The following is a 61249-nucleotide window of genomic DNA, read 5'->3' as shown; positions in this document are numbered from 1 at the left end:
ACCACTCAAAGAGTCAACATTCACACACATGCAATGATGGCAGAGGCTAATAGTTCTGAATGACGTGAGCTGGTGACTTTTCTATGATGGATGTTTCACGCTGCAAAAACATTGACAATATCTGGTAACTGGGGTTTCTTTGCATTGATGTGAAGAAAATGTTTCTTTTCTATTTGTTCTTTTCAATTTAATTTGTTTTAAGAAAATAAGTTCCAGATTTATTCACAGAAAAAATGACTGACACCAAAGTTAAGAGAGCTATTTAAAAAATAGGCCTCCCTTCAGTCCTATGAAAAGAAGTCACCAGAGCGGCTCCATTAGAGTGCCAATTCTGCGTTTTAACAGGCAGCAGAATTGTTAGATTAGATTTGATAAGTGTTTTCTGTACTTTATGGCCTCAAACCTGTCAGTTTCATATATTTTTTTTATCTCTGTCGTGTTTCTTTGTCTCTATTTCTTTGGCACCATTGCCTGTTATTTTACAGAAAATGAAGATTCTCAAGTACACCCGGTGGATCATGGTAATGTATCATACACTGCAAAATCATTTTTTAATTTATAACTTCCAAATGGTCCCACAGATAACAGGGTTTCAGCTTATGCATTTGCACGGTCATCTCCCTTGGCACCTGGTGCCAAATCTTATTAGCGCTGCTGTTCTCCTGCCTCTCCTGACAATTTGTCGTCCTAATTTCTAAGAAGAAGGGCTCACTTTTCACTACCTGTCAAATATATATTAATTTAAAAAACAAAACAGTTTCATATATTCAACAGTAAGATGCTGAGAACGTAGGTGTGTTTGGTTTGTTGGCTTGTGTTCAGCATGTAATGGATGTGTTATCTGGCAAAACAGCACCTTAGGTAAAAAAGAACAGTTAAATAAAAATGTGCAAGTGGGAACTCAGACTATAATGAGACAACGCTGCTTAAAATAAATGTGTGCTATGTTTTCTGTGTCTGCTGTTGTTCATGTGGTAAGTAGGCGGACTTGTAATTCTGTATGTCTGTTTTTGTGCAGAGATGGAAAAATATTGGCCAGTGCATTCCCAGTAAAAGATCTACAGAATAAGCAATGCCAGAACACACACGCTTTTGCAGTTCCGTATCATTGCTCGTGGGGAGAGCATATGTTTGAGCTTTGATTCTAACAAGAGGCTTCAGTGGTAAACAAATATATTTACTCTGACAACAGAAAATGTAAATGTACTTGTCTTCATACTTTAATATTTCAGTTCAGGACCTCTCTGAGTAAACTTTGCACAGTGTCCAATGAGGACACCTGTTGTTTTATTTGAGCTAGTTTAATATTTGACTGACATGCAACCGTGTGTTTTGTAGCAACAGTATCGCCCCACATTGTGAGAATTTATATGGAGCACCTCGAACAAGTGTGTATCACAAACAACATACGCTGTGTTGAAAATTGTATTTGAATATTAACACACTATCACAGATAATACCTTCTTTCAGGACTACATTTTATTCTCCTTTCACAAATAAGTTTAGATTCTGCAAACTGGACACACACTTTAATCAACCACATGCACATATGTTTACATTTTGGAAGTTTGGTAAGAGTAGCAGCACATATTCCAACAGGTATTTCTTTCAAAGGGAAAGCTGTTGTTTATGTGAAAATACACGCACGCGGCCCCTCAGATATTACTGTTGCGTATAGAAAAGAACACACCTTGGTCCCTACTACAGTGCACTGACAATGATAGAAGATGCTGCAGGTATACGCAACTGTTACTGGAAAACCTGTACAATACAATGCTATCCGATGCAATACCTTTGCAACGATGCTGCCTTTTAAAGCTTTTAAAGTTTATTTTTTCCCCCTAAGACTGCCAGTGTTGACTCCCAGTCTGTAGATAGTTAGGGGCAGCAACTATCAATTATTATAATCTTTAGTTTGTGCAAAAAATTAAAACCCAAAGATATTCAATTAGCAATTATATAAAGATTAAGCAAATCAGCAATTCCATCCCTTTGAGACACTTGAATGTAAGCAACTTTAATGAGCAATTATCAAAATGGTTGTTGATTAACTGTATGTTGATTGACTGGAACGGATTCATCGACTCATTGAAGCAATACATTGTATACAGGCATTGGCAATATAATTATATATGCTGCAAGACAATAAACCTTTGTCTATGATCATAGATTTTTAGCTAGCTGGATGGCTCTCAGGACGCCGTTGTTGGTTTCTTGATCAGTTGGTCCACTACTTTGGTCCAGACTGGATAATAGCAACAACTATTCAAAGGACTGCAATGCAATTCGAATGACAATGAATGAAACAACCACTTGATCAAGGCTCTGAATTGTTTCAGACCAATTTAACCTCTGCCTAAAGGCCTGCACTTTTGCTATCATTCTGTAGTGACAACCACAGCCTCTTTTCCTTTTAATCCCACTCTTTTCCTGGCATCACAAATCGTTAGTGTGTCTCCTAACGTGAAGCCGTGGAAGAAAGGGGCTCTATATTTAATGTGCTGTAAAAAGGGATCAGATGATCGGTGTCAGAGGATGAGAGGCCCCCGCACTGTCAAGCCTATTCTCACTTCATTTCAGCACAGCGATTTATCAAATTACAGCCTGTTTCTAAGAGCTGGCAAAGGAGATTACCACTACATGGAGAAGGAGAGGTGGGGGGTTTTTCAGCACAGCCCTTTGCTTTAGCCTATAATCAATGAAGCATCCTTTCAGCACACCTTTCCAAGCACTGTCTTACTCTGAGACATCTATTTCTTAAAGAGCTCAATACAAGTCTTGAGAGTGTACATCTGTGACACGCCTGTGTATAGGAGCGTGTCAGCATGTGCAACTGGAAGTGTTTTCTTGTGATTGTGTTTTGGGTGAGGCGAGATGTAATATGAAAGAGGCTCTGGCAGCTCCATTATTTGGGTGGTGTCAGCCTGTCTGCCTGTGCACACTTATTTTTTTTTGGGCCCCACTCTCCCATTCAAACATTTATTTGCTGCCCTGACATAACATGTCAAGCCCCCTCTGCCTCCCTGTCAGGGAGCTGGGCCTACTGTACTGCTAACTCTGCAGCTTCAAGGCAAGATGTGACCCCTTTTCTTATAGCACTATGAACATTTCCAAAACTTAAGTTGTTTTTTTTTGTTTCCCAACATGTAACACTTTCACAAACATGACAAGTTAATATCAAAGTAAAGAAATTTTCAGTTGAACTATTTTGTGTGTTTTTTCCACGGCACAGGTTTGGAAAAATGTAAAAAAAAAAGTAAGAGTAAGATTGTATAACGTGTATCTTATGTTGGTATTTTAATGTGAGTGGTTGTGGTTTTGAATGCAATAAGTGCCAGCTCTCTGTCCGAGGGCTACCTGACTTCCACAGTGACTCAGCATTTGATTAAGTCAGTAATTGAGGGCAAAGTGTAAATTGATTACCGTTTCAATTAACCCCATTACAGACACACAGTTCAGATCCCAGCCAGACGTTTAGCCTTCCCACTGAAAACTTCACAGACCTGCCGACAGCTTTGGATTACAAATGGATGACCGAACGGGAGCTTCGGCGGCGGAAGGGGGGGCAACCGCTTTCTGGAGCACATGGCGGCTCAATTAAAAGTGTTAAATGTTGAAATAATTCTGGGTGCCATTTTACCAACCGCCTGGGAGGAAGCGGCAGCAGAGAAATGTCATTTTACTTCTGCAGCAAATGAGAGCATGATTAAGAGGCTCTGGAGGCCCAAACAACCTGCTGTGTAGCCTGCAAAATGAATCAGGAGCCCAACAGTTGCCAGTTGTGGCTTTTAGATAAAGCACTTTTTCAACTTGGCAACATTTAGCAGCTTTCACTTGAAAACTAGTATTATGGATTGCCTGTATGGGTCTGGATACTAATTCCAGGAAAGGTCTTGCAGGCAATTACTGTATTTCCACCTTAAAATTCATACCAAGGCCACTGTGTTTGAGGGAAGTGCTCCAGCACAAAATTAAGCTGTGCTTCATACTGTAGCCTTTACTGAACAGCTTATCTGAATGTATAATGACAGAGTGGCTCTTGGTATAGTAATAATGTTGGTTGGTGATTCAGTGCACCACCAGACAGCTCTTATAACCATTAGCAGATCAAGGTTTTCATTTGTACAGTGAAATATTTTGACATTCACTACAAGGACTGGAACATCATTTTGTAAAGACATTCTTGGAAAATGTATCATAATGAATTAATTCCTTTGAGATTCTCAGATTTAAATTTCTTGACGTGTGTGTAGATGCATTGACTTTTCTCGATGTCTGGCAGACTGGTCCAAATTTGAATCCATCTCGTACCTTGGTTTATGATCAATTACCCGCAAAGCTAATGACAATATTTCCTCTCTTGCTAACTCGCTAAACATAGATAAAGAACATGGTAAACCATTCCTAATAAAGATCAGCATGTTAGCATTGTCATTGTGAGCATGTTAGCATGCTGACATTAGCATTTGGCTCAAAGCACCAGACAGAGCTGCTAGTGTGACTATGGACTCTTATCTTGTTGACTGTTAAACTCCGACATTTTGCAATTCATTTTTTTTTATCATATTTGATCATGGTAGATTTTATGTAAGTCAGATATGCTACATGCCTAACAACCAGCCTGACCTTCAGTCAGTCAGTGTGCTGCTATTTCCTGCTTTTCCGCTGAATTTTAGCACTGCACATCAATCATGTGCTATGGAAGGGTCCTATGTAAACATAATTCCTGACTGATATTGAATAATAGGGAACTGAAGAATACAATTATTGTGGATGACTAAAAAAATCTCCCATCGACAACAATTCAAGTGTGGTTGCTGTTTCTCCATTCTGTCTAAAACGCAGAAGATTTACCAAAACGACTGTGTGCTCTTAAAATCAAAGGATTTCTAACGGTGAGCTCTGGATTGAGAGAATAATCTCTTCACTTCCTTCTATTTCTAATCTCTTCACTTCCTTCTATTTCTCTCCCACCATCCTCCCTCCTCATTCATATCCCCCTACCTCCCTCAGTCTCTCTCCAGGCTCTAAAATAAATCTGCTTTAAACCATCTGTCTCCCAGCACAACGCATGCCTCCTCTAGTCACAAGAGAGAAGGAAAAGTGCATGTGGGGACACAATAGACCCTTAACAGGAGCAAATTGTCTCCCTTCTTCCTCTGCTCCTCCTCCTTCCTTCATCCATCCAGATGCCCAAGCTCCTCAAGTCGGGTTCTGTCAGAGTGAGTGGGATAAAGAGAACCAGCTGGTGGCTACTGAAGAGACATAATTGAAGATGTACCGTATTTTCCGCACTATAGGGCGCACTGGATTATAAGGCGCACTGTCAATGAATGGTCTATTTTCAATCTTTTTTCATATATAAGGCGCACCGGACTATAAGGCGCATTAAGCGAAACAAAACAGTCAGTCAGTCAAACTACATTACCCATGACCGTTAGCGGGTTGATGAGTTAATGATGTGGGACGGGGGAACGCGTGTTGTGTTTTCAGAGCGAATGCAGAGTGTGAAATAAAGCCGACGTTTATTTACTCCGTCCACAAAAAGCCTTTCTCAGCCCTTTTGTTTCCCACACTCCTACAATATATAAAATACTGATAGCCTTGAGTTTGAAGTCCGCGTCGTCAGCGTGTCTCTTGACAGGAGCCATGTTGGTCCTTATACACACACACTGTAGTATTATGGTGAAGCACAGTATGTATTACTCCGCCTGGGCACTCCTATACGCCCCATTGTACCGCTCCTGACTACGGTGGCCGTAATGCTGCTGCGGTGCGGCTTTGTAGTTTACTAAGTCTACTAAAACATGTTGACAGAGCGCCGTGTACCACACAAAATCGCTTCGAGGTCAGTAAGCACAACCAGAATTAATCCATATATAAGGCGCTCCGGATTATAAGGCGCACTGTCGTTTTTTGAGAAAATGAAAGGCTTTTAAGTGCGCCTTATAGTGCGGAAAATACGGTACTCAAGGAAACTAAATGGTATGGCACCAATAAGAAACATAAGCGGTGGTAATGTAAACTTAATTCATCAATTTGTAACGCAAAATATGTTACTTATAAGTTACTTTGGGTGTTGAATAGTAGTTTTACGCCCCACTTCTTCTGTAGTGTTTGTGCATACAGTACAATTTGTACATGTGTGTTGTATAAGTTACTTTGGGTGTTGAATGTGTTTTGTGTGTGTTTGTGTGTGAGTGTTTGTGTGTGTGTGTGTGTGTGTGTGTGTGTGTGTGTGTGTGTGTGTGTGTGTGTGTGTGGGCCCTCATTTGTTATTTCAGCAGTGTCTGCTCTCTCACCATGGCTCCTCTGCTTGGCTGGTGGAATTCAGAGCCCTAGACGAGCTGGTAGGAGATCTCAGCAGGATGTTTGGAGGACATCCAAGCCTGCGTGATACAGACAATGAGGCCTGCATGCATGAATACAGACTCCACAGAGAGCCGAGGAATGCATGTGTGTTTATATTGACTTTGTGATTGTTCTTGGGTAGGGGGTCCTCCTGGTTTTCATATTAAAAAAATTGAATACTCTGGTGGCTCCGATCGCCCTGCTGAGGGTCTGAGAACATCTCAGCAGAGGTCACTTTTACAGTGCTTCTTTATACAATTGATAAAAGAAAAATATGTATGAAAGAGTGATATACTCTTGGTGGGTGCTTCATGTGGGTTGAGGCTTCACACAAATAATTCAAACTGAACTGAACAGCTTTCAACCTTATTATCGTACAACTTAACAACAGGACTGTGCCAATTGATTGACACAACACACAATGAATAAGTGTGATGTTTATAGGAGAGTATTTTCCTACACACCTTGTGTCAAAGTGCAAGGACAACAGCCGTCTTCTGTAGCGATGCACTTATTGATGAATCGCCGGGATTCAATTGATTTTAAGCTTGATCAAGCAGGACTGGTCTCAGATATAGACAATTCTGTGCTGGTCAAATTTGCATGTATGCGTCGCACAATGGGTAATGTCGCACGCACATTTGCACAGACAGTTACTGACTATTGTCACAGCCACACACACAGTATCGCCAACATGGAAACTCTCCTGCTAGATTTGGTGAATTTTCAGACCCTCTTAGCAACTTTATTTAACTTTATAAAACTAGCGATATATTTAGCGACCTATTCAGACCATCAGGGAAAAGCGAGATATATATTCAAATATAATACAGTAAATTGTAATTTTATCCCATGCATACTGCTCAGAGTAATTGCTGTGACCGGCTCTTCTGCCAAAAGCACAATGTCTCTCCTATTCCGTGCGCCGTCAGTAGGTGTGAGGCGGTGTGAGGTGGGAGTTAATATAATATAATACACATACCTTTACATTCTTGCAAATAAATACTGATCCCTAAATAGTTTTGTATAAATAAAAACATATTTTTAGATAGATAGTTGACTCTCTATAATAGGTCTACACAAAGTGTAAAATAATATTTTCTCCGTTCTCTGACATGTAAAAATTATTTACATATCATGTTCATAATTAATGAACATTCCTTATAAAGACAAGTTACAAAAATGTCTGTGTGTCTCAAATCTTATGTTCTGTCCTTGGATTATGACTCAGAGGATATAAATCTGCTACAGAATGGCAATCATCCTGCAGTACTGCAAAACAGTGAAAACAGCCGGAAAGGTAGGAGCCAGTGCTGAATCACTCCCTGAATCACCCATGCTGAGATATAAAGCCACTATTCAAATAGTGATCATATAAAAGCCCTCTAACCAAAGCCATTAAGAAACGAGTTAAAAGGAGTATTCAATAAAAGTAATAAATGTTGATAATATGGAGGACTTAATGTAACGGGCCAAAAGAGTAACAACACTATTTTATATGGTCAAATCAAGGCTATGTCACCATGTTGAAAATAACAGCAAAAAAACGATGATCAAAGCAAAGGTTTAAGCAGAGTACCGTAGAAAACTAGCTAGGAAATGAGAGTAGAAAATAGAGAAAGTTGAGTGGAGTTAGCTGATGTCTGAAAAGGTCATTATGACATTTATTGCAGAAAAAAAAGCAAAAAGGTGTTACTAATCAGAAAAGTAATTACTGCTCTCAAGTAAATGCTTCAGTTCCAGCCCCCTGCTACAGTAAGTGCATGCTAACTCAAGTTCACATCATTATGTGAGGCATCCATTTTCATTTAGTTTCCAGGCAATATTGTACTATTAGGCACCAGATTGGATGTCTTGTTTCGCAGTAAGAATTACACCTTGGATTATGCCATGAGAGCTATTTAATTGGAAACTAGTATGACTGCAATATATCTTAAAAGTTGCATTTAGACACTTAGATCTAACAGAACAATTATTAAAGTTAAAAGATATAACTGTGCATTCCGGGTATAATAAGTCAAATTGCCATACCTGTAAAAAATAAAAAGCCCACCCACCAGAGTTCTGCTTTTGCTGCCCTCACCAGCATGGGAGCTCTCCAAGGTACCAATTTTCCAGTCACCAGCAATAATGGCTATCGAAAGTAAAGTGGTTACCAATGCATTGTTTCATTACTGTTAATTGTTAGGTCATTTGATGACAGTACTTGGTTTGTAAAATTTCACAGCATGCCATGCGGTCATGCACTGACACAGATAAACAAAAAAGGGCAGTGATTGATAAAATGCCCGTTGACTCAGGGGCTTCATTACTGAATCATCATTTAGGAGGCAGTCCTATTGTTTTGGCCCACCCCCCTTCCAGTTGCCTGTCTTTATCTGCACTTATGTTCTTACCGGAGTACTGTTGACAGAAATAAACTGCATGGTGGTTACAAGGCTATTTTCAAAAAGCTAGTTTCAGAAATACTGCTTACCATGGACAGATCAAAGTATATGTGGCAGTTATTTGTCAAATGCCTATCTTGATGTATAGAAGGCCTGAAATGTAACCGAAAATCTACATTACACATTTTTTGTGCCGGTAGATCATTTTGTAAATATTTAATGTTCAAGCTTATAAAAACTGTCTACAACTCAGCACTGGACAAATCACAAACAGCGCACACATTTCTTCACATATTAACCTCAGGCATCATAAAGTCCTGCAGCTGACGGGTACAGCCTGTGGATAACGCCCCAATTAATTTTATCGATGGAAACTTTGATATATTTATGAACTTATTAAGAAAAATACATACTTTATTATATTTCTGTTAGAAGTCAATACTTATTACTTCAAATTCAATCCCATTTGTACAATGTTGCCGTGTACAGACAAAAAAAAGAAACATCCTGTTGCTGCTGTTACAATGGTGGCTACCGAGCAACAATACAAATGCCCTAAAATGTCTATTTGAACTTTCAAAACAAGAGGAAGCTGATGATGAAAAAAACAGACTTTGTCATTTTGAGCAGACAGATTAATAAAAGGTTGTGCCAACTGGTAAGAAGCCCTTGTGTTCACTATACTGTAAAATTATTCTGTGAGAAAGAATAATATTAGCTGAAGGAAGAAATTTCAGGAAAGCTCAGATTGACTGCATTCCTCTGAAATAACTATTTAAATAATGTCCTCCTAGAAGGTTGTTTAATTTTTCATACAAAGTGGACTTGGACTAAAAGAACATGACAATAATGGAGAGTGGTCTTTAAAACGAGTTTAAAACGGCCCTGGACTATAATGAACATAAATCTGCTACTGCTGTGTTGCCTAAGTTTAAAGTCATCTGAGCACATTGATTTATTGATTTTAAGCTCAAAATGTTTTTTGTATACTTTAGAATGAGGTTTCGTTTTCATGAAATGTCATGTTTTGCTGCTGAGCAATCTTAGTCACATGTTTATAATATAGCTTTTAGAGGTCCTGCACACCCACACTGGTGAGTTTGTTCTTGTTTAAAGTAGGCAAAACTGTGCTAAAAACTACAAGAAGTAACCAAACTCAGCGTAGTAATTGGAAAAATGTCACAGGTGCATCAGGAGAGTGAGAGAGGTGTCAATCAACCAGAGCGTATTCATGCCCACACAATTCTGAGAAGAGATCTAGTGAGGCAAATAATTGAAAACACCTGTCTGTGTGTACGGATCAAAATATTAGATGATATGAAAATAAAAAGAAATTACAGCAAGCATACATGGTGTTTAGAATCAGTCATGGGTTAAGATTACAAGAAACTTGATTTGGAATTTCTGTATAAAGCATTTGAAGTTACAGAAAACGTGAAAGAAATCGGTCTGACTCAAAGGAGGAGGAATAACAGAACGGCATGGACAATTAGATACAAGAAATAAATCAAGAGAGGCCAAGGCAAAACCAAAACAACTTGGTATAGGTTGCTACAAACACACATTCATAGAACACAATGGAACATAGAAATAACAAAACCATAAATTGTGTGACGAGCATCCAACCAGAACTGAAAATACAACAGAGCAGCCTTCACCATGATCAACACAACAAGAAATGCAAAGTTTGTATGAGCTAAACTCTGACAGAGAATCCCGATCAATACACAACCTAACTGAAAATAAAACCCTTGAAAAGTGACAAAACAAGCTTTGTATTTCAATCTGTGTGTATGCAATGCAAAAAGAGTGTTTTCACTTTGAATAAATTTAGTAGAGGTTTTGTGGTATAAATTTTGCCTAATTTGTTTTACCTACAGAAGACCTTATAATGTTCAACACTTCTTCTCAGAAGTCGGGAGTTACCAACAGTATTTAGATTTAATCTATGTTCCCTTTTGGGATTATTATTTATTTTTTCCCCGAGTGATGAAACACTGCCAAAGTATTTTAAAGGCCAGAGGCTAAACTAAAACAATAACTTATACAATTTAGGTAAAGAAGCAAAGTCTGTGTTACTTTTAAAAGGGCTCGACAGTGACATTTTGTTCTTCATGTAGATATTGACTGAATGTACTTATTTGGTTCTGTACATTGTAACATCAAAACTCGAGATTTGTCCTGATGAGTTCACACCAATAAAAGGCATGCAAACAAAGTTTAAATTCAAACTTCAATTTGAGTGAATGGTGTGTGCCTCAACTTTCTTTGCTCCCAGGATGCCAGTAAGATGATTATTCACCTCTGGAAATGATTCAGCACTTATGAGTCATCTGCCACTGCACTCATTAATATTGCAGACAAATGGGAGTATTTTCAGGTTTGTTCCATATGAGGAACAACTGTGTCTCGTCAGACAAATCACTCTGATGTCACTGATTGAGAATAATGGTCACATGTAAAGAGATTTCCCAATGCAGAGGCACACAGTTACCTTTAGGGCATTTGGCGGACATTTTGATCCACAGTGAACGACTTGGAGAAACCTGGCAGGCTGGTGTGTAATCAAGACCCCTGCCTGTGTGACATGAAGCCCACCTCGTCCTTTGAAATCTGCATTAAATGTATGTTCGGCTCGACTCAATTATCACACAGCCATGGTGAATTAAAAGAGGTCTTTGCTGCAGAGAAATGATGCAGAGACTATGAAAAGGAGCAGCAATTAAAAGCAGACATTTTCTGTGTTCTCAACTGTTTGATCTCGATATGTGAACCTCGTATTTTCAGATAAAAATAAAAAAAAGCCAGTGTTGCCCAGTGAAAGAAGCAGAGCAGTTACATGACTAAAGTCAGCATGATTTTTAACATCCATCACAGAGACAAGCTGCTCCCACTTGTCATGTTTCATTATGATTCCCAGAGGATTAAAGAACAAACTGACACATCATGTGGGCTGAGCCTGTTACATTCTAGACTGTTTCATAGAAGAAGACTTGTATATCCTGGATACAACTTCTTTGTCTAATTATGTGCCAAACAAGGTCTGCAGCGACAGACCTTACTTCTGTTACAGTCAAGTTTTCGTAGAAAGCTACTCATCAACGTAATGGATGCCGGTTCATTGGATAACACATTTTTAGCTTGAATTAATTTGTCAGTTATACAGGAAAAGTTTCTGATATGTTATTCCTGTCTAAGCCATTAGACATCAGACTCTATATTAAATCAGGAAGTTTCAAAAACATTTTCTTGGTTGGTCTTTCTACCAAGTCAATTAGCTGAATAAGCTGAGCTCTTCCTGAGTAGACATGAGCAGATGGGGGGGAAGTCAAAAGTAGTCATATATGACTTTACATATAATAACACCTGCCAGGTACATTCATGGGCTTCTGATCAACAAACTGCAAGGGCTTAAAATACCTTCTATCTTTTTGAATTTAAAATGTTGTTTCTGAGGAGAAAGTTAATAGTGACAGCTGATGTTGTAGAGAGGCAATTTATACTTGTTTTGCTAATCAGAATGGATGTATGATAAGCACGTTTTAAAAAAGGCACAATCTGTGATTGAAATGTAAATAAAAGAGACAGAGATAAGAGGGAGCAAATTGATGCAACAACGTCTTCCTCTGTAGCCAAATCAACCTGAAACAATGGCGAATAAAGGAAACTATTCTGGAGCAATTTAACCACTATTCAGGCCTGAGGCGAGCAATACAAACAACTTATCAAACCAACGAACATTAGAGATGTAGACTCATGAATAAATGATCCTCAGATCTCCAATTTGACATCACAAAGATACACACTGGGCCCACCATCAAAGTCCCCACATCTCTGCCAGTGAGTCTTCACTGCAAAAGGTAATAACTATCCATTTCTCTCTCCGCCTCCCTCACCTTCTCTCTCTTTCTCTCTCTCTCTCTCTCTGTCTCTCTGTCTCCCGTTTCATTTTTCATGCAACTCAGTGTAATTGCATCTCCCTGCCACAGCATCCAGGGTGGTAACGTTTGATACTGACACACCAGGCCCCGAAGACGTCCTGTGGGTGTCAAGACATCAGACGGCTGTGGGAGTAAACCTCCTGCTGGGTGTACGTCGCTGCTGGATCAGCAAAACCAATCCTGCACGATTTCAGACGTGTGTAGCAATACTGACAATCAAAGTCCCATGTCTCCAAATGACACCGTCTTCCTTGTGATCCAAAAACCGCCGCGGACAGCGCACACATCACTCCTAGTGACAGGTGCACTGATGCAGATACTTCCAGATGGAAGCTTAGGGTGTATACGTTAGCTTCTAAATAAAATCTTAAACATTTTCCTTTGTTTTACCAACAAAAAACATGGAATTTTACAACTTTGTTATTTAATTTACTGCCATGAATTAATGCATGACATAGCATGAAAAGGGAGGGGCGTTAGCGTCGCATGATTTCTTGAATCAATGTTAAAAATCTCTTGATGCTCTTTTAACATTTTTCATATAAACACACAGAACCTGTAACAAGAGAATTAAAAACCATAATCCAACACCAATTTGTTATTAAAAAAAGGGTTTTCTTAAGGCATTTTTGAGCATTTTACTGGTGTTTCGGTATTAAGGGGGCATATTTTACCAACCCAAAATGTTACCAAACATAATGCTGATTGGAACCTGTGGGGAAATGGTAATATTTGTGTTTCAACCGTTACAGTACGTTTTTGTGCAAATATTGTTATTTGAGTGATAAAAATCATATATTTTGTAACAAACCACTTGCATGGATCTGTTAAACTGTTGAATTTACTGAGAGCAAGATTACGATATTGAAAAATCTGAAATACAGTGGTTAAGTTTAGAGATTATTGTGGTCAAGGCCCATTGAACTCGTTCCCCCATTGTGGCTGCGTTTTCCACATCCAGCACAGAACAGTTATCAGCATCCGGGTCAACCAGCATTTTGAGCGAGTTTCGACCCTTACAACCCACCCACTCTGAAAACAGGACCCACACGTGTTACACTGGTCCCTTTATTCTAAGGGTCACTGGGCCATGAGTAATTAACTGGCTGCATGACCACAGACCTGACAACAGCTTGATGTTGTGCCCGACTCTCAGCTCCGGTCCACATGTTGTGTAAATGGTTTGACACTGGGACACTCCGGGTCACTGGCTTTGGCGTAAAATAGACCCACATAGATCAGCCCTTTGATGGAAAATGAAATACATGCCCTGACTGTAAGCGTGTATTAGTCTCTCATATCACTGAATGCATGAACTCAACTGATGGAGCTGCAAACCACAGGTGGGGTCTGACACTCGCTGCTTTGGCCCAGCAGAGCTGCACTGCCAACCTCAAAGCAGCAGAAAAAATTAATTAATTAATCGAGACAACTGCTGCGGTAAACAGTCTAATGCTGATGTAGTATTATCTAAATAGAATCGCCTTCCCTTTCTTGGCCTGGATAAGGCAAGTTTAGCACCGTGGCACAATTAACACATCGGCCTGCAGCTGAATGTGGGAGAAAGTGAGAGACAGAGATAAAGCATGAGAGAAAAGAGAGGGACAGAGCAGCAATAAACCTACAAATCACCTTCATGCATTCATGCCTCCTGGATAGTAGCACACAACAAGTTCAGATGCATAACTCTTACATATGAATAAAATAAATTCCTTTTGGCCCAACAGTTAATTTCAGTCAGCTAACTTACAAAGAACAGATGCATTATGTGAAAACACAGTATAATAAACACAAGTGTAGGGAATATTTGGCATCCAGGATGAGGCTCTACTTCGTCACCTCCTACAAGTACACAACAAGCTCAGGACGATAGCAAACACATTAGTCACAGAGCCCAATACAAACTTTCATACTACAGTGTTTGAGACCAACCACTGTGTGCAAAGTCACCCGCTGAGCACCTCACACCACAAGGGGAGCATACTTTCTAGCGACTTGACATTGAGAAAATCTCAACCCAGCAATGTACCTGCACTGCAGCAGCAGCAGCAGCAGCAGGCCGAATCCCATCAGCTATGCAGCAGATCTTTATTAACAGCATACCACAAAGATGGAGCAATGTCTTCACGGGTATCATGAGCGGCAGGTAAAAACAGCATACATAGCAGAACAGGATATCAGCAGTTTATATCTAAATATGACAAACAAACACCATTGTTTTGAGTACTGTATAGTACTTAGCTATGAAGTGTGTGAAGACACTGTGAATGGGATAATCTATCATTTTGATAAACATGTTGAAATTCACATTTAGCTTATATTACATGGAAACAATTAAGCTGTGTGGATGGACTGCAACAGATAAACAAACACACAAAAAACAATAAACAAGGAGGAAGTATTCCATAAAACCTTTTCATCACAGACCTCAACACACATGGGCAACGTTTTAAAGCATAAAAACACATCAGCCAAATAAACAAAAACAGATAAAAAAAAAATCAGCTCATGCACTACAATAACTGGATTTATATTGAGCTACTAATACCATTGTGAGTACTTCACATAGGTAACTTCCATGATTGACAGCAGCATTTAAGAGCAAAAACTAGCAGCCAGCAAGCACAACACATCCCATAACAAGCACAGATGGTGACTTAGAGCAGCACCAGCCAGCACAGAGCAGAACAACTGAACAGAGCCAAGACGTCCTCCCATCAGATGTTAGTAAAAGCAGCAGGTCCTTACCTTGGTGATGTGAGCTGTCATCCCTTGGCGTGTTAGATTAGAGTTCTACAACACCCAAACATTCCACAAACGAAGACGACCAGAAGTTAAGGAGCACGGGAGTAACGTAGAGACAATCAAATATATATATATATATATATATATTAGATTTATTTATTTATTTTTCCTCTCTGGTACGCCTCTCTGAAGGCCTTTCTTTTACAGTACACTGGTGGCAGTCTTTACATCCATCTGAAGCCTGCAGGTGTCTGTTGTTTTGCAGTATCTGGACCAGACTTTTTGTCCCAGGTGTTATCGCAGTCAGGTGCTCACTGAAAAAAATGCATCAGGCGCGTCTATAATAAACTTTTCGGTCATTCCGTGGCCAGCCTCTTGGCGCACAGTGGCACACCTGAGCAAGGGGATGGGATGCAAAAGATTGCTAGATTAACATTCAGCATGCCATACAGAAAAAGTCCCAACACATAGTATGTCAAATTACAGTATGCCAAGTATACCAGGTTTTCCTTGGTCCCATTGTGCAGTATGCAAGCTAGCATGCTTTTCTGCCAGTGTGTTTTATTCACAATAGAGTGCTGCGGGAATGAGTCTTAAATAACGAAAATTGGGATTTTTGCACGTTTTGTATGTTTTTTTTAATAATTTTATTGGTTTTATGCCTGAAATAAGGTCTGTGGTAATACAAGTTTACGAGAATTTCACATTTTGTTTAACAGAATAAAATATGTCAGTGAATATCCTGAAATGTGAAGCTTTTACGTTAACATCAAGACGGTTGCTAAGAAGTGGCTAAGTGAAACTTCTATATCATCAGGCGGAGAGATAATTACTATGATTGCATTACACTTCAAAAAAAAAACGTACAGGTGGTGTTCATTTGTGAAGATTATCTTGCTGAACAAAACATGTGAGTATCTTAAATGTTTTATTTGCTACAGAGTTTATTTCCTGCAATAATCCAAAACCCAATGCAAATATCCCATTGTTTTTTTTTGTCAAATGAACCAGAGCGATAATAACTTCCTGGTTGGCCTACAAAATGCACCATCACTGTAACATTCTATTGCTTTATTCATAATGCATAACGCTTCCATCAGAATGGTCAAACAGCCAGCACGTCGGGTCTCTGTTTTCTGTAAGCATTAACTTTTTCATAATGAATCAATATCTTATATCATTTTTTTCATTTGGAGTCTAATTTTTCAATCAGAGATCTGTGGTAGTTATGTAAAAACTCTATCCATGAAATAAATCTGACTGTAAATTGCAATAAGACTGAAATAAATGAAAGGAGTTAAGTGACTCACATAATATGGCCTTTACATCTCCTGATCTCAACCCTATTACACACGTACAGTATGAGACAGCGCTCTTCATAACCATCATCAAAACACCATTAGAGGGATTGTTCTGGAGGAATTTGTTAGTTTTTACTAGAAGTCCAAAGACAGCTGCCAAGAAGCTTGAAGCTGTCCCAACACCTTACGAAGGCACCTAATGTTGGCTTTTTTCTTTAACTTGTCATCCATCTATTCGTAATCTGTCATATTTAAATTATCATTCTATTTTACAAAAATAAATCCTGTATGGAATTTTTATTTCAATCAGAAATTAACGGCAATTGAAGATCCCATAAAAACTCAAATCAAAATGAATCCTAAATCCTCTAGATTCCTGTAGTTTCACTAACGACACAGATATCCTGGAGAAAAACACAGTGTCAGCGAAATAAAACTTGAGGGGGAAACAAATATCAAGAGGATACAGTGAGAGTGGCAGGTGTGAGTGAAGGAGTGTAAAAATAGCAAGACAGGCAGTCTTTGTTTAAGGGCCATAGGCAAGATGAATGCAGCATGTGTATAAAGTGTGAAGTAAGTGGGGAATCAAGATGGGGGAAAGAAGGTAGAGAGACAGAGAGGCAAAAAAAATGAATGTGGTGGGGTGGATAATAGTCTAAATGGATATAAAGAACTGTCTGCTTTGTACAAGACAAGACCACATTCCAAAAACAAATGTAGATGAAACACTGACGTGTACTGTTGCTTCAAAATGTCTGTCAGCTAAAAAGGCGAAATATTTCAAACATCCGTCTGAGCTTCAAGAAACTCTGCCATACCAACTTTGCTCTCTGTCATATGGTTTCCTCATTGCTGCCGCGTGTGAAAGACCAGCTCAGTCTCCTTTACCTTCATCCCAAAACCCAGTCAGACACAGGCATACTCTCTGTGTGCGAGCATGAGTGTGTGTATATATTTCTCACACACACTCTGCTCTTCTGATCTGAAATGAGGCGGAAAAGTAACTGCGAAGCCAGACGGGAGCCTGCAGCTATCTCAGGGATGAATACAACTATTCCATTACAAACACCTTTAATGTCGCCATGGTGCGTCTCACTTGCCATGCAGTCACATCATTTCATTTTTCTTGAAGGTACCAACACTATTATTACCGGTAACAACTTTGCAGCATGCGACTCATTTAAAAAGGGCCAAACAGCAATCAAGCAATGTGTTTTTAATGAGAAGGCGTCACCAAGTCCTTTGTGGCTTTTCCAAACAGAGTTCAGTTTGTGTGCAACATATTAACAGCCAAAGTAAATAAATTCAGATTACAGAAGCAAGTTGCTGGAGGTGAAAGAAACTCTGCTGGGATGTGGGAAAGACTTGTGACAGCTGTGGAGGCAGCATTAGTATAAATGCAACACTCCGAGTTCCCGAAGACTATTTAAATCTGCCCGTCACAGCTGTGTAATCTAATGTCAAGTTTCTGGTAGATTTTTGTCATTCTTTTGTTGTTGTTGTTGTTGTTGTTGTTGTTGTTGTTGTTGTTGTTGTTGTTTTTTTGTAAGTTATATTCCTTTCAGGACTCAGATTTCCTTGTACGTTGTTTTTATAACAAAAACTTAACCCATTATTAGAATTGTATTTGCTGCAAGTGATTTTTGCACACAAATTATGATTTTGATAATAATATTGAGAAAAGTAATGAGAAACACTTCTCTATAAGAGAACTCGTGGCATCAACAAAGAACAACCTGTAAATTATGAGAGGTTTTTGTTCCTTAAATATTAAGGCATCACACTCTACTGACTAAATGTGCAAGCTATCATACAAGGAAATTAATGAATTAATGCCTTGTATGTTTAATAGACAACTATTTGATTGTTATACCATATTCTTAAACTGTTATCCGATTCTTCTTTTGTTTTTGGCTGTTTCAGACCTTTAAAAATTCTCTGTCATATGATAAATAAATTTATGTTCGATAATAAAAGCTTAACAGTTTCTTCTCGGTCAACCTGCTTCACATTCTACCCACAGAGACAGGAGGGTCCATACAAAATAAGCAGAAGGTCACTGTGCAGTTCTTTTTTTATTTCTTTTTTTTTATGGTTATTAATGTTGGCCCAACCTGAACAACTGACGGCCTTGTAGTTTGGTGTTTGTTTGCTTTGACTAAAACCCATCTCACTCTTTCTTTTGAAAATAGAAACCATTCATACTCTGTCGGAGCCTCCTTTTCTATAAACCATTTTGTCTCTCTATTGCACATAGCTTATTTGTGACACAATGCCTGGTGTTGAATGTGAGTGCACACATACGCTGCCATTTTGACCAATGCTATTTTTAGAGTACACCTTTGCACTTATATATATTATATACCTTAAATCTATGTGTTAACAAGCATTTTAGCTTTCACATATCTTCTACATTCATGGACTGTTGATAAATGTAACACCTTTGACATTGTTGTTTCAGTTAGAGGGGCCCTTTCTTTTAGCAATAATTGAAATGACATTCATGTTACACTCTACCATACTGTGCTACAGAATGTGTATATTTGTTCAGTTTTGTATATATTAGTGATCTTTTTAGTAGTGTATTTTGGAAGTCATTCCAACACGTTGGTCCAGAATAAAGTTCCTTGATAACTTTGATGGATTGCCATGAAATTGTCATAGTCTCCCTAAGGCTCATATTGGCAAAACCCCACAAGGATCTGGCTCGATATCTGTGGGGGAATCACAAAGTGCTTTAGCTCAATAGGTACTAGAGAAACCATTGTTTTCTGTACACAAAACTCTTTCTGAGGAGCAAGCAGTCATGCCTGTCTCTCTTTTCCTCCCATCCTCATCATCCCCTTCCATTTTGTAGGGTTCATTATAATTGCACACTTAATATGTGCTGTATATTGTCTCCTTACTCAAATAAACTAAAAACATAACAATTATTGTGACCACGCTCATTAACCTGTTGCCCGCACTGTGCTTCATCTGGTTTGGATTCCTCTGTTCCTTCTCCTGCTCCTACAATGCTGTGTTCTTCAATCTGTCTCATTAACACAAAGAACTTCTCCTTCTGCTTTTTGTCCTCTTTCTTCGCAAAATTATTGACATTAACTTCCCATGCACACTGAGCACTGACACTGTGCTGACAACCAATGACAGCGACGAGCGCAGCGGGAAGCAAGAGCTACTTTGTCTTAATGAGCTGCCAGTCTGAGCTCCCCTCCACCTGTGATATGAGAGTTACCTCTCTCATCTCCCGATTCATCTTCGGACTGACTTCTGTGTGTGCCTGTCTTCTTCTGTCTGTCTTTGTCAGCCTTATTTTTTTTTCTTATGTTCTCTTTTAAAAATGATGTTACAGTACTTTTTATATCCCTTCAGTGAAACTGTACAGCATGTAGGATCTGGCCAGAGTTTTAGTTTAAAACATTTAGAAATATTGTGAAGAGGTCACAGTGAACAGAATGTGAAGAGGTCACAGTGTTGCTGTCATGTATTGTGTTACGGAGATATCAACTGAAATGGGCTTGCTAAGCAGCTAGCCTCGGCCCTTCGTTTCCATTTAGAGGAAACAGTGAGTCACTGAAGATGTCGAGCTGCCCCAAAGGCTTGTCCATGACGTTATCAGGTACACGGTAAATGTATCAAAACACATCTATGGAACGTACAGTCCCCTGTTAGTGGCACAGTAAAGCAGTAAATAATTTTGACTGGCTCTTAGAGTTTAAGCAGTTTGGTCAGAATTTGCGTATTCTTGCCCTGTTGTTTGTTAGCATCTGGCTTTTTTTATTATTACTGTAAATTTAGATTGTCTTGCCCCAGAAGTCGAGGTGAAACGCTGACCCCTATTTCGTTGGAACATGTGGCCATGAATTACACATTGCCCCCTTTAAGCAGACCACAGAATAGATGTGGATAGCAACTCAACTACAGTACATTTTCCCAGGTGAGTTTTTCCATTTGCAGCTACACCTCCCCACAAACAACCGCCCCCATCTTTGACCATTTGAGTCCAACCTGTGTGAAAGCAGCCATGTGGGGGGAAAAAAAGCGACCTTGTCTCTTTTGGCCTACATTATCAGGAGTGTGTCATGGAGAGGGTCCACTAATGCACACTAATCCTCCAACACAATGACCCCAATCCCTTAAATCTGTCAATAGCGAAGCTGATGCTCCAGATTAGAGATCCTGCTGTAATGATACTGAGGGACTCTACTCCTGTCTTGTTGTTTGCAAGACAAACACACATGGTTTGTGATTTGCATAATTCATAAAAAGGAAAGTAGCCCTGACTATTACTGTTATGTCTGTGGAGCTGTATCTCCATTGATTATTGCAGAAATAATGTAACTGGAATTATATTTCATCATGCTGTGTCCCAACCACTCCAGACAAACTCTTACTGCAGCTTGCATGATGAGTATGATTAACTGAAGTGCCCTTCAAGAAATGTAATGAAGCCAAGTGCTTCAAATAGACAGCTTAGACTATTTCAATGGTTGGAGACCAAGGGACTCTGAGCTACAGAAATTGTATTTGTAAAAGTATTTTAGTGGAAAAGCACATTGAGACGTATCGTGTTGCTCCATTGCTGTCATACCAACTTACAAAGCTTTTATATCTTAATCATTACTGTGTCTGAACATTTAAGTTCTGAATTCCTGCGTTGATAATACGGCAGGTCCTCAATTTCAAGATTGCCGGGCCACAATGCACCGCAGAGACAGCTTTGAATCACTTCTTATCTCCAAGGCGAGTTTGTTTACTTTCCCTGGTGCTGCTGGACAGATAAATTAACTTAAATGCATTGATGGCTCATACGCATACAAAAAACAGCGGGCCTGTAGGTAGAGAATTTGTGAGCAAGTTCTTAAAATTGCTTTTATCAACCCTCCAAATCCACCCGATGCTGTTGTGCAGCAGGGAGTGATGGCGCTCGCTGTCATATCCACAGCTGCCAATTCCTGAGGTGCAGGGCATCAGATTATCTGGGCTTCTTTAAACTGGGGACGCTGTTTATGCATTACAGCTACCCAGAATGTAATTTTGAGAGGTTTAGCTGTGGTCACCTCAGAGACACAAGAAGAAGAATGGAGGAAAAAGAGACAAATGAGCCTCGAGTTATCATGCAAGAGCCTCCACCATTTATAAAATACCTGTAATTCTTTGGGGACAATGTCACAATACACTAAATGAGACCGACTTTCTATTTTCCCATCTTTCTCTTGCTCGCTATGTGACAGTTATTTCGTCCAACAGCATTATTGGCAGGCACATCAAATAGGTTGCTGTCAGTATGACATTTCGCTGAATGATGACATCAGCCTTAAATCACTTTCAATAGTGATTAAACATACTCAAATCCCAGTGATTCATAGAAGAGCTTTAGCCTTTAATCCAAACCAGTCACTGTGCTTTTTCCATGGATGACACTTTAACATTTTAAAAGGCTTTAAAAACAATGATTGAATTCAATTCAATTTCAATACAACACATGTATCCATTTGTTCTTTATTGAAAGGATCTCATAGGAAATACACATCACATTTTGGTTAAAAAATAAGAGGCTCTTACATACAAAAGGCATTGTCATTTTTCATTCACACATGAAAAATCTTACAGATGAATATGTATTGCTCAGGTGAGGGAGTTTAGACATTTTTACAGATTGTAGAAGCAGGCCCCCAGGAGAAGCATGAAGACCAAGGTGAGTTTGTTAAAAAATTCTGAAACAATGTCCACTTCAAACGCGGCACAGACTATATTTGCATAACATGCATTCGATTTGAATAAATATCCGGTGAAGACTGCAGTGACAGATTGCTCAAAATAACCTGATAAATGTTGCATATTCTCTGACAAATTGCACAGACTCTTCAGGTATTCTCTGGAGGAATCCGAGAAAAAAGGGTGGAAAAGAATAGAATTACAAGAAATAATCCCTACCAAACTGCATTCACCCTGACGAATAGCAATATCTGGAACAGTTTCTACAGGGCAACAGAATGGCACAAAAGGAGATGAAAATCCATTTTGTTCTGAGTTGGAAAAGTAGAAATAAGTTATAGTATAGATCTATTTATATTTACAACAACTGATCTGGAGAGCACATCTTTTTTTAAATACAACAATCTTTCATTTTGAGGATAAAATCAAGCTCTGAATCTTAAAAAAAACTACACAGTATCTCTTATGTTGCTCTTCATGGGTACACAGTTACGTAATGTATTTACAGGCTTTCACTGAGCACATCATTTAATATAAAAAGTCCTTTATCTAATCTCAATAAATATAACCTCTAAAGTGATTTATCAAAAATCAAAAACCAAAGCCAGCTTCTTTTCTTTTAGACATTCAACACCAGAACTTGCTGTGTACTTTTTTATTCTCTCTCCCTCTTACACACACACACACACACACACACACACACACACACACACACACACACACACACACACACACACACACACACACACACACACACACACACACACACACACACACCAACAAACTCACTGGGGCTCTCCTAGAGGTTTGACTACAGGCCATGGCATGTCAGGTAAAGGTGTCTGGGGCTCAGCAGGGGCCTGGAGTTGCTGCCTCTGCTGGTCGGCCCAGTTTAAGTCAACGCCATTCTTCTTCAACGCAGCCAAGTGCTTGATGTCCAGCGTGGTGAAGGTGGTGAACTGGACCTGGTTCCGCTTGCTGGTCGGGGAGTGAAGCGGCTCGCTGCGATGTGGCCTGGCCAGCAAGGTGGCAGAACGGTTCGCCATGGGGTCCAACGCCTTTCCCTGGAACTGCTGCTGCTGGGAGCTGTTCCTGCTGCGGCCCAGGGTGGCAGTTCTTTCGGGGACAGCGGGGGCGCTCACGGTGGGCAGGGTGCCCTCCATGCTGCGGTGGCCCATTGAGTCTAGGGAATGACGGGACTCCAGAGGGCGGAGAGCGTCGCGTTTTAGTGTGGACACCTGGGCCGGGGCACCTGGGGCAGGAGTGCTATCACTGCTGCTTCCCAGCCACACCCAGTCGTGCTTGTGGTCCTTCGGGTCCCCCATGGGTAACGGGCCTGCCTGTATGGGCACCTTTTGGTTCCGGAAACAGAGTTTATACGAAGCACAGTTGAGCAAAAAAGCCAAAATAGCTATACAGGAGACCCCAACTAAGGCATACATGCCGAGTTCCATGTCCGACATGGCTCTGAATGTCCTAATGAGGTCGCTCTCAATTACTTTGGGAGTTTTAGATTTAGGAGGCTCCTTCTTGGGTGTCACTTCTGCTTTAGGAATGTCTTTGTCGGAGGGTGAATTGGGGCTGTCAAGCATGTTTCCATAGCTTTTCTTCTGCCCCTCTCCTTTAGTAACCAAACCCACTGTGGCATCTATCGGCGTGGCAGTGCTCAGCGGTGTATTTAAGCTCGTTTTGCTCATAGTAGTAGTGGCAGTCGTGGGAATGGCAGTATATGTAGTACTTCTTGTAGCTCTGGTTGTGGTTCCAATCCAAACGACGTTAGGCCGCATAGGTTTTGTTGAAAACATGGTTTGGGTGGTAGTTTCTGCCAGGCTGGACTCTCGCCGGTCGGGTACTGTGCCTCTGAACAACCATTTATCCACATCTGTGACAGCCCGCCGTGTCGTCTTGGGCTCTCCTACCAATTCTAATGCACCGCCATCAAAGTCTTTATTTCCGTCAGCGCCAACCTCATTACCGCCAACCCCTACTGGTCTCTGGAAGTTTATCCTGAGGAGCCCCGTGCCTACTACCAACTTGCTCTTCCTCTTGGACTTCTGGCATTCCTCACAGATCCTCAGCTCCACTCTCACTAGCGCCCCCTGGCCTCCACCTTCACCCTGCGCCACTAAAAACGTGGACTGTGGGGTGCGGCGTACCGTGGCAATCCCCTCGTCTGGGGTAGAGACCGTCAGAGAGTAGATGCTGCGGTCGAACAGCTCCAGTGGAACAACTGCGCCATCGCTGAACTGAACCCAACAGCTGACCACTGCTTCCTGAAAGAAGAAAAGAAAGAACCTGGTAATCATGTAGAAAAGCAGGTCAGAACACAGCAAATCAGTATTCTCCCCTCTGCCTTCAGTAAGAGCTATATTCCCATGATTGTTAATAGCACTAAATTGCCTATGCTAATCTCTTTATGATTACACTCAGTAGGGTGCTATTGTTCCATAGATTATAGTCCTATGAAGTCAGGGTATGAAATATAATTTAACCAAACTGGATAAAGAGAGTATAATGGAAGTCCTTTAAACCAGCACAAAAAAAAGAGCAGCAACAAGGGTAGTGTTAAGAGCCAATACAATCACATTAATACACAATGACCTATTTCCTGTTGCTTATGTGAGCTACTGGGTCGCCACAGACGTAACCTATATTTTGGGTTTGAATACATTATGAATTGCCCGGAGCAGAGCATTAACAGCTTGCCATCACAGACATAATTGGCTGGTTATCTGCACTGGCATGGTTCCAGAGGTTTGTTATTGACAGGCGCAGACCAGCCGCAGCGCCAGTGTACTATAGGTAAAGTGAGCTGTCTGCCTCTGCCACTCTTTCACGCAGCATGGGAACCACAGATGAAGGTTAGGGCTGTGAACATATGGAGTTCACGCTCTTACACGCAAACAGAAAACTTATTGGGTATTGAGGTGATTGTTGTGTAAACTGCTCTGTGGTGGCCGTTCTTGTCATTCAAATCCTCTCTATAGAAGGCCATTATATCTTTGCAGGAACATTAACATTTAGGAGACCTGAATTGCACACTATTCATATAAGTCTAAAGTCCCGACTCAGAGAGGGTCTACAATTAAGTTGTTTTTATTTGTTGTGCATTTACTGCTTCTGCTCGCTGTGCAGGAACAATCTCACCAGAGAAATCTTAAGTGAGTGTGGAATACTGTGGTTGTTTCCTAAAATAGTATTTTTTTTTCCTTTCTGCTTTTGGTCCTTGAAATGTTGAAAACCATCTCGGGGCAAGAAACACTGATCCAACAGTGCTTTCATATTTAAATGTTTCAAAATGTAATGAAAAACACTGCAGCCGTAATGGCAAAGTTCCTCGACAGATCTTTAGATTTCCAAAAGAATATTCATGGGGTGCCAAACTTCATGGTAAATCATCCCCATGGTGTAGTGCACAGTTTCTCTTACTCCAACTATGAGATGCCCAAATTTGCCTCCAGTGACAGTTACAAACGTTTTATTTCTTCTTTTATTGAGTGTTACCACATTTCTCTCGCAAACATTTCTCTGCCCTGTCCGTTGTCCAGATATTATGTCCTGTCATCTACCAAATGTAAAGCTTTTGATTCTCTTCAATGATCTCTGTGAACAACAGGTGACAGACCCTTTCACTTCTCTATTCACAGCTTTTTGATTCCTTGCATGATCACTTTCTTTTACTGGTATAAACTGTACCCTGATAATATAATGTGTCACTGAATGTAGAAATTCTATCCCTACAGATGTCATGACTGCAAAACCAAAATCAATTAATCAGAGTTAACCACACCTGCAATTTAGGCAATTCCTTTGACTTCAGCCAGACTATGAATAAGTGCTTAATCCTAAATCCAAACACTAAGATCAATACTTAAGTCGTATGTACAAGGTTTGATTTGCATCTTTTTTTTTATCTGCTAACAGTGCAAGAAGCATGTTGGTCTTAAAACACAGGTCTATGGGGGTGTTGATGTAATTTATGCCGTTGCTTTATTATACATGCATCTGTGAAGGAAGAAGATTGTCAGTGGAAGACACTGACGAATGCCACGGGGCTTTCTTGTTAAATGTAAGAAAACAAGAAAAAGGAGATGTTTTGAGACTTAAGACAGGCAACAGCAAAGCTACAAAGGTTACTGTAGCAGCTCACTACAGGAGGGAAATAGCTTACTTAATAAAAAATAATAATAATTACACTAATACACATAATTACACTAATACACATTGTGGGCTCTCACCTTTTGATATTTAATCACAGCCTTTAGTGTATCAATCTAAATTCAGCCTTTGTGTTTCTGCTGTTATGTAAGCAAACCCCTCAGATGAAGCAATGTCTATGAATTTCAAAAGATGTGATTTACAAAGCGAGAGAGCTAGTGGTTTAAAGAAAGTGGGCGTTGTTCAGTGTATTTTCCATTGAAGGAAAATTAGGACTGTTAAATCTTTGAATACATTTAATGGCATGTTTTGATGTTATCTTCCCCCATGCTGCCTTCATCAAATCTACAGATTTAGAAATCTATTCTCAGTGTTTCAACATCTGAATAAAAGTGATGATTTACTCTAAATCAAAATGAATATTAATGCACTCTTTTATAATCTCACGTTAAAGTTCTTATTTATTGTTACATACATGACTCACTGCTTTTGTTTTTTTCTTGTGCCATCTGATTTTCACACTCTGTTGAACTGTCCTCCACATTTTATGTGGCGAGACTAAAAAATGAATAACTGTAAAACTGAAAAGCGACGCGCATCATCACCGACAGCTGAGCTCTGCCCCACAGTTTTATGCTTTGTGTGTTACAATTTTCCAGTTACTTACCTGTTTGAGCTGCGTGATCGTCTCCCGGGTGGTTGCCGTGGCAACGATGGCCCTGTTGCTCCCTTGGCTGAGCTGCAGGGACAGAGAGAGTCCAGAGACCAACTGCACCCCCAGCTCTGTCACGCTCACTTTATCGTCCACCACACTGATGCTCCTCTCAGCCAGGACCGATGATGTCAGAGGGGACAGCACCTGCAACAAGGAGAAAACCTCATCCAAAACTGCAGATGGATATACATGATCATCATGCACTGCACCTGCTAAAACCACACACACTCTCACACACACACACACACACACACACACGCACACGAGCCACGGCTTACCTGTACGGTAGTAGTTCCCACAGCCCGTCCCTGCAGCACCACCCCATCCCGAACTCTGGCTACATCAGGATCTTCCACTTTGAGAGAAGACCGAACAAGATTGGTCACATCCACCTGTCAATCAAAAGACAAGAGAAATGGTAATCATATTAAATCCATAGCCAAAGCTACTGCAATAACACATGAGAATTATTGTTGAGCTAGCTGTTGTAATATTTGGAACATAAAACTTCTATCTATTGTCTGACAACATTACATTACATTACAGTCATTTAGCAGACGCTTTTATCCAAAGCGACTTACAATCAGTAGTATATTACATATCATTCACCCATTCACACACTGATGACAGGCTACCATGCAAGGTGCCACCATCAGACTCTAACTAACATTCATGCAACATCCAGTCCACACCGATGGCAAGCCTTCGGGAGCAACTTGGGGTTAAGTGTCTTGCCCAAGGACACATCGACTGCCGAAGCCGGGTATCGAACCACTGATCCTCTGAATGGAGAACTACCTTGCTCTCCACTACGCCACAGCCGCCCCCCAAGTCTGGATAAGCTAAATGTTGTTAAGTGCCAGCATGTCAGCTTCAGTCGGACTGTTACATGTTTTTACCTGCCAGTCTGGACCCAGGAAGTACTCAACAGGCTCTGAGCCAGTAAGCGGGTCCGGCGGCGCCTCAGCGTCAGCTTGGGCAATGAATGGTGTTAGCACCCTCAGTGTGGAGTGCTGGTACTGCAGCATGCAACCCCTGCCCTTCCTCATCTCCTCCTCTTCCTCGCTGTCCCATGTCGACCTGACACACAAAGATAATCACACACATGACATATGTTAGGTAACAGTCAGGAAGTGGTTAGCTTAGCTTAGCATAAAGACTTGAAGCAGGGTGCAGCTAGCCTGGCTCTGTCCCAAGGTTACAGAATTTGCCGGCCTGCACCTCTGAAAGCTCACAAATATACATGTTAAACATTCTTATTTTAACAACACATAAACCAAAGTGTATTAATGAAGAGCTACCCCCTGCTGACTGAGAAAGATCTTGAAGCAAATAAGTGCTTTTTCCAAACTGATGAACTATTATCTCATAATTATTTACAGATATGTAGATCTTTCTTAAAGCTCCAAGAACTGGTTGAAAGACTGAATTATTGACCTAAGTACACTGAGACTAATTAACAAAAAAATATGCAAACTATGAGTGTTGATCTGTCCTTATTTAAATAATAAATGACACTACAAAATCCTTCAGTAAATCTGTAATGTGAACTTCTAAATGGTGTTTCTAGTTGCCAGCAGAGGGAATTTCATGAACAATACTGGAGACCAGCAGCGTGGCTGTTGAAGCCTTTGGGGCACAAAACATTTGCCGAGTGACCTTTACTTCTAAATGAATTTAAGTTGAATTAACCAGGATCCCACGGCCCACTGGTTTGTTTGTGGGTGATAGAGGTTAAGCTGAACCATCCTCAAAACCCCTCAGCAATGATCATTCTGTATAATTATCGTAAGCACAGCTGGCCTGCCACGCTCTGCACCACAGGTGTGATGCAGAGATGGTGGGTAGCGGAAAGCTACTGTCAGGAGCTACAGTCCAAATAAACATCATTATTATATAGCCTAAGGTCAGAGCTTTACATGTGATGGAGATGCTGCTTGAATTAGTGTGACTCAACACCACACAGCAAACAAACTCTTGTTACCAATATGTTACCTGCAGAGAATAAATGCACTTATTTCAAGTAAACTCTCTCTGTATATTATTTCATTTGTCTTTGAAATATCAACACTCATTTCAAATGCAATTTATTTAATGTCATATTTTAATTTACTGACTTACTGATTTCTGAAACAAAATAGGTTTTTTTTTCTTTAGTCTCTTTGCCATGGTTACTCAACTTCTCTTTTAACTCATTGATGACCCTTGAGCCATTATATGGGGTTGCCAAGCAGCTTATTAAGATCATCAAACACTGTGTTATTATTAGTATTAATCAACTCGTTTTGTTGATTAATACCCGTGACCCGGCCCCGGATAAGCGGAAGGAAATTAATGGATGGATGGAACTCGTTTTGTGTTAACTGATTGCAAGTGTTTATTTCAATCCATCTTGAAACCACCAGAGATGAAATAAAAGTGAAAAAGTTCTTGCAAATCATTTTTACAACCTGTTGGAACCAACACAAAAAAGAAAAGAAAAAGAGAGCAAAGCTAAAGTGAGGATGTTTGAATGAATCCACAGTTTAAAGGTAAACAGAAGTTAGCCCAAAGTTTAATACCAGTATATTATGTATCTATTAATTAGACAAAAATCCCAGTTGCCTCTCTGCCACATATATGCACATGTCCAACACTGAAGCGTGCAGTAGCACAGCAAGCATTGCACAAAAGATCCAACACCCCCATGAGCCTTTACAAGCGCAATAAAAATGTCACATTTCTGACCTAGTCCCGGTATCTGTTTGTGAGTATTGAATGTTATTGGAAATGAAAGCCCCAAAGAGTTTTTACCCTGCAGAAAAAACCCATCAGTCTACCATTGTCATTAGTATTGAGTGAAAAATAACGAATTCACTGTAAGTATTGAGTGACACTCCACCTTTGTCTCCAGGGCAACTGTGTTGCCCCTACAGTGTCCTACCCACTAATGCACCAAACACAAATGGGATGTGTTTATGATTGACTGCATTTACAGTATACAAACTAATATTAGAAACACACCTCTCTATTTGCTGTTATCCAATTCAATGTCACCACTAACTACATATGTAGAAATGACCATACATCTGAATACACATATACACATATCTCTGACACTGTGTCAACAAAAACTGATTATTTAAACTTCACAGAGCTGCAATGACATTTGTGCATGGCTAATTCAGTGTATATGCCGCATGTGATGCTGTCTCCTTTAAAATACCTTGACAGGGTCAACGGCATAACCAAACGATGGGTTGCTAACATGAAAACGCTGCTTTAACACATTTAAGTTGACCAAACGTAACACCAAACATACACAAATGTATTCATTATTACTGCAAATTCTTACATTAAGCCCTTTTGGTGTGGACTCAAGTTAGAGGACTTAAGTAATAAGTCAGGGTGGTAACAAAACTGTTGAATAGAGTTTTAAATCAATAATCAATGAATTAAAATCAATGAACAGGATATGTCTATTGTTCTTTATCTGTCATTGATCTGATCTGTATCCTCATACAAAGGTTTGCATGATATCTTACAAAAAGTAATTCATAATTTGTGTGCGTTCACTGGTTGTCCAGCAACATCCTCTTGTTAAGCGCATACATTATTTTCAAAGTAAATTTCAGTCTTCACAGGGAAACAACTTATTATGTTATGTTATGCAACAAAACTGCTTGGTACAATTTAGGAACAGATTGTGGTTTGGGATAAAATAACTATGGAAGTAGCGTTATTTAAGTATGCATTACAAATATATTGAAAAGGTCTTTAAACCTGGTCCCCCAATGCCTACTATACCTGCTTCTAGAGTATAAGTGACTCATACAGTAGCACTGTGCTGTGTCTCTGTTCTCAATTAACTGTTTGAAATTATTATTTTTCACACAGCACCCTCACAATCACGCTAACATAAAAAATGTATATCAATGAAACTGTTAGACACATAACCGGCCCGGCCTTACCTCCTGCTGCCTGTTACAACAGGGACTCGCCAGCCTTTGATCTGGCTGAGCTCAGGGTCGGCCACATCGATGAGCAAGGGCAGACGGGGCATCCACACACTCATCTCCAGCTGGGCGCTCAGGAAACCGTAAGTAAAGTTGAGCATCACCTTGCTCCTCCCTATTGTCTCCTTCCCGTTAACATACACATATTCACATCGCTCTGACACCTAGACAAGGCAGGGGAAGAAAAAAAGAGAAAGAGGAAAGGTGAATGAGGCAATCTCCTGGGTTTGAATCTGGTCCGAAAACTTAAGACAGTCAGATGGCGTTCCTTTCCTCTCCCAGTAGGTCACTCTTAAAGCATCATGATATAAGGAAATTAAATGATATTAAAAAGCTCAGAGTCACTTTAGAATCACTGGAGTGGAGTTTGGACTAAAATTTCATCAAGTGATTTCATTGGATTCAACTCTCTCCAGACAAACACTAGAGGAGGTTTTTCCATTTATATCCCTGTGGAAAATAAATAAGAAAGTTTTAGTATAAACTGACAAGGAGATGAGAGGATGAACAGAGGCACCAATGCAAATGAGCAAATACCACACAAACACACACATTTTATACATTTTGTACATCTTCCAAAGTCTGGCCAGGTACTCGGAGAGCATTTCTGTATATGTCATGTAAATTTACGACCAAGGGGTCTCCATGAAACCGCCACAGAATATAAACTACATCTGCCTTATGACTGTTCCTGTAGTGCTGTAGGCGGGAGCGTTGCAGTCCCCCCACCAGTGAGAGCAATGAGGTGAGACACAGCAGTTGGTTGTGTTTTATTTAAGATTGGAGGCCTATCTCCACTGCCGCCTCACTTATCTTAACAAACCAGTGGCTCCACAGCGGTAATTGGAGGGCACTAGACTGGAGAGTTAGAGTGTAGCGCTGGAGAGAAGGAGGTGAAAGGGTGGAGGCGGAAAAAGCGAGGGAAAAAAGCAGAGGGAGGAATGACGTCCAAGGTAAGTCAACTTGAACTTCTGTGGAAATCTTAAGGGAGAACAGTCTGTGAAGACATTTTCCCATCATGCCACCTGGTGTGAGCAAAAATCTCTGTTGTCTCCAGTGCCACCACGTGTTCTGTAGATAGGTTGATAGACAGGAATTAAACTCAGCACTAAAATCATGTTTTTTTTGCTCAGTAATGAGACATCAAATCCTTCAAGAGCCATTCTTTCTCCTACAATTTAAACTTTTACAATTTTACTTTGTTTTAGCAATTCCATTTTTACTCTCAGGTGGTCAGCCTCCTGTCTACATGCACTGATGTAGGCCTACTGTAGATTGAGAATGTTGCATCTTAAAATACCAGTACCTGTGGTTTTGTATGCTTCAGCCAATCACGTATTCATACAGCTGCCTATTTAGAAATGTATCCTTCTGTGTTTTAGAAATTGAAATGTTTCATCCACCATTTCAGTCATTGGTTTCCATTAATTTCTTTACATTCTGAAAATGTATTACCAGCAAATAAATCTGCATTTAACATGACATGAACATGCATTTATCTAATCCCTTATTTAAAGACTCTTTGAGATCAAGTAATCTTTTTCAAGATAGACCTGCACACAAGATAATATACACAGTATGAGCATTTGAAAAACACAAATAAATTTACAACATACATACATAAATAAATACACATAACAGTTGTTACACATTAAGATAACCAATAACAAGTAGCATTCAAAATGAGGAGCATAGCATCTAAAGAATGTTTGAAAATCTGTTATAGGCTTCATTATATGTATTCAAATAGTCAATAAAAGTGTAAAGTATACATGTTATTTATGTTAAGCTGCACCAATAAATATATTGGAATATGGGTCAAATTAGGAAACTTTCAGCTCATTGTTTTAGTTTGTTTTGGCAGCTCTTTTTCAGCAACAAAAAAACTTAACTGACAAAGTTACCAAATCACAGATAAAGTGGATATTGAGTTTCATTTAACAGATGGCCGTCTGCTGAATGTGTAAATAGGCAACTCTCTGATTAATCCACATAACAATATCATAATGTTAAAATATGTTAATATGTCAGCTTGTTTGTTGCCCAAGAGTGGGAAAGAAATATCAATATATGTTTCTTTAAAGAGGTCAAACATGCAACCACACAACGATTTTATTCTTTCCATTACACAAAGCCAATCCTATGTTGGCTAAACGTAAGAGTTTTAATGTGAATCAATCGCAAATAGAGATTCACCCTTGTGGCAGTAATAGTATAAAAGATAATGTTTTGTGGCTTCAATCTTTACTTAATTCATCTGGTAGTAGGCTTTGCTCTAAGAGGGGTCAGTGACTGCAGGAAGAGTGAGAGACCGTTCAGAGACACAATGATAACTGGATTAAGTTCCTCTACTGATACAGAAAATCATTACAAACACAGTCTCCCTATTTTTGGCTCTTTTTCACTCTGTTAAGCTCTCACACACTTAAGCACACCGCCTCCTCTGCTATGTGGTCTAGTGGAAATAATATAGTTCCTTTCTCTTCTTCTCGGGTATTCTCTTCTCCGTCTTCCTCTCTCCGCTCCGACTGTCCCAGTAACATAGATCCATTACATAAAGGTCAAATCACTGTGCTTATGGACTGAGTGGTGGGATCATGGGCTCAGTCTCTAGTGCCATATGGAAGAGGCTGCTTTTATCCACAATTCTTTGACACACTCATACACACACAGACTAGAGCTGGACCTGTTGAGTAGGAAGGCACAGTGAAAGTGAAAAAGTGAAGCGTGCAAAAACATTACCCAAGATCAACTGATGCACTAAAGTGAAACTCTGTTAAAAAGTTTGGCATTAAATATCTCACCTTGAACATACATATACATGCATTTCCATAATTCTGGCAGTGCAATTGGTCTATAGCAAAAACAAGGTATATTCTGAGCGTGATCATAAACGCTAAATCGCTGTATTTTTGCATTAGTGCAGACATTAAGCCAATGCATTCACAAGCAACACAGAAATGATTGCAGTAAGTAATTCAAGGTTGATTAAGCGTGTGGGTGAAATGGTTTACCTTGAGTACATCCTCCTGTGTAGACCTGCAGCTGGTGTAGTTGGTCACATCGGTGACGGAGCCATCGGCCTCAACAGCCAGAGTTTTCACAGGTACGGACACGGTTTCACCCGTCAGCACAGCAGTATTGAAGATATCAGTGTTCTGTGCAGAGGGGGGGGCAGTATATGAATTAGAATAGGACAAACTTGTGGATGCATTCTTATACGTTTTAGTGTAGTTTGACGGTTGAAGGCTGAGAGAAGAAGGTGTATTATACCTTTGTGAGGAGCTACTACCTCAGCACATAGGCCACCAGTAATCGAGCTAAGCTACAGGGTAACTTTTCTGACTTTTTGACAGAAGATTAACTGCTAATGTTTTGGATAATTGCTTAAGTAATTTTCAAGCGAAAATATTTCATGTTTTTTTCAATGTGGTATTAGTACTTTTAACAATCATCACTATTCTTAAGGGGGCAGGGAGGACAGGCAGAGAGTGCTACTGTGGCAAGACTAAGAGAGATTAAAACACTCACAGGATCATAAACTTGATTCGTTTAAATCACACTGATGCAAGACTGGACAGATGGGCAAAAAAAAATATCTCTCTGATGATATTATACAGTTCATGTCAGTCCCTCACAAACTCACACACCTTGAATCAAATAAATCCTCCTCTGTGTTGTTTTATCCACATAGTAAATAACCACTCAAACACCCATTTTCCCACCTTGTACAGTACATCTTTAATCAATGCTCAGTGGAAGCTTAGCTCTTATGCATCAAGCCTGATGTAGCTTTATTCTTACACCTAAACTCCTCCTTCAACATGGATTTCCAACTACTTTGCAGTTTACAAGATCTCTGATAAGGTCTTTTTAATCTATTATAGGTAGAGGCAGTGTGTGTGTGTGTGTGTGTGTGTGTGTGTGTGTGTGTGTGTGTGTGTGTGTGTGTGTGTGTGTGTGTGTGTGTGTGTGTGTGTGTGTGTGTGTGTGTGTGTGTGTGTGTGTGTGTAAGGAGCTCTGGGTCATCAGTGGTTTTTTCCCTCCTGATGCTTGTGGATCAGACAACACTGGGCAGATGTTACCCGGCAGCTTCATATTCTGAACTCTGTCGGCTTGACAGCTGCTGACCGCAATTCAAAAAGGACATGCTCTAGTTCAGACTGCGACACTGACCCAAACATAAGCCACTGCATCATGGGTAGCATAAAATCAGAAAGCAATATCAACGCTCTGCGGGGCTGGCAGCGCCTAACAGCAAGAACTCCACCTCCGATGTTTCCGCTAGTTCCGGAGTAATCTGGCTCAGAGTGATCAAGTAGTTCAGCTGTGTTTTAAATCTGCTTCATCTCTGAAAACAGTGTTATCTTTACACTCAATGGCTAGCCTTAGAATTTTGCATTCATTCATTCATTCCTTCATTTACTCGTTCATTCAGTGAGTCTAAGTGCTAATTCCTTAATAGGGTTATATGTAAGGGAGATGATCACTTCAATAACATGGGGATAACATGCAAACGCTACAAATAAAGGTCAGAAAATCAAACTCAGAGCCTTCTTTGCTGTTAGACAACATCCACCATGCACTTCCTTCACTTCCCTTCAATACCTATTGCAATACATGTAAATGTAAATGATTTTCTAGTGTTGTGCAGTTTTTATTTGTTTAAATTTAAGGTGGTGAAGTGGATAGCATGTAGTTGTAACAATTATTTGTTCTGCTATAAACGTAAAGCTCCAACAACTTTACTTTAAAGAAAAATGAGCCACAGCCTTAATATGAAATACATCTATTCACTCCACAGTTAAGGGAGAACTGTTTTTGTTTTTTTCCTCATGTGAATGCTGTAAGTGACAGAGATGAAACATATATTTGCTCCCCAATGTATGTTTGATTCATGTTGTTTATTGTACCATGAAATAGCTTACTGAATCTCCTGACAGAGACAGACAGGTGCCTACTGTACCTTGTAATTTCTGATGGTTGCGTTCAACATAGCAGCAGGGAATCAGTCTAGGCATCTATAAGTGATGTTCATGCATCATTGATAATAAAAATGTCTTTGCAAACTTATTGAACTCTGCAGTGCTGTCATGGCCATGTCTCTGGTTATTCCTTGTGTTTCATGTGTTTTCCCTTGCCCTTGTGTCTTCTGTGCTCCCTTGTTTGTTTATCTCTGTGTGTGTGTCTGTGAGGTGGGCGTGTCACTCCTCTCACTCTCCCCAGCTCCCTGATTACTGCCAAGCATACTCACCTGCTCCAAGCCACACACCTGCCTTCAATCTACTCATCAACTCTGCAGAATATCAACCCCGGTCATCCACTCACTCACCGCCAGATCGTTGCATTTATGTCAGACCTTCCAGCAATTTCCCGTGGACTGATTTCCCGTTGCCGACCCTGCCTGCCTGTCTGGACTTCCCTGCCTTGCCTGTGCCCCGGTCAACGACTCAGCCTTCTGTCCCCGACCCCGAGTTTAGCCTCCGCTTCCTCTGGTTTCCGTCTGCCTGATCCCCTGCCTGTTTCCCACTGTGAGTCATATCCTGCCTGTCTGTCTGCTGTGTTCTCAGCTTTGAATAAAGCTCCAGAACTTTATCTGTCTCCTGGTCGTTCTGCTTTTGGGTCCACACCACAATCCGTGACAAGTGTAGACCTATGATCATTTAAAATGGAGGAAAAAAACTCGTAACAGGACTAACTAATAACGTGGTATTATTTCTTATTCTCTTTAAGAGCAACATTTAACTGTAAGACCAGAATGTGCTAGAGTTTGGTTTGATGCAACCTAGATGAGTGAGCATTTATTTAAGGAGGCCAATGATGTCGGACTTTGAACTCATCCATATGATACAACAAAGACTAGAACATCAGGATCAATAAGATTGCAATAGATCATTTACTGCGTACCCTGCGGGTTATGCAGTGTTTTTCTATGTAAGTCAGCATTTCTAACAACACAGAAATGAATACACATATTGTCCTCACCATGATCAGAGGTGCCAGCCCCACATAATCTCTCTGAGTTGTGTAGATCCGCATTATGCCCACATCTTTGACGTTCCCTGGCAACTCCAGACGCCAGGAGATCATCTGACTTTCAGCCTGCTCTGAAACATCTTTTGGCACAAAGTCCAGTTGAAGAACTTCCAGAAGACCCCTGTTTAGAGATAACATTTTGAAAAATACAACAAGTTTAGACAAGTTAAAGCGAGCCGTGGTGACCTTTGCTGAGAGACGGCCAATACAGCCACAAGTGGCTCATTATAGGAACATGGCAAATCCTTAAACATAGCATAACAGTACAAGAAGTAAACAAACAACTCATTAAGTCAGTGAACTGACTCAGTAATGTCAGCGCCACCACAAAGTGTCCAAGTTGAGCAAGGGTGGTTTTAATGCTTGTGAATTCAGTGTTTAATACGAAAATGGTGTTGTTTTTCACATTTACTATTAATTCAGACTTGTATGTAGAAAAATCATGGCTATGTATTACAGGAAAATAGATGATGAAAACTTAACCCAAATGGAATTTCAACCTAAACTTAGCCTCTGCGCACATACAGTTTTATCACAATCACCACTAAATTAATTTAACTGCGTTGTTCATATGAAGGGGAATGTTGGTGAATGTTAGCACAATATCGAAAGTAAAATTAGTGTAATTTTGGGGATTATTTTGTTAAATTACTAGAAGCAATGCAGTTACATAACCAAGACAAGCAGGATTCAGAAATATCATTTCTATCTGCCTAATATTTTTTATCAAACCTTTGGAAGCTGTCATATTTTACTTTTTTTATAGAATGATGGTGTCAAGAAAGAAAGATGCTTCAATGCAGAATGATCTGAGATGAGCTGTGAACTCTGTCATGTGCCATGGGGGAGAAATGTAGATATATTTGTAAAGAGACTATGAAAATTGAAGAAGAATTATTGTGAAAAACAAACTAGAATTTAAACCAAAAGCAAGTGCAAAAAACAAGAGGTCTCATTTCCATTAGCTGATGGAAGAATGAGGTGAGAGTGTTGAAGGGAGAATTAAGTGAGCCGGCAGAGACTTGAGCCATTTGAGTATTCTGGTCAAAGGATTGTCAAAGAAAAGGCATGTGATGTTATTTGATGCTGGAGAGCGTACCTGCCAGTAGGAACAGATCAAAGGGGGGGGAAGTGCAGAATGTGAATGTAGCTGTGGCACTTTGAAGTCAAGCTAAACTTTGCATAAAGCAAAACAATGAACCTCTACAGTACATGGCTAAAACCCACATTTAAAAAAAGTCATAATTATTGAAAAATGTAGCATTGTTGCTGGTAGCAGATTTAATAAATAATAATATATTATTATCAAGATAGGTAATAATTATAAATAATTAAATTATGATTTATAAACTTATACTCAGCTTATGCCAAAAGACATCATTAGTTTAACTAGCATAATTTAGCATAAGATTCAATTAAGGACGCCATCCAATTGAGGAACAATAGCGAACATGTCAAAATTTGATATTAATCAATAAATCCTAACCTCAGGGTTGCTACGGAGTTCTTTTCAAGGTGTACAGGGATCTATTATTTAATATACACACAAATCAAATATTCTGGTTTGTTGAGCATTTGTTTGTTTACCACATAATTCCATATGTGTTCCTTCATAGTTTGGATGTCTTCAATATGAATCTACAATGTAGAAAAAAATAAAAATAAAGAAAAACCATTGAATGAGAAGGTGTGTCCAAACTTTTGACTGGTACTGTAGATAGATATTGTTATCATGATATAGATAGAACTATGTAGATATAAATGAAAATGACAACCTAACAAACCTCACACTTTTAAAAAGGAGAAGTTTGGTAAATGTGCTGTAAATGTTCTGTTTTGATAACAAGAGACTCCCTTTATTCCTTCCAACTTCAACAGCATAGAGTGTTATGATAGTGTTAGTGTTAATGATAAAGAGACTATGACTTAATATGAAGTCATGTGTGTCCAGGGCAAATATACCTGAAAGCATGCCAAATGAAAGTGTTCCCCACTAAGTCCAATTAAAGTGTGATTTTTAAACTGATGAAATGATTCACATAGAAAATTCTGCGAGAGGGTGCGTGAGAGCGAGACCGAGAAACACATGAGGGGTTAATGCCCCTATTTCCTGGAAATCCATCTATTAGGGGGGACTGTAAACTCCTGGACGTATCATCACTTCAAAGCACAGTGGTGGGAGGATGTGTGTGTGGGCTTGCATGTGTTTGTGTGTGTGTGTGTGTTTCCTGGTGGGGGCTCAGCACAAGGGACACACAACTTGGAATATCTCTCCTTCCTAATCTCCCCTTCTGAACGTGCAAGCGCTTAAGCCTGGATAACGTAGCCGTGATTATGGATGATTACGGATAAGTGGGTCGGGCGGACCGCGGCTGGTGTGTGTCTGTGTGGGCGGGAGGTTGCTGGGCAGAGGTGGCTGTTGGTGTGTGCCACTACCACCACCAGCATCAGGCAAAAAAACAGTTTAAATCAACTGGTGTGTATCAGTTAAATCATGCAGTGGAAGTGCTATATCAATTTACAAAAAGGTAGTAGTACTAAATAGCAATACATTTTAGTCATCATCCCAATTCTGGTGATCCTACAAAATGAGGAACTAACAAATCAGGTTTTTTTGTTTGTAAATGAAGTTCCTAATTGATCAACTTATTTAATGATATCAGATAACATAAGAAACATAGACCTTATCCAATTAAAACTGAAGGTATAGGTTGAGATAATACATTTAAGAAGTACTTTAATTAAATATAATGAAATCATGAGAACTCATTAAGCTAATATTATCCAGATTTGCGAACTTCCTGTTCGCAAATCTGGGTCGGGGTCGGGGACAGAATTATCCATCTTTTATTTTTGAACATGGCTGTGTCTCATTAACCTCTTCACTGCATCCTAATGAAAACTAAACACAGCTTGGGACTGAAGATTCTAACAACACAAACAACTACTCTATATACTGTTTATATGATGCTTTGGATTTATTCCTTCTGAGGTTTTTACAATGTTCTTGTTCCTGCAGAATCACTGTCAATGTTCGGGCAGTCCTTGTAGAAGAACTCAAGCACAAAATAGGGTCCGTTAAAAGCAGAGAGGATATTCAATTTTATAACTCATTTCTTCTCTTGCAGAGTTTTGTAAGAGCACATGGGTACTCTCTTACCTCTAACGAAAAAAGCCTTCCCCACAAAATCTGATGCCATAACACAGTTTTTTACAAAGACAAATACTAAATTGCCTTGACTTAAAATGTACCTCCAACAGTCTACACATCACTGTGCTCAAGGCCACAATTTATTACTTTTTCCTGTAAATAGTAACACTGGAAGTATTTTTTCATGATATCTGATCAATTTTCTTTATGGTAGCAGCAGAGTTTATTGATATCTCAGAAAACAAAGAGAATGCGAGACAATAACAAGCAACAAAAGATAAAGATTGTTATTTTTCATGTGTGGATAAAGTACAGGACTGACCTCTTTGCGGTGATGGCAACCTTCCTCTGGCAGACAACGGAGATAGTGTTGGGAGTCGTTCCTCTGCCAGGCTCCACTACGATGTCCCACAGCGCTGAGTCACTGGGCCGGGCCACACTGAATGACAGGCCTGCTTTTACTGCCACCCTGCAGTGAACACATAAATAATTAAAAAAGGACTTGATCCAGTTAGTGCAAAGCATGAATATCACTCACGAGATGTCTCATTTACTCACCTAGGTCTGATGTGAGTTGTGTCAAGTAAAAGACAAAAAAAAGCTTTGTGTGCGCTTCTTTGTGTCTGTGTATTTTATTATTCCTTTCATAACAACAAAAGGTTTCATTATTGCAAGCACATATTGTGCATTATGTGCTGTACAGGACATGGTACAATACAGTATAACATAAGAAGTATTTGAATTATGGTAATTTATGTCTTTCGTAAAAGATGTGAACCATGTTTTTGCATCTGTTTGAATTATATATTAAACTCATATACATAGAAGTCTTTATACATGTACAATATGTATGCATACGTGTGTGTTTTGTATGTGTTCGTTTATGTGTTTAGTCGTCCATGTTGTGCCTAATGAGGTGAGTCACAGACAGACTGATGTGTCGCAGGCTACCGGCAGACTGAGAATTAGCAGGGGTATTTATTCCTATTAGCCCTGGCGACAACTGGGAATAAGTTAATCAGATGTCTGGTTCAGACACACACATCACTCTGCTAGGAGAGATAGAGGGCTTATTGTAAATAATGTGAATGGACCAGACAGTCATGGAGGTCCAACAATCACCAAACATTTGTTTTTTTTTAAAGCAGATGTCTTTTCGCTAAATCGTTCCGTCAAATATCATTGGACAGGGTCATAGAGCACTTATGTATTAGGCTCAAAAAGTGAGTTGAGGGACACGAAACGCTTTTGATCCATGTTTAAAATGCAATGAATCACTAATCTGCTCTCACACAGACACCTAGCTACAGGGCGGGAGCCATGTGTGTTTCCAAAACAGGCCAATTTCCTCATGGCGGGGATTCAACGAGGAGCTGGAAACGCTCCAGAGGGAATTCAGCTCATGCTCACTCAAAAGCATCACTCAGCTCGGCAGGATATTCACGCTGAGAATTATTTAAAAAACCTCAACCTCGATAGCGGTGTGTATTGGGTTTGCAAACTGTGAATGGCGCTTGAATGAAGTCGCTGAAGCAATCTTCAGAAGATGTGTGGCATCCATGTGACAACGGGTAGACTGTGGCCATGAGAGGATGCTTATTGTCAGAATAAGACAAAATCAACGAAACCCAAAAGTAAACAAATTCAAAATACTATTAAATGTTAGCCTTTTCCTGCCTTTTCAGCATGTTCAGGCATAAATATAGGATTTATTAGAAGTGTCAGTGTTCTACTTTCTAGTCACGGCCCTCTAGCCCATCCACTTTATTTAATTTATGTATCACAAACAAGGACTCAAAACAAACATAATTTACTTTGAAACGTAAAAATGCTTTTTTTCCTTTTTACATAATTTGCTGCCCAGTAATGGTTTCTAGAGGTAACCTGCTATTTGAAAGCAAACAATATCTCTCTGCGTCTGTTTTATCAACCTGTAGCTTCTCATTTCAGCAGCAAAACAGTATTCAAATAACTGAATCATATTAAAACTGACACTTCTAATCTATGCTTGCCCTCATGTTCAGCACACACTTACAAATACTAATTTGCAATCGAACATCAACCAGACTGATCAATAACCATTGAGACAGGGTCAAGGTCAGAGTTGTTTGACGGACAAAACACAGTATGCGACACACACACACACACACACACACACACACACACACACACACACACACACACACACACACACACACACACACACACACACACACACACACACACACACACACACACACACACACACACACACACACACACACACACACTTCAATTGGTCCTTGAAGCTAACAATTCAACACACTTGTGCAGAGATACATTTCTGGATGTAGATTTGATCACGTAGTTTAAGCATGGAGATCAAGAAAACAAATATATAAGAAATAAAAATCAAAGATCTGTTGTTTTCTTCATTCAGAAAGAGATTATGATTTGTTATTCTAATCAAATATTGTGTTTCAATTATTAACAATTGTATTTAAATCTTATCCAACTACCTACATCCATTGACTCTTTTTAATGCTGCTTGTCCAGCTCAGCGCCACAGTGACCACAGCACCTGATGACCATCCTTCCCAGGGGTACAAACCACTTCAGCTGGCACCTGTTGAGTGTGGAGGAGCAGTAACTCGATGCCAGACTCTTCCTGGATCACCGAGTTTCTCGCCCACAAGGAGACACGAGGTACTCCCCGCGGAGAAACCTCATTTCGGCCACTTCTGTCCTTGCTCTTTGTCTTTGTCAGTCAGTTCTTAGAGTTCATGACCACAGGTACGGGGGGTTGAGGGGCGCAGAATTGATCGACCCGTAAAGTTATCGACTCTTCACTGCTGTTTTACCAAACTCTGTCAATCTCTCTTTCTTTAAGAGGGTGAAAGCTGGAGCAACTTTGTGGTTTGCCTGTTAATTTCTCAACATTCATGCAGGAAAGGAAAAAGGACTTTTGACATTGCATTTTGTGTTTCTCTCAAATATTCTGCTAACACTTAAACGCTGTATATTTTAAATTTTTGATGTAACTCTTTCTGCCCTTTTTTGTCCTGAATGCGAGCCCACATCAGGATTGCTATTCCATTGCTATTCCATTTAAAAAATTTCATAATTCCATGTGACAGATGATTTTTACAAACAAATGTTCTGTTCACAAGCTGCCTGTGCGCTTAACAGGTGCGTATGATGGCCTTGCAAACCACACACACGCACACACGCACACACTAAGATCTACATGGTTAATCCTGGAAGTCAGCCCAGATCCTCTCTACCCTAAAGGGTTAGCCTCTTGATTCATTTTCAATCAGGGCCGCAGATTATCTGGCCTAACCCCGCTGGAGTGGACTCAATCTTGGGCCAAAGAGTGAAGTGGAGCAGGGATTTCTCCCAGGAGGAATCAATCACTTTGCCAAGCTCCTCACTGCTAGCCTTCACTTGGACTTAACTGCTTGACTCAGTCCCCTGTTCTTGTCCAATCTCATTCTGGATGTGGCAGTGGGTCAGAAATACACAGACTGAAATCACTGACCTGACTGGAGGGTGCGGTCAGTGAGTCAGAGTTTGGGGAATCAGGTGGACGGGCTGTAAATCCTTCCAAATAGTCAAAATAACAGCAGATGTTGAAGGGTCAGCGTCCCTCTACCAAATCTTATTCATGTAATTTCAACAATGACCGCAGAGCCACCTTCACGCCACTGGGTTTGTGTGCATGCAGGCACGTTTGTGTCTGTGGATGGCTAGTCTGATACACGAGAAGGGATTGGCCGACACACAGTCACAGGTTTAAATAGTGCTCCTATGGATTAATACACATATCTTCACATCTCTCTCCATTTGCCTGCATCCCGCAGCAGATTACTGCAGGGGTCGGTATGTTGTTTTCAGCATGGTATCACTAAATCATGGGATTAGAGTAAAAATTTGTCTTGCGTTTCAGACAAAACCATTAAGCTGAGTAAAGACCGGGAACGCAAACATCACTGCGATGGCTTTACACTTTACTGATCTGCAGCATTCTGATCAAAACAATTTTACTCCACTCAGTCATGTGCATCAAAAGGCTGCAAGTAGAAACTTTGAAACAGATTGAACTGCCGGTGTCAATGTGACAGGGCTGCGTTTATATTGACTTCACTTTTACCCACAGGAGTGAGGAAGATGTTAGTTATTTGTTTCCCTGCTCCATTAAATAGATGCATTATTTATGAAGTCAAATACCCAGAGAACCTTGTTGAAACGTTAGTGGGATGTTGAGATATGGAAACCGGTGAATCATTTGCCAATTATTTTCCTGTTTATGGAAGAGTGCTCTCCATAACTCCCCCACTAACTGAGAAGTTGAAGTAGACAGGATAGAACATGTCAGTAATTTATGAAGCCAGTGAAACTGGCAAACAACACAAGTCATGTTGGCGCTCAAGCATTTTACTGAATGGCCTTGATGGCGAGCCCCCATCAGTATTCAAGTGCCTTAAGCAACCATTTAAATGCATGGAGCTTATCCTTTATGAAGATACTCAAATATACTGTTCATCATGGTGATTCAACTTGGTTTCAGTCTCTTTTTCTGCTTCATATGTTTCAATTAAATTGTATGCGACTCCTCTTAAACTCTGCAGACTCAGCAACATAGATGAATAATTTTAATGTTTTACGGGAATGACATCTTAAGCTAAACACTCTCTAGCTTTATTTAGTTATGTAGTGTAGGGCAAAAATGGGATGATGGCATACTACAGTGTGAAGTGTTGATATCCTGGTTTAGTGCAATATTAGTTTATTCTTTACCAACGCGGCAGGTACAGGCTATAAAAACTGTGTGGCTTTCAGACTATAGCTACTTAGCTACCTGGCAACATCATCACCACAATGCATAAAAACAACCGGCAGGATTCATTTTAAGTGGGTCTAACCTATACAGAATAATACATGAATGTGAAAAATGTCCAAAACATTTCATATCGCAATAAGTCAGGACATGAGATTTGAGACTTTGGTCTCAAAAATGAAAACCAGAGATTAACTTGACTGCTGAGAGAGTTGACTCACTTGATGTAAAGATTTAATTTGATGTTAGAAACAAACCACCCAGGTCCCATTGCTATACACAGGCCTTGTATAGCCTCAGTGTCAGTCATAAAACAAAACTTTAGGTCAGGTCCATATCCAAGCTTTGAAGCACGGTTCAAGAAAATGTGTCTCAATTCCAAAAGAGTAATAAACAGGTCAATCTTTTTTACACTGTATGTCTACAAAGCTCCCCAGGATTTAGTCATTTGGTGTGAAGGAATAATTTAAAACTTGGGAAACTGGTTTATTTGCTTTCTTGCTGAGAGTTAGATGAGAAGGTTGATACCACTCTCATGTTTGTCCAATAAATATTAAGCATAAGGGCTGGAAACAGGGAATAGGCTAGTCTGACTATGTAAGAAGGCAACAGATCTGCCTATCTCACTATTCAACTCTTTGTGTCTTTTGTAGGGTTTTACAAAGAGGTTATGCATCAGAATGTTTCTTAGCCGTCTGGCTCAGAGTCTGGCTCAGAGAAGATTTTAAGAAGTCGCTGCTCAAGGCCAAGAAATAGTCTGGCATATACCCCGCTATAAAACCCAAGCTGCTTAGTGAACAGGCATATTTTCCAAAATGTCAAACAATTCCTTTAAGGACTGATAAAGAAAAAGTGAAAATCTCTCACCTGAGAGTAAAAGTTTCCAGGGTAGATGTGCTCGCCAGGAAGACATAGAAAGTTGCGACGTCTGTGGCCTTCAGGGGCTTGGAAGAGGTCTGGATCACCACGGCGCCTCCCAGCCTCAGTCGAAAAAAGGTGGGGTTCCCTGGCAGAGTTTTGAGCAGATTGACGCTTCCTATTCGCCTCATCGGTGTCCCTGATCCCCCGGAGTTTCTTCCTCTTCCTACTCCTACACGTTGCAGGCTATCCTGCGGGGCACACTGGCCTGTCCGATCCCTCCGACTCTGGAAGTAGACCTCCACAAGGTTCCCCTGAAGCCCCTTAACTCCTTCGGTTCTTCCTGCTTCCCTGCTAGAGCTGCCTGATCGGCTGCCTGAGCTGAACCAGGCAGGCTCTGGCCGAAGCTGTGCCACGCAGAATCCACCGGGAAACACCAGGCACGCCCCGCGGACTTCCCTCGTCTCCCAGAAGGCGTAAGCCGTCACACAGTGAGCTCCATCCTTTGCCCTGGCTCCAGCGCTTTTCCTGCCATTATCGTCTTCAGACCCCATCCTTTCTTGGCCAACAGTGATGTCATTTTCCATGGGCATGTGGAAGAGAATCTTGACAACAGGGGATGAAGACCGAACCTGGCGGACTAGTATGACTGGCTGAATCCTGCGCCCACGGAGGAGCAGGTCTTGAGGAATTGGAGCATCCACGCTCAGGGGGCCGTATGAAGTGTTGACAGCTGGCTGGAGGAGCCCAGCGCCTCTACCAGTAATGAGAAAAGTCTGAGTATGAGCCTTCAGGCTGGAGTTCCTGGATGACTCTGGAGTTTCCTGCCTCAGAAACACATGATTCACATTGAGAACCTGAAAGTTGACGCTGGGATAAACAGGCGACGGGGTGGAGGATGTCCCAGTGGCCACAGCAACCTTCTGACTTTCAGCAACTGGGAGGGGAGAATTTGCAAAGAGAGATTAGCACATTTACTACCCTAGCGCTGCTTAAACTCATTCAACAACATTTCAGTGTTAAGTTTGAAATCTGCTTTTAAGATACATACAGTTGCAACTTACAAAATCAGTCAGCTACTTTAAATAAGAGTGTGTGATGAGGATGGCAGGAAGCCGAAGGGTTGACAAAAGGAAAACCAGCTGGAGAAACACAGCAAAGGGTCGAGGACTGGGGGAGTTGGGTGCAACGGGGATCAAGAAAAGTTGGCTAAGGCAGGTAGGTCATCTCAAGGAGCCCACGGCGGTGAAACAAAGGGAAGTGGGCATGACTCATTTCCCCCATGTAGTGTCTGCACTGAAAAAAGGAGAGCAAAAGGAAAACACACAAAGGGTTTGTGGTGGAGGAACGTTTTGAGAATTGAGACAAACATTGGGGTGTTAGACATGAAAAGGAGAATTTATCTACACTTTTGAACGTGAAATGTATGTTTAAAAAATAACTAAAAGTAATAACTGCAACATTTAGACCATTAAATCATAGGACCATAATAACCGCTGTGTAGCAAAGAACATGAAAGGAGTTTTTAACAGTTTTCTGCTGAGGATATTTTTGATCACACTATTCCAGTCTCTTGAAATTAAAGAGACCTAATCAAAGCACTGTGAAAACCAACACTCCTCCAAAGTAATTAACTTCCATGAACAGTGTTCACACAGTGTTTCCAATGGCATACAATATAACCAGATGGTAACAACTATAGTAAATCCACAGGTCACACATTAAATGTTCATCCAAATGACACACTGCTGCTAAATGCCTCAATTTCAGGGAGTTAAACACATTATATTCTCCATTGTAGTTATCATTGTTGCACTAAAACACAGGAGTACTATGTGTTTAACTCGTATGTGGTATTATGGGGACCAAAGTTATACACATACCTCAACAGAAATTAAATATCTCCGCTCTCAACGAACTACTTCTACTAAAGGGAATGGTAAATGCAGGGTCTGAGAGGTAAAAAGTCTGGCTTTAAAACCTCCAAGACATGACTGTTTGTCCCAACAGGATGCTGCAAGTGACAGCTTCCACCTCCTCCTGCCAAAAGCCCTTGGTAATTTGCCATCCTCCGTTTTCAAGTGCTCCAGAATTAATGTGCAAATTTGACTTTCTCCGCCTCTCAAAAATAATTTATCCGAAGGCAGATGTAAGGCAAGGCAGAACCTCCTCCCGCCCCCAAAATGTCTTACAAGTGATGCATAATTATTTTCTGATTTCTAACTATATTCATGAATACATCTTTAAGTAAATGAATTTTCTTTCTGAAGGCAAAGGAAAATCATTGAAAAAACACAGATGTAAGAGTTGATATTAAAAATGTAGCATTCAAAAACACACACAGGAAACTGTCCTTTAGCTTCAAGCAATCAGACTGATGCCTAAAGGAGTTCACATTAAAAGGCCAAAGAAGATATTGACAGATACACATCACATTCACGTGATATAAGCAGAAGAAAGGCAAACCAAAAGTAAAATTAAATATGATACAAAGGTGATCCAAGTGTACATCTATGGTGTATTTCCCATCTGCTGCTGTCAATCTGTATACCTCGGGCTATTAGAACCAAAAAAATTGAATTGTCTAATTTGTAAACTGTCATTTTTTGAGACACTACTAAGGAGATGACGTTGTTCAGACCTTTAAAAGGCCCCAGGCCAAGATTCAACTAATTAGATTCTTGTGATGATCCAGATCTGATATTTCCACATTTAGACGATTACTGGCTTTTAGCCATAAACAGGAAAAAAAGTGAAAATAATATAATCAAAGGACTTGATTCCAAATCCTAGACAGTTTTATACAGTAGGATCAAGAAATCAATTTAGGATTTTCTTTAATGCTGACTTTGGATTTAAACTGGAGAATTATTCTTTGGAAGAGGTTTTTGCTTTGTAGTTTATTGTATTGTCAGTATTCTACTCTAAAAAGCAGCGAATGGTTGTTTGTATACTTCCAGTTTTCATGTTAAAATCGGGCATTAGCTGACTGTTATAAAGAACCCATGCACAGTTATTGATTGGACAGTACTGTCTCAAGGTTGTAAATCCATCTTGTTAAAATATCTCCTCATTAAAATGGCCCGATCATGACCTAAGCGTTAAGAAATGAAGAGGGAAATACTCCTCAGTCCTGTTCAAAACAAGTCTGCAACATGTCGGACCGTAAAGTGACTAAGAAAGGACAGGGTTCACACTAATCCTCACACACTCAACATTGCCAGAAAAGAGTCGGATCACATTATTTTTAGTGGCAGCCTCTGATCTGAGATCCATAATTAGTCCATCGCTGACATACACTGCTGTGCATCAGTGAACATACCATGTATTGATCAGATATCAATTTGGTGAGTCCTGACTGGATCCCCTGAAGTATCTTGTGACATTAGAAGAACTAGTTAAAATAATTTAACTACTTTTGTAATTGTTAGTTCAACCTCAGACGGGCCGGTCGAGACAACAGGCGGCACATCTGTGACTGGGCTGAGAGATAAGGCCGCCATTAATATTCATGGGTCTCATGCAGGGAAGATATCAAAGGCTGAACTCTATCACTTAGACACACGCATTAACAGCACAGCTGCACTGCTGAGTCCTGCGCTAGCAGAAATACAGCAGTCCCAGACGTACTGTATGTATGTTGAAACATGCGCACAGAGATATCATGAGCAGATATAAACACAGACAATCTGAGGAAGTTAGTCTTTCGCGTGATATCGGTATCGCTGGGAGACAGACAGACAGCTTACTGCGACTCCGTAGCTCCCAATGCAGGTTATCTTTAAACAACCAGAGAAACAGCTGTGCAGCCACAGCTCCAGGCCTCTTTAATCCCACAGATGAGGCTTCCTGATGCACACTGGAGAGCGTGCTGTCACTTTCATTTAAACAGAGGGACAATAAAATGGACAGAGGTAGTAACCACAAAATCCTCAAACATTGGAAAACTCAACCCTCCATCCTCGTAAAGCCCACATTGAACACATTGCTACTGAATAGTTTTTAAAATCCCCAAAATGTGATCATTGTCTAAACTGGTTCTGTATTTTTAAGGCGCTTCTCTTCCTCCTAGTGCACACAGTTGCTCATAGTATTTTGGTGGGCCTACATAAAGTGCATCTTTACAATAGGCTAAAAGAAAGAGCAGCACACTGTCCTAGTTTGTGCATATGTGAGATAATACCAACACTTCAACAAGGGGGACAATAAAGAAAATATTGTATTCACTTATTTCATCTCCATTAATGTCCCCCTTGTCCACACAGCTTAAACCTGAGGCTACTTCCACCCAGTAATTGTATATATGTGAAGAAGTCCCTCTGGTCTGCTCCAACACACATGACCAACAGATGCATGAAATCAAAGAGTTCATTAAGAGCAATTATAGATCTCACCTTTAACAAAAGTAAGGACAGCCATTGCGACGACTGGGAGCAATGAGCGGAGGGGAGAGTTGAGCGTCATTTCAGCAGAGTTGAGCTTTGGTGACTGACTGCAGGTTTAAACCAAGCGCTTGAAGCGAATCACTACATGGTCCGGTGTCCGGTAGAGCCACTTCCTCGGACTGTAAAGCATCAAGTGGGAAAACAAAAATGCTGCTTTTTTTACTTCCTTATCCAAATCGAGCTTCGTCTTGTTGCATCTGGAATAGTTTTGAGAGATGTGTTTTTGAATCTTCGTTTGGTTCACTCTGAATGATGAGAGGGATGGATGATTTCCTCCGGGAGCGAGCTGGCACTGCGGGACAGCAACACGCACGTCTGTCCCCATGATAGGGATCTGTAAACATGTGCCCTCTGTCAGATTAACGAAACCACGTGGGTAATCGCCGGTAGGGGAAGAGCTGCGAGCAAATTAAATGCACATGAGGTCAAGGGGATCTGTGGTTTCTCCACGACTCATTTTAATGAAGGGCGAGAATTCATTTTTAGTATTACAATAATAATAATAATAATAATAATAATAATAATAATAATAATAATAATAATAATAATAATTATTATAATATTATTATTATTATTATTAATACTAAAAATGATAATAATAATGAAAATAATAATAATAATAATAATAATATTAAATTATAATAATAATAATAATATTATTATTATTATTATTATTATTATTGTAATACTAAAAATATAATAATAATAATAATAATAATAATAATGAAATTATAATAATAATTATTATTATTATTATTATTATTATTATTATTGTAATACTAAATACTAAAAATGATATAATAATAATAATTATTATTATTATTATTATTATTATTATTATTATTATTATTATTAATAATAGGCTGCACGGTGGTGTAGTGGTTAGCACTGTCGCCTCACAGCAAGAGGGGCCCGGGTTCAATTCCCGGGCTGGACAACCTTCTGTGTGGAGTTTGCATGTTCTCCCGTGTCAGCGTGGGTTCTCTCCGGGTTCTCCGGCTTCCTCCCACAGTCCAAAGACATGCAGCTTAGGTTAATTGATGACTCTGAAATTGCCCGTAGGTGTGGATGTGAGTGTGAGTGGTTGTCTGTCTCTATATGTCAGCCCTGTGATAGGCTGGTGACCTGTCCAGGTGAACCCTGCCTTCACCCATTGACAGCTGGGATCGGCTCCAGCACCCCGCGACCCTTAACTGGATAAGCGGTAACGGAAGATGGATGGATGGATGGAATAATAATAATATTGTTTATTTTATTATTTCTTTTTTTCTTTTAACTATATTTAAAGTTATTCTCAGAAGTTCACAGATGTTAATATAACACTAAAAAGGCCTTTGTAGTAATCACGACTGTGTGCGAGTTCTTGAAGAGGGAAAAAATGGTAAGTGCAGGTTTTGCCAGCTGCCAGCTGCATATTCCCAGTCCACAGCATCAGATGGGATCATATAGCAGCGGGTGGAGCAGATGGATGCAGGCTCTATGGTTAAAGCCTTGTGGTGTCACAGCACACTATACTATCAGCAAACATTCTTGTTTACTATACTTTAGTCTTGAGTGAGTCCTGAATAACATAAAGTTGTCTATTGAGGATTCGAGACAACCTCACATATGTGTCCAGTCCACCATTCAAATAAAGAAAAGTGGAAATATATATATTTATTTTTTTCTCTGTGCTGCATCATGCCTTCAGGCCACATTTAACATCTCACCACTCCGGTTAATTACGTTTTTTTTCTCGTTTTATGTATCACTTCATCTGCCTTGGCCTAAAATCCCTTACCCTCATTATAACAAGGTACGTTGAGCATCAGCGTAATTTCAAAGCCTGAACTGAAATAGCACGGTGTCCTGTTGGATGTGCCCTACAACCAGGGCAACCATAATGTGGGGTTATGTAGTTTAAACACTGTGGCATCCATCCACTCTTGTTCTGCACGGAGACAACAAACTAAGTGCTGATATCAGATTAACAGGAAAGAACACCTAGTGTTTAATGAGCTTGGTCAGACTAGTATTCACTTAGCCACTCTCTAACATCTCGCTGAAAACTTGTTCACTGAAACAAATGTGGTTTACTGGCAGAATACTGCTGCCAGCAAAACCTACTGTGCCCACTGCCTCAATGTCTGTTTTATTGCAAGGTGGCACCAATGCCAAGGTGACAGCAATATGCATGCAGGCATCATTGGCAATAAACATTTTCTCCGCTGCCAGTAGAGGCTGATTAGAATAAATATGTGCCCTAGAGAGACATTTAGGGATGTCTAAATGCCAATAAAACTTTGAAGAACTAATGGAGTTTGTATTATCTCAGAGGAGGTTCTTGATTTTTCTGTACACATTGCTCTAGTGTTTACAGTGCAGGGGTAAGTACATGCATTGCATTTGGAAGCCACTGAGCTTTAATTTGAGCAGTTTGTCTGTGGTTTTGGCTGGATGAGATTATTAAAGCTGACAGTGGCAGAGGCCACCGACTATTGAGTCTGGGAACGTCTCCAGATCTCAGTTGTTGATCCAGACATGCAACCTGCTGCTGGTGCTATTAGAGATGACAGAGAGGTGGTCCGATGCACTGCGTGTGACACCAATACTCCATATAAAGCGGCTGCCATGTGGCTCAAATGTTTCTGGAGGTCATTTGATGTGGAGCAACATAAAGACCTTAATCCCTGTAGATTTGTTTCTTCTAAAACATGAAGCAGTGCTCCATTGAGCTGTTGAAAGAGACAGATAGCAGGGGAAATTACCCCAGTGTCAACTGGTGAGAGCCAAAGCTTAGTCAGAAATTCAGGAAATAGACCATTGACTCATTTTAGCCACAATCACTGTATGTGACTCTCGGGATGGCAATGTCGGCCAGACGGTCAGTTGATCCTTCGCTGTGTTCCAGACTAAAATATCTCACTAGCTATCGGATGGATTTCCATGGAATTTGGTGCAGATGTTCATGCCCCCCTCAGGGTGAATTGTAATCACTTTAGTGATCTCTCTACTTTTCCTCTAGCCCATAATCGGGTCAAAATTTCAATTTGTCTAATACTTTGGTTTATGACCAAACACCTGCAAAGCTAATTACATTCCCATCATCCACAGCTGTACTTGTGCTTAGCTCTAATTAGCAGATTTTTAGCACGGTAATATGCTAAACAGAGCGGCTAGCATGGCTGAAGACTCCCAGTCTTTGATCTGCTGGTTGGTTTTAAATATGTATTGCGATTTTGGCTGATGTGTCACGGGCTGCATAAAATAAATTGTATATTTAGAAGTACCACATCTGCCCACTATCTCTTTGACCCAAAAAATGAAATCACACTTTGTGTTCTTTTAGTCATCACCCTCAGTGAGGCATGCATAGCTCTGATGCCTCTTTAGGAATTTTGTTCAAACTTGAAATAATGTTGATCACTGGTACTTGTGTTTTCCGAATGTTACCTGATTTTATAACAAAACATGATGGCAGAAAACAGAATCTGCACCCCACCTGTTGAAAAGTGCATTGTAATTGTGTACCTCTCTCCATTAAATATCAAAACATGGTTGGTTCAACTCTGAAGTCTGAATTTACAAAAACAATTGACATAAAATGAAAAATAATCCCAAAATATCTTAATGCGGTTCAGAGGAACGTGACTTTCAAAAAAAACAATGAACAACAATATTAACAAAAGAGGAAAATACAACTGACACAAGAGGCATCGCATTTTATATTAAAACTTTCACATGGAAGTTGCCATCCAGGTGATCTATGAGTCAACTCGTCGGTGCACACTGGGGTCATCGTATGATTACTAGATCTATTAACCTTTTCTGACACTAATCCAGCTCACTGATGGATATTGAACTACAGCGATGTTCCATCTCAATAATCCTATTGTCTTAACTTTCATCAATCAAACAAAGATTAGATCAACTCATCTAGCCCGTTGCCAGCGGGGCCTGTGAATAGAATATCAACAGAAAAGGTGGTTCAAGGATACCCAAGACAATTGGAGGCATGAGCATTTATAAAGCCCTCTGAGTGTAAATCATTGCAAACTGCTTCTGTATTCTATACTCTGATCTCAAGGGAGTGCTGGAGTCCAGTTTCTGAACATTAACTGTCCGGTACACCTGTGTAATAACACTTCGCACCACAGCTTGCCAGGGGGAGGCGGCCAGTCTTTGCAACACTCATGGTGCCGGACCTCTGATGGTTCTCCAGCCAAGTTGTGCCCAGTGAGCGTCTCCCACTCCGAGCAGTCTCAGCCGATGATGAATCACCGAGGCGAGGCCCTTGCCCCGGCTTCCTCCCTTCGCTGACGTCAGCCAACATTCGTCCCCTGATGACGAATGAATGCCCTGCTCCGAGCACAGCCATCATAGACATCAGTTTTCCAGCCTGGCGGGATGCCTCGGATGAGTTACGGGCCAGGGGATATATCCTCCAACCGACAGCCTGCCCCTCAGAGCGCCGTGATGGACAGGAAAGAGGCTTGCTTCAAACCCCCTGCTGGGAAAAACACATTAATGTTGGAAAGGATGGATGGATACACAGGTGAACAATTCAGTGTGATCTAGTGTTTTTGTGTTCTGTAAAATGTACTGTACACAACAACTACATGTCATATCAGGGCATCAGGTCTTGGGTTTCCATAAATGTTTGACTTAAATGTGTCTCGTAACAGCATGCAAAGAAATACTCTCTCTTGTATTTATACGTGACTAGGAAAATCATGCAGTTCCCCAAAAGCCCAAGACCCTTCAGGGCCCAAAAGGCTGCAGGTGCCTACATTATTTTAATCTATCACATGTGAAATGTTCGTAAACTACATGTACCTAGATGTCAAATAAAACCATGTGTAAACATGTTTGGAGTTGTTTTGGCAACGAGATGAACCTTTGTTTAATCATATTGCCACACACTAACTGGCAAAATCTTTACCTGGGGACTGACTGGTAATCCAGTATGGGAGCACTGGTTTGTGTTTGGCATAATGAAGCTCACATGTTGCTGTGAACATTGTTGTTAAAGGTAAGAGAATACAAACTTGCCTCAGGGCCCTGGAGCTGGTTTATTCGGGGCTGTATGTATCCATCGAAGGATGTATAACATATGGTCCTGTGATAAAAAGCAGACAGTTACTTTATATGCAAAGCAACTTGTATTGTGTAACTTCTTTACCACACATTTACTGTATGAGCTTCAGGAAGTTCCTGGAGACTTCAAAAGAAGTCTCTAACTCGCGTTTCGGTATATCAAAGTCAAATTTTAATATTTTACCTGGGAGATCCCTGCTGTGATTTTGGGGCAGGAGGGTCAAATGCACGTGGAGTGTTTAACTGGCACTCTGAGGATTTTGTGAAATATTCAGAGAGGCCAGCAGAAGATGGATGTCTCCTCATGCCCCCCTCTGGTGGCGTGGCAGGCAGGACGAAATCGAGTGATAGAGAGGTTACAACCGGCAAGAATTTTAAACATCCATTGGCCCTCGGGGACTCTGCAGACTTACAGCTCAATAAAGATCTGTTGGATAGCAAGGAAAATAAGGGCAAGAGCGAGTGGAAGAGGAGGGGGAGGAGAGGAGGGGTTGTATGGGGGGAGAAAGAAAAGGAAGGGAGGGAGGGGAGTGAGAGGAGAGGAAGGACGGGGAGGGATGAGAGTATAGGGCAAATATATAAGAAGCAACAAAACAAATATTCATTGATTTACCCATTCAATCTCCTTTCTTTCTCGCCTCTGGGAGAGCACAATGGGTTTTTCAGAACTGAAATGCTGCAGTATTCTCTCAGTCTTTGAGGTTCTCTCCAGTTTAAATCAACATTGAAATTAAGCCAATGGTAATAACAAATATGCATGTGAAGCAGGGTATTAAAAAGGAGCAGGAGGAGGAGGAGGAGGAGGCCAAATGACTATTTCTCAAGTTCAGCCTTCAACACATTTCATGATTTGAAATTTGCATCTTGTGGTAACTGTGTTGTAATCAGAAAATGAAATACATTGAGGGAGACCTAAGTTTGTCACTTTGTGTATTGCATCCCTTGTTGAGAAACTGCATTCTTCACAATTGCACGCTGTCAGCTCCCAACTGAAAAGCACACTGCTGCCCTCCAGAGGACTGTGATGTGACAGCATGAACACTACAGGCTGGTTTGGCAGTTGGACTGTTAACACACACACACACACACACACACACACACACACACACACACACACACACACACACACACACACACACACACACACACACACACACACCAAGAAAGTATGTGAATGAAAAGTTTGAAGTAAAAAAATAGTGTTTTTATTAATGATAAAAGGTAATTTGGTTATTTGTTTGATGCATTTTTTAATTGAGGGATTAATTCACCCACAACGCTGATTTCAAATCTGCTCGCTTCTGATTTGGTTAAGCCCGGCCTTCATGTAAATGTGGTGGACAAAGTGAGGCGTGTTACTTGTAAAAACTGAAATATGAAACAGGAGGAAAGGGGAAAGGGGAAGTGTAGTTACAATGAATATTTTATGGATTTAGGGAAATATATTGTGCATTTGTCGGATGTGTGATTTCTCATTACAGACTTCTGAAATGACACATATGAATCACATCCAAGCATCTTTTGTTGGATTGCAGTCTTTGAGAGCTTTGAGACTCTAATTGTTAAAATGTAATTCAGGACTCATCACAGGCTTCTTCCACTCAGAGTTTGAAGTCATGGATGACAGTCAACATCTGTTATACTTCAGATCTCATTTAACAGCATTTCAATTATAACTTTTTTGTTGTTGCATCAAAGCCAAGTCTCTCCAACGTCTCGTTAATTAACAATCTAACTTTTACTGACAGTCAGTCTTGTTGTTTATGAACTGCCAAGCAGACTCACTGTGAACTCAGCATTGTCACCACCCCTTCAGCTTTTTGTCCCCGATGCGATGACGGGCAGGGTTTGATTTGTTGTGATGTTCTGGGCTGAATGACAGCCTTCCTCTAGACTGATGGCAGAAACAATATTGAATTTAGATACAAATGTAATTCAGTAATAAATGTTGCGCAAATTAGTTTATCAAATCACTATAATTTGTCACGTCTTGAACAAACTGATCACAAAGGATAACTGTCATTCTGTTATTGTCATTCATTAATGAGGCGTCACAGAGGATTTTCTAAAGCTGATTTGGGGGATTTTCTATCCAACCAACCACTTGTTGGAGCTGATTAAAACCTGGGGTTAATGACTAAATCAGACCAGCGGTGGATAACCTGTGACATAACAACCAATATTCTTTCCAGAGAGAAACCCCTGAAATACTTTTGATTGCACTGATTAGGACACAGTTTCTATTTACAAGCATTTTACCTCCCTTTGTTTGTTGCAGCCATAGAAATAAGGCATGAAACCCCATCTGATATTGATCCCGACATGCAGACCCAGGTTAAACATTGGGCTAATGTCAGATGCTACATGTCTTGCCTTATATATTTAAGGTCTTTTTTTTTCTTTAACTGTCACATCTCATTCATTTGAGTGACATTGTGATTATTAAATATCCAAATCCTGGATAGCCATCAGTCAGGTCCATCAGTCCAGGATATGAAAATGTGATTGGACATCTTTATAAATTTTGCTCACTTTTAATTAATTTCAATGAATTCATTATAAAGCTTTAAACATTATCATGATAATGTAAAACTTTTGGTAATTCATGTAAAAAATATCTTCATTTCTTTTCAGGTGTCAATGCTGTATTAAATGCAACGTCTGACCTCAGTGAAAACACATTTACACACAAAGTAATGCAAAGAACAATTTCCTAAAAAATATCAAATTTAATTTGGTTATAAAAGTTGTATTTTTTCACATGCACACCCATACATAATGATCACCATAAATACTGTCCAATGATTTCTCTTTTTCTTTTTCTCTTTTTTAAAACCTTGATTCACAAAGCAAGCACATACGGTGGACTGATACATCTGATTTCAAAGGACACTATGGAGAATGCACGCAGTCGGTTACAGGTGGAGGGAATCTCAGTGCACTAACAAAAAAAAAGCTGTCGTAAAATCAAGTAGAAACATTTATAAATTATCTACAAATGGATCAAAGTACAAAAGAGCTACAGCGTTTAGAGACACTACACCCATTCGCAGGTGAATGATTTGGTACCGGGACACCATGTTACAGTTATTCAACTTTGTGACTTTGTTAATGAGAACCTATACATAAATAGCTTTGGAACAAAAATCATGTAAACCTATTTTTGTGCGAACTTTTCTTACATTCCATTTTGGCAAATACTCTCTTGTCATTGCATTTAATCGATAATATTAACAAGTAATGAGAGAGAACCCCTTAGGTGAAAGTTGAAATGAGGGACAACTTGCGATAAACAGGACAAAATGGATATTTAAAATGAAACAGAGCGAGAATAAGTTTTTGAAATTATTAAAGCTATGATACGTTCTATCCCTCCAATTGGTAATTCAGTTCTTGAGCACTATTAGTCACCTTCCCAGCACAGTGTTGTTACAGTATTCCTTTTACTAATCCAAGTTCTTATATTTGATTTCAAATACGAAATTCAAACTTATTTCTATAATTAACCTTCACAATGACCGTCTCCTCCAGAGTCAACAACTGAGGTAGGACAGTGAGGTTGAGTTGTGTTCGGGTCACAAGATAAGTACATTTGAATTATGTGCTGTGACTTGATGTGATCAGTGAGATGGAAGTTGAGCATTGCAATCTATATTTCCTTCCTTGCTTTTTACAATTCGATTTGCTCTCCAACCTACAGGTTTTTCAAATCGGCAAAAAACAGGGTTGAATTTAAAATGATGTCCACAGAAAGATGTGAAATTTGGAAGTATATGCTGAATGTAAGACAAAGTTTATGAATTAAATCGGAACTGAAGATTGAAAAAGGCTTTAAAACAAGTAGAAACTAATTTAAAAAATAATTAGGAAAAAGTCAAAGTGAAATGCTGTTATTCAAAATCAATGATCACATAAAATACTTAATTCAGTATTTTCTCTCTCTGTGCAGTGTCATCTATTTTGCAATAAAGACACATTTTGGAGATTTTTACACTGACAATGAATGAGAAACAGAATAAATAGACAGTCAGTTTGCAGGATTTTGAGTAGTTCCCACTGATCTGATCACTTTTTCTGTTGCAAATCCTTTAGTGGCATTATGCAAATAGTTTTGTCTGATTCTGAAGATTTGATTACAATACAAGAAACATTCAGTGAGTCAAATAACCAAATGGAGCAACAACGGAATATCGACATTACTGATAAATGTCTCCATACTCAGTCTTTGAGTACATGTGCTTAATTCATAAATTGTTAAATTATCCAAGATCATAGGAATAAAGTAAAAGTCAGTTCTGTACCAGATTCCCTTTTAAATATATAATATATATATATATATATATATATATAAGCTGTGTAACATGTTAACTTGTTATGGTATAGTCCTTGTGTACTGTAAGTACAAGTCATGTAGAGCATAAAAGGACATGTTAAATACGTTAGTGATTTCTCTCCACAGACCTCAGGTGGATAAAAAAGAACCAGTGAACAATGCACACTTTGACATTTTGATTTGGGATTTCCCCGTGGCTTTAACGTGGCCTTCTTTATCAACATGAGACAACGAAACTGAACGGTGCACAGCCGATGGAGGTAGCAGCACATCACTTAATCACAGGACCAAGAACTACATGGCCTCTCCTTCAGAAAAACAAAAACATATAAGTGAACGACAAGCATGAAAGGTGCAAATAATGTATGCATCACATACTGCCTCACACACACACACATACACACACAGGCACACAAAACATGTCTTTTAACCAATCAAAACACCCACCTTTTGTGCAATAGGAAGACAGACACAACATTTTGTCTCGAACTAGGCGTTTCATGACAGTTTGACAGCGAGGAACAAACAAACATTTCTGCTCTTATTTAATTTTCCAAAAATGACAAACGCACAAGCGACCCGTCATGAAACAAAAAAAGCCTGGTGTAAATCAACTGAGGGATGTCAGGCTCATATTGTTCTCATAAAGGCCACTGAGACAGCTAAGCTCGCCTCTGACGTTAATGCCCTGTTGCCAATCTGCTATTCTTTTTTCTTTTTTTTTTAAATGCCTTTCATCACAGAAGAACTCCACTCTGATGAAATCACAGGTACAAGTGGAAATGTTTCTTTTCTTCCCACATATGCTACCGCCTCTCCGTGATATTGCACTGAATAAAGCCTTTGAGTTAGCAGCCAGCATTACTTCACAGAATGCCTTGATAACAGTGTAGTCTATTTGAGATGTTCCTAGAGGACTGTGGTCTTTGTTTCCTCGTAGTGACATCAATACTCCGCAAAACTGGTGTGTTTTTTCTTTTTTTGCAGATAAAAAAGCCTGTTAGAAACATAGATATACCCAGATGCTTTGTTTTCACAGATACCCTGCTTGAAACAAATGTATAGTTTCTTTGACTAATGACAAAGAAAAGAGAAAAGTATGTCATGAAAATCCTAGTTGTTTTTTTATGTTTTTTTTAGGTCATCCGTTGATTTAAAATACATCACAGTAATATGTTTTTGTGTCTGCAGGTGACCTCTTTCTTGATTTTGGCACTGCA

At 40.0% G+C, this 61249-nt stretch overlaps 1 protein-coding gene across 1 annotated transcript; it reads right to left on the bottom strand.

The window, feature by feature from the left end:
- Positions 1-23228: 23228 nt before the first annotated feature.
- On the bottom strand, positions 23229-50979 carry si:dkey-1d7.3 (transmembrane protein 132D). The gene is made up of 10 exons (XM_054612540.1): positions 50570-50979; positions 46185-47112; positions 40821-40967; positions 37297-37468; positions 34326-34469; positions 31267-31475; positions 28216-28396; positions 27595-27708; positions 27269-27460; positions 23229-24716 (listed from the first exon to the last, which is right to left on the bottom strand). The coding sequence occupies exons 1-10, from the start codon at positions 50637-50639 to the stop codon at positions 23229-23231; spliced, it is 3645 nt and encodes a 1214-aa protein (XP_054468515.1). The 5' UTR covers positions 50640-50979.
- Between the last annotated feature and the right edge of the window lie 10270 nt (positions 50980-61249).

The sequence above is a fragment of the Anoplopoma fimbria genome, chromosome 14 (genome assembly GCF_027596085.1).
Source record: "Anoplopoma fimbria isolate UVic2021 breed Golden Eagle Sablefish chromosome 14, Afim_UVic_2022, whole genome shotgun sequence".
Classification (NCBI taxonomy): domain Eukaryota; kingdom Metazoa; phylum Chordata; class Actinopteri; order Perciformes; family Anoplopomatidae; genus Anoplopoma; species Anoplopoma fimbria.
This window is presented reverse-complemented; position numbering and strand designations above follow the sequence as displayed.

Bases quoted from the DNA above. Each gene is read 5' to 3' on its own strand.
- si:dkey-1d7.3 (XM_054612540.1), bottom strand. From the start codon at position 50,639: ATGACGCTCAACTCTCCCCTCCGCTCATTGCTCCCAGTCGTCGCAATG. The intron at 37,469-40,820 runs GTCAGTCCTGTA...ATCTCTAAACAG, and splicing joins GTTGCCATCACCGCAAAGAG to GGGTCTTCTGGAAGTTCTTC. The intron at 27,461-27,594 runs GTAAGCCGTGGC...TCCTTGTTGCAG, and splicing joins TGGGAACTACTACCGTACAG to GTGCTGTCCCCTCTGACATC.